General features: G+C 44.9%; 1 protein-coding gene across 2 annotated transcripts; it reads right to left on the minus strand.

Moving 5' to 3' along the window:
- Nucleotides 1–4,152: 4,152 nt before the first annotated feature.
- Nucleotides 4,153–54,451, minus strand: HLF (HLF transcription factor, PAR bZIP family member). Of its 2 annotated transcripts, none has more exons than XM_047081498.1 (4): nt 54,056–54,451; nt 51,551–51,886; nt 10,263–10,483; nt 4,153–5,303 (listed from the first exon to the last, which is right to left on the minus strand). In XM_047081498.1, the coding sequence occupies exons 1-4, from the start codon at nt 54,168–54,170 to the stop codon at nt 5,088–5,090; spliced, it is 888 nt and encodes a 295-aa protein (XP_046937454.1). In that variant the 5' UTR covers nt 54,171–54,451; the 3' UTR covers nt 4,153–5,087. The 2 variants fall into 2 exon arrangements, with proteins under 2 accessions (XP_046937454.1, XP_046937453.1); XM_047081497.1 differs by having other exon boundaries at nt 4,153–5,306.
- Between the last annotated feature and the right edge of the window lie 17,638 nt (nt 54,452–72,089).

A 72,089-nucleotide genomic window follows, 5' to 3' on the forward strand; every position in this document is an offset into this window, starting at 1 on the left:
ATACACCCGCTAAGTGACAGATTTGAATCATCGAGCTCCTCACCAGAGTCCCCTTCTCTTACGCCCGAGATGCTGAATTCCTTGGCCTGGGCTGCAGCCCACGCAGTGCCCGCGTTTGGAGCTCTCCAGGTGAGTCTCATGGGCTGCCAGGGTTGGGAACCACTGCACTGCATCAGCCTTCCTACAAATCCGCAAATGGGGACTTTATTCCGTCTTGCATCACAGATTCCTTTGGGGAGTCGGGGTAGCTGTGCATCTCCCCTACAGAAAAATAAATGTTTATACGCAAAAAGTTGCATACAATTTCAGGTAATTATGGAAATTTTAAGCTTCTTCATGGATCCCCCAAGAGTCATGAACTCAAATTAAGGTCAAGTCTGTAAATCCTTGCTTCCAATTACTTGGCCACACATGGGAGTGAGTTGGGAGACTTTAAGCAATTCATTTTCTTTCTACTGATTCAGAGTTGCTGGATCTGTAGTCCTGGAATATGTTCCCAGTTGATTCTTATACGTCCAACCAGAAGCAGTCTTTGGACACGTTTTTGGGAACCAGTTCTCTAAATGATGCCCATTCAGTGGATCAGAATTCATTTCTGTCACCTCTAATGTTGGGCAAGCTGCTTAATCACATGAACCCTCTATTTTCTCTTCTGTAAAACGGGAAAAACAATAGTCCCCACCTTGTAGAGTTGACATGGGATTACGATATTCCAGGTAAGTGTTTAGCACAATGTCTGGCACATAAGTGCTCAATAAATATTAATTTATCTTTAATAAATTACTTATTATTATTTGTCATTGATGTAATTGATCTCTGTAAGTGGGCTCTTGGTGATAGGATTGGCAGCAGAATCTAACTTCTAGCAGACTATCAACAAAAATACATGAAAGAAAGGAACAAATTCAAAGTTTATTAAGCATTGAGAATAACAGACAAATAAGGGTTCGGACTTAACAGCATAAACACCACCCATATCACGATGTACAATTAAACTGACCTCATGTGAACTTGTACCTGTTTAACAGATGCAACCTTTGTGGTGTTGCCAAAAGGATAATGGTTATGGTGGTTATATTCGGGAAGGTTCTCCAAAATTAAAGATGTTATGATTTGACTTAAATATCCACACACGTGTGCACACACACACACACACACACACACTCACACTCCTCTACATACACTTGGCCCTCTGCACAATGTACTGACTTAATTGTCAAGTCTAATCCAATTGAGATCTAGGATAAGGCTTTGCTCATTTTTAAAATGACATTATTGATTGTAGAGAAAACCAGGAGGAGACCTTGGCCTCCCCAGTGGGGCCCAGGAGCCCTCAGCAGGGAGCTGCACCCTGAGAGCAGAAGCTGTTTAGCACACTGTCCCCCATCACCTGCATCTTGCCGACCCCGGGTTAAATCCCAGCGTCCGCGCTCCACACAGGCAAACAGGCCAAGCCAGCCTGGCTTGGGACAGCTCTGATGAACTCTGACAAACTCTGAATTTTCTTAAAAGGAACACCAGGGGGAAATTAGATAAACTACCGGAAAAAAAGCAAGTATACCTCTGCATGTTGTTTTCCTCAGGGGTGGCTGGAGAAGAGGGGGCTGCACTTAAAATTCTTTTAGGCTCAAGACCTTCTAAATGCACATTTAGAATTATTGTGTGTTCCCTCACAAAACCGGCGAGTCAGAAGGAACCCCTGGGTTCTCTAGCACAGCATCCTACCCACCCGAAGCCACATCCCATCTGCACGCTCCTGGAACAAATGGTCCTTCTGCTTCAAGGGATGACTTCCCCCAGGCCTGTCATACTGGAAGATGAAAGGCCTGGCACAGTCTTGCCCACTGAGTGTTTTGAATGGTCAGAAGGTGGCCCCTTTCTCAAAAGGAGGACGTGATCTCTCCCAGCCCTCCCATTCCCTACCTGCAGCCTCAAATTGCATGAGGCAGGACACGCTCATCAGGTTTTGCCCTTCTCTGCAAGTCTAAGTCCACAGAAATGACACCGCGACGCTGTCAGGAAAGCAGGCCGCTCATTCCAAATTGTGTCTAAATGATGTTGGCACGATAGGATTTGGATTCATTTTTAATGGCCAAGTAATTAATCTCTGAAAGATGCTTCTGATGAAAAGGTGGAAAATGACAACAGGACTCTTTTAATAGCTGTGGTCTGCAGAACTCATCTGACCCTGCTTGATCTGAGTCCTTCCAAATCAGGCCACGGCTTCCTACGCCATCGAGCAGAACTGCCTTGTTTACTAGTTAACCGCCCTCGACAGAAAGCAAGTCCAGGAATGAGTGTTCATGTGTGTGTGGGGACAATGACCTACATATAAGGCACGTGTACAGACTCCAAAAGTTTTTAAATTTTAAGACGAGGTAGGTTTCTGAAACCTCTCCTAGCACACCCAAGAGTAAATTTTATTATGATCTTTTTATTTCTTCCACAGAGAAAATGTGTGACCCTCATTTGATACAGACAACCTCATTCCAAGACCAGAGCTCAAATAAATACGGTTTTTTCAGCTACCATCTCATCCTGTGGTGAACCTGGATGGCCAATGGTGCAACACTTCTCCACTTACAGAGACATTGCTTGTTTCCGTTTCAGTAACTCCTGCCACTCAATACTTCTGCTGCCACTGGTCTCTCTACCTATAAAAAAGCTAACACTGCATCCACCTGCATCTCTTCCTGAATATTGCTTATTCAGTTCTGCTTAATTTGGCCAAAGGTCTTCTTTTCTTAGTTGCATACCTGAACAATGCATTTCGATTCTAATGCTCTCGCATTTCCCACCATAATCTGTAGCTCGGGACAAAATGAATATCTAGTAGAAATAGCCTTCTGGTCAGATTTACGGAAACTATGACACTCGACAGAAGCACTGCTGGTGGATGGACAAGGGGACCACCAGGTCATTCAAAGATTAGATACTCTGGAGGCAGGAGACTAGAAAATCCCATTGATGAAAGGGTGTTTTAATCTAGCACAAAACGTATCTTTGCAATAACAGCGGAATCTCTTGACATTACACAACTTGGTGAAACAAAAGAACAATCACCTTTAAGGTCAAAACATCTACCAAATTATAAACCGTACATGTAACACCGGTATCAACCTTATACTGCATAGGACACACGTGCCCACAGAGGGGAACAGAATTGTTTGGGGTGCTTGCAGTGATATTTCATTCCAGAAACTCGTAACTTTGAAGTGAACGTTTTCATGGCAGATGCTTTTCCTAAAAAACACTGTATCAGCCAATAAATATTTGACTAACATCCACTTTGTGCTTCTGGGTGACATTAACTGACTTCTTTCTGAGACCTAATAGGGAACAGGAAAGCTCTTTATATATTTTAGAGCGGGATTCGTCACACCAAGCTTCGATACTGTCATAAAATTTTAATTTAAAGCAAAAAACATGCTGATGTATCAGTGATAGGCTTAAAATATTAAAGACTTCAAAAACCCCCAAGCGCTTCTTCTCTGTACAACACTGATGAATATATATCTTTGCTATATAATTTTAAAACATGGAATAGTTTTCCTCTTCTTTGCTATATATAATATATGTCTTCCAAAATACATTGTCAGTATTTATATCTGAAAAATACTGTACAAAAAAGAACTTCCTATAATTACTCTGTATAAACATTAAACAATTTAATAATCTCTCCTTTTGGTCTATAGTAAACATTTAAATTGATTGGATTAACCACAGTTTACGACAACACCATCCTCTTCTGAGATACACCAGTGTCTTTTACATTCATTTTTCAAAAGTCCTCTTTATAAGAGCACATACTTTCAAAAAAGCAAACGAAATAAGAAACATAAGCTCCAGAATCATTAATTTATGAAGCATTCGAAAATGACACCACTAGGAAAAAGGGTCTTACAAAACATCAACTTATTAACTTAATTAACTGATTTTTAAAAACAGCAAGGTATAATTCACAAAAATATATATATTACCCAAAAACGGGGAAAACTGAATCTTAAGTAATTGTTTTGAATATCAAGAGGGATATGGAAAAAGGGAACTAGAAAAGTGGGGGTGGGGAGCGGAGAAAACAAAAGCAAACATATCAATGTCAAAAGCTGTTCCAAGATGCAATTTTTTTTTTTTTTTTTTTTTTTTTTTGGCTCCTATGCTGATAAATTAATCCCTCGTTCTTAGACCTGGCATTTCCCTCTGCTTCCCTGTCCTGGGGATATTCTGGGCATGCTCAAATGCATTACTGTAATTTTTGTTTTTTAAAAGACAGTGAAATTCTTAGGTAGGGAACATATCCTATGTCCACTAGTAATACTCAGGCAGCATGCTCTAGCGTACAATAGGATTATTGCTTTAGGTACAGACGGTGCAAAAACACACTCTGTGTTCTAGAATAGTACTCTTACTTACCTGGGGTTGGTAGAATTAAAAGGAAACTTAGTAGATAGCAGTAAGTAAATATGGGATCTAATAAATCTAAACAGCACTTGAAATTTGAAGACAATTATCACCAAAACTGAAAATATGAGGAAAGCAACCTATAACTGAAGGGAGAGAGAGAGAGAGAGAGAGAGAGCTGCAGTGTAGTGCTAAGTGATTTTTGCGCACCTTATTAGCATGGTAACTTACAGATTAAACAGAAACAAGAGCTCGTAGTCTTGACAACTGAGATCTACTATTTCACCAGGGCCCTGCTTGGTGGAGCCCAGCAGAGGGTCCCGGAAGAGCAGGCAGGAGCCACCAGAGAGCGACGCGGGAAGGGGCAGGAGGGGGGTTGGAGGGAGGGTCAGGAGACCCCAGGAGGCGTCTCCACAGTCCAGTAAAAACACGGCACCTTTCTTTTTCGGAACTGAAAGATGAGGAGAGGGCTACCTTAACATGGCAAGTGCAAAGGCACGCGCGCGCACCGCGGACCACACGGGAGCAGAAGCGCGCACGCGCGCACACGCACACCAGAATGTGAGTCAGTTGTGTTTACGCCTCTGGTAAAGTGCTGATGTCAGAAAGGTTGGTTCGGATGTGGTGCTATCAGGCGGGAAACACACTGTCCATCTATTGGAAAGCCAGCCCGCAAGACTGCCATCCTACAGGGGCCCGTGCCTGGCCTCGTACTTGGCAAGTATGTTCTTGCATTTGCCCAGCTCCTTCCGCAAGTCAGCCACTTCCTGGCGCAGGGCCGAGTTCTCCTTCTCCAGGAAGGACGCCCGGATTGCGATCTGGTTCTCCTTCAGCCGCCTGGCGTCGCGGGAACGCTTGGCTGCCATGTTGTTCTTCCTGCGCCGGGCCCAGTACTTGTCATCCTGCTCATTAGTCACAGGGGGAAAGAAACAAGATGTTAGATTTCAGCCGCGCGGAGGGGCCCAGGGTGGCGCCCAGGAACCAGGAACCCACGCATCTCACCTCACATCTCCTTCCCTGACAGTCCGTTTGAGTCTGAGACCACTGCTCGGGCGCCATGGCTTCCCTCCCGCAGCGTGGACGCACCTGTCACAGAGTGTCCCTCCTTACTCTCTGCCCTGCAGAGGCCACGCCAGGGGCCACACGAAAGCAAGTGGCTCACCTCACACCCTAAACTACATTCAGATCGCTCTGCTTTCTTTGCCGAATGTTTTAAGAACCCTTTTCTTCCATGGGCGCTCATAGGCTTGTTGGTAGAAGTCCATACGATATTGTTGCAAGGCGACTTGGCAGTATCTATCAACTATTTAAATGCACTACCAATGATGAAGCAACTCATCTTCTAGAATCTGCCTCCACCCATCTGCATGCATGTGCACACAGACAGACACCCCAGGCACAGAATTCTCACTGCGGCATTGTCTCTAATAGAAAGAGATGGGGGAAAACTAATCAGTAGGAGATTTAATAACTACATGACGGTGGAGTCCTACAAAAGGATACTCTGCAGCTGTTACAAATAATGACCCAGCTGAACCAAAAAAGATGTTTATGATCTACCACTATGTGGGTGGAAATGGCAATTTGCTGATAAATATGTATGGCCTCATCCCACTTTGGTTAAAAAATCACAATATTGTATATTCATAGAAAGAGGCCCGGAAGGATTTATACCAAGCTATGAAAAGTGGTGCCTCTAGAAGGGGAATCGGAGGAGGGATGCCAAGGAGAGAAGTAGGATCTTTCACCTTTTCTTTCTGATGTATCCCTTGGTAATCAAAAACAGGAAGAAAAAAAAAAAAAAACCCTCCGCCTGCCACCGATCAGTATGCTCATATTTGGTGGCTAGCATTTAAATGATTTACTCTAATTTCCTGTTTAACTGTTCTCTAGGCCTTAATTCACCTGGGTACTATTTAAATGTGGTCAGTGTGAAAGCAAGGTGTCCTCTCCCCCTCATCTTGCCCCTCCCCTAAAGAAAGGAAAACCTTCCTAGGAAGACTAAGAAATGTGAATCTTCTTTTAGGTCTTACCAATTCATTTATGGAGCCACCTGGTGTGTTTTGCAAACCCCTCTTTCCAGCCACTTGCAACAGCAAATCCCTCCATCCTAGCAAGACTAATACTTGCAGGTACCTGTCACCCAGAATAAGTGAGTTGAGGCCAGTTCTTTCCCTCCCCCAGGATTACAAGGGGCAGCTGGCATTGGAGAAAGTCACATGGCTTGGGACCATGGCTGCAAGGAAGGCCCAAGGTCAGTGGTGTATGCCCATACCTGTCCATTACCCTTGGCAAACATCTGCCCTGCACAAAGACAGAACGTGTGAGACAGAATGCCCGTGCAGGCCCCTTGTGTCAGCCACTCACAACCTGGTAATGTTATTTGTAAAGCACGCCTAGCTTTCTACATGTTTCATAATAGTATCTACCAAAGTGAAAAAAGATCTTCATAAGAGCTGGTACCAGCATCCTTCTTTCAGAGAAGAAGGCTGTCCTTTGAAGAATCCCTGGATAAGTCAGCTCGGGGCAGGTGTGCCGTGGCCATTGGTGGGATTTGTCGTTTGTGCTTGGGAAAGGGGACAAGGGGCTGAAGGAAGGGGGGAGAGGCCTGACCAGCTGGTTGGGGCGAGCAGGGAGGAGCTCGCCCCAGGACTTCACAGGAGGTAGGAAGACCTGAAGGCATATTAACAACAGTGAAGGCTCCAGTTCTGATGGCAGCTGTTCGGTTACTTGGACAGAAGCCCCAATTCCACCACCCTTGGTAGTCTCAGTGAATCCACCACATTCAATGTTCCTTGGGCATATGGTTTCCAAGATCATGCAAAAGAGGGGCTAACTCAGGATGTATCAGTACCCAACATAGAGGAACAGGAGCACAGAGGTGAAGGAGTGCATAAGAATAAGCCCCTGGGAAATGGCAGAAGCTGGGTGAGTGGAGGGAAGGGAAGGGAAGGGGTGTACTGCCATAGGCCACGGACTTGGTGGCATATGACAGGGTATTATGGGCCAGGGGGTCACCAGCTGACCTCAGGGGAACAACCAACATTTCTGTCTCTTAGAGCTCTTCTCACTTGTAAGGTGCTTTCATTTCCCAGCCTCACCTGTCCACGCATGCAGGCGAGCCAGGAAAGCTATCGAGTGGGGACCATCTCAGGTGAGAGGGGAGCTAACAAGAGGAGAGGAGTGGAGCAGAGGATGCAGAAGGCAGGAATGAATGATGGAAGGAGGGGGACCAGAAAAACCAGCTTGCCTCCCTTTGTTACCAGGGCATGGTTGGGGGAGGGGGAAGCAGGATATTGAGTGCCGCTGACAACTTTGGCACCACATTCCTGTCCTCTTCTCTATTCCCAGGTGCAGGTGCCATCTGGCTAGCCGGTTGCCCCCACCCAGCAAGGGCCCACCCAGTCCTGCCCCATCGTCTTTCGGAAGGAAGGTCTCGTGTTTGACAGCGCCTCCCCCAGTCAGCCCCCTCCTGAAAACCAGCGATCCCTTTCTCTTGCCAGACTCGAAGTTCCTTGAGAGTAGGAACACTAACAGTTCTGATTCACCTTGGTGTATCCCCGGGGCTTGGAACATACAAACCTTTGAGATATCTCAGTCAAGTGAATGAATAGACAGTCAAAAGTATTGAGACATCAAGGTGATTAAACCGATTCTCAGCTGGGAATCCTGGTACTGCTTAATTCTCCTGGGGCACGCTAACCCAAAGGAACGGCTCAATAGAGGGGTTCGGGCAGCTGTGGGGAAGACCATTTATTGGCGGGGCTCTTTCACTTGTTTGGTTTGCTCGTCCAATGCTGGGGGCCACAAATATGTCACCCACCCCTAGCTCAGTCCTCTCTACTGGAAGGAAAAATATGTTACAGCTCTGCTTCTTGTTTCACATAAGATCATGGCCTGTGGCCTGAGGCTTCACTCACAACTGAAGAAATCCAAAGACACTTGGCAGGAGAATGTTCCTGCCAGCTACCCACCTGCCATGGGAAAAGGTCAGGCATGGCCATGACAGCAGTACTATGCATAATTCCAACACATACTGTTTTCACAGGGCCTTTTTGTTGCCAAGGTTACCTGGGTTATTGAGCTTGCTCTTTGCTTTGAACTTGTAAATCTGGAGACCTGTGAAGGTTTGGCTGGAAGTTTTATCTACTGCTTAGCATCATCCTTCTGAACTACCCTCTGTTCAAAAGGAAATCCATGCTGCATGGCTCCCCAGTTTAGCTGAAGAGGTGAGCTCGAAAATACACACAGGATTGGGTGGCTAAGATGAGGAAAAGCATCCAGTTGAAAGAAGATTCTCAATTTCCCAGGACCCCATGGCCCCTTCTTATCCTATCTTAGTCTTGACCATCAGTTCCCTGACTTGTTTAGATTTTTTTTTTTAAGTTTTATTTATTTAAGTAATCTCTACACCCAATGTGGGGCTCAAACTCATGACCCTGAGATCAAGAGTTGCACGCTCTTCCAACTGAGCCAGCCAGGCGCCCCTTGTTTAATTTTGTGGAGTGTTTACTATGAACTTTACTCTTTTGATTCTTAGGGTGACAGCCACTGGTTTGTCACCCAAGAGACCCTGCTGTAGCCCTTGTCAAGGCCAACATGCTGCAGTGACCTTTCTGGAAACTAGAAGACTTCCACTAACTAGCAGTGTTCACCTCACTTAACCCTTCTATTTCTCCATTTCTTCGACTGCAAAACAGCAACTTTGGTCTAACGAACCTCTAAGGTCCCTTTCAGCCGACATCTGATGAGTCTGCTACACTCAAGGTAATCTCAAGTATGTAGTCAACAGAAGTGATTTCAATCTGCAGGGTACCTTTTCCTCCAGTGCTCTTTCTAGATGGCAAAAATAGGTAAGAGGTCAAAATTGGTTCCAGGACAACATTCCAAACTCCCATGTTCCCAGCTGACAAGTGACTTTCCATCTGTACCACAGTTAGTTTTCAGAAATGGGGGTCAGAAGTTAGAAAAAGGCTAATTATGCCTGGTGTCAACGCCTCCAACATATACAATCAAATCTCTATTGTCCCTATGATTGGAAGGAAGCATAAACACAAGAAATTCTAAGCCATGGCTAATTAAAATTGTTCTATTTTGGGATTAGTGGACATGGCAAAATTTTGGAAAGAATTCTCATTAAATATCATTAAATGTGTCAGATTAATTTTGATTCTAATTGTATCAGACCTCATAAGGTAAATCTATTTTCCTTTATAAATCATGTGTCCCCTCAACACAGCTGAAAAGAAACAACTTGGAATGAACCTTTTGTTGAGATATTCAAGTGACCGTTATTTAAGATACAGAGTAAACACTGCATATCAACAACATCAGGGAACCCACCAGCTTCCTTGAGAATATCCCACCCAGGTCCTCTGAGGGTGGCAACATGGAGAGAGGTCTTAGCTCTAGCTGTTGGGCTAGAGGGAAAAGGCAGCATTGGTTATCAACAAGTTCCCCGAGGGAAGGTAAGCCTTGGAGAACTATTGGCCCAGATGTCCTCTGCAGATAATTTCCTTTCTCTTTCCAACCCTGAAAGATTTTGGGTTTGGGTTGATTTTATGGGGCTTTCAGAGCGTTCCCTGCAGATAGCAGCAGGTTTGTTTCCTTCATGGGTTGTACATCACGCCAACATTTTTACTGCTTCTTCTTTCTGTGCTATATCAAGACATGAAAGGCATATTTCAGAAGATACCCAGGGAGAAAGCAACTTGCCCACAGTCACATGCCAAGAAACGGGATCAGAAATCACAAGTCTGTGGTTCACTAGCTTGTGTGATCTTCCTAGAGGTCACCCTTTTAATCTGCCTCTTGATCCCACCCTCTGTTTGCCCAAAGCCTGATGACCAGTTCCAATTTACCTTCAGATCATCAGGGATGAAGACTTTACGCGCTTTCTTAATCATGGGCTGTGGCTTCAGTTCTTCCTCAGAGAACTTGCGTTTGCGAGGGTCAAACATTTCCTGGCCAGGGATGCTGGAGAGGGCAAGATCTGCCGGGTCTGGCTCATAACCCACAGGGACCTGGATGGTGTCAGGATCAATGGGACTCGGTGTATTGCGGTTTGCTGGCAACAGCTGACCTGGAACAAGGCAGGAGCTTTAATTCAGGAACACTACCAGCGCCCCAGACAACTCCCTGATGATACTTCGGGATAAGTGGCAAAAGTCTTCAACTTACTTACATATGACTAACACTGTTTATTTTATTCATCCTCACTATGTTACTGAGAACACAGCAGGTTGAGTATGCCTTTACTCATGTCACATCAGGCAAAAACAAAGACCCACACACGTCTGCAAACTATATTTTAAAAATATGGGGCGCCTGGGTGGTTCAGTCAGTTAAGTGTCCGACTTGAGCTCAGGCCATGATCTCACAGTTCCTGAGTTCTAGATGCACACCAGGCTCTCTGCTGTCAGCTCGGAGCCTGCTTCGGATCCTCTGTCCCCCTCTCTCTCCTGCTTCGGATCCTCTGTCCCCCTCTCTCTGCCTCTACCCCACTCTCTCAAAAATAAACATTTAAAAAATTTTTCATGCATTCATTCTTTCCAATAACACATTCGTGGAGCACGAGCTATGTGCCAGGTACTCTGACTTTTACCTTTCTCGTGTTTTCCAGGCAAGTCAAGGAATCAGACCCATCACTAGTCAGTTAGGATATAGTGAAGGTGCTGAGACAGAAGTAAATATCACGTGCTTCCAGAGTGTGGGGGACAGTATATAACACAAAGGAGGTTAGGGACAATTCCTAGAGGTGACACTTGGTGTAATTGCATCTTGAGACAAAGAGTAATTAGCAAAGAAAGGTAATCTAGGGACAAATACAAGCCAGAGGGCTGCCTTTTTGAGGGGCACAGGTGGTCTTGGGTAGCTGTAGCCCTGACTCAGAGCACAAGATGAAGTGGAGAGAGACATAAATGCAAGAGATATGGTCAGGAGGGTGGGCAGTGGGGATGTTATCAAAGGCCCTGAATGTCACTGAAGGATTCTGAGCTCCAAAATGATAAGCAGAGCTGAAATCTGCAAAGAAGATTCAGGCAGCGTGAGGAATGGACCAAAGGATAGACGGCTGGAGAGGGGAGCTCGGCTTCCAGGATGCTGTGAGGACCCACGTGTGCATCTGTGTTGACAGTGGAGACAGTGGGAAGAGGGTAGGTTCAAGAAGCATTTCACAAATCAGAAAAGATGCAACAGAGGGGACCTGACTTCCACTTGAGGGTTCTGCAACCACTGAAACGCACAAATGTCCCCAGAACAACAGGCTTACTGTGCTTTGGAATGTGTCTTACTGGTGAAAGTGAACTTAATGACAGACTGCGATGTTTACGTGGGCAGCTCTGAATCTTCACTTCTAATTTCATCTGAATTTTACAATTGCCCCTTTCACACCCAGAGAATAAAGGAGAGGATACTGCCCGGCTGTATTTGGCACACCGCCCCCCCGCCCCTCCTTCCTCACTGCCAATGGTTGGACAACGTGTGAAATCTCCTTTAGGCTTCATTAAAACCCACCCCAGGTTGAAGCACGAAGCCATGGGCTCCCATTCTAGCTGAACTATTAAGCCATGCTCATCTGTTTTCTGGAAAGGCCTGGTGGGGAGCCTGCAAAATGAATGTTCTGGGTGACCTTTTAGGTCCTCACTCTGCCTGGAGCTCTCTTTGTATCCTGCTTGCCAAAGAGGAAGAGATGGGCCCCCGAGGCATTGGCGGAGGACAGAGATGTCTCATTAGCCAGCCTGCCGCTCAGCTACAGCTTCTAGAGACTGCTGAGTTCGGTATTGGATGGTGTCAAGCTAGATTTGATCTTGTGCCTCTTGACATCGCCTCAGAAAATGAGCCATATCTGAGTCAAATGGGGATTTTATTTTCCCTTTAGAAATTCTCTTTGAACCAGATAACAAAGCTACCCCAATGCCCTATCACTACCAGCACCACTGCACCAGCATCTCCCCCACAACACACACACATGCACACACATGCGCGCACACACACACACGCACACTCATAGGTGTGTACACCCTCTCCTACCCTCTGGAAGCATCTCGTGATTAGTATTTCCCAAACCTAATTGCTGCAAGTTTTTACGTTCTTCTTGAGGACTTTGGAATTCTGTTAATTATTCTATATTGCAATGTTCTCCTTTTTTGCTTCATAAATGTTAAGCTTTACATGCACGCACGCACGCACACACACACACACACCTCTCCTCTACCGGACAACGTGGTCTTTCATGTTTTATCTACTTTATCCCCACCCCTCCTGACCATGGTACCTACTTCAGAGCTTGGCTTCTACCAAGCGTATTCCTCATGTAACGGTGGCCCACTGGGACACTGGGCTCTGAAATTCATTCGTGGACATTCTAACAACAACATAGGCCGAACCTTAGTTGGGCATTCTTTCTCCCCAGCCCTTTCTGCAATGGAAGTAGGTCATGCCTCCCTGCAGAATGCAGAAAACCTACTGGACAGTAGATGAGCTCAACGGCTTCCCTAGCGTCAAACAGCACATGGCAATGGACCTGAGTGAACCTGAGAAACACATCCAAATCCTCTTTCTCCCCAGAGACACCCTTGTGTTTACCTACACTTTCTACTGAGTCAACTCTGCTGGACTCATTTTTCCCCCTTTCATTCCAAAATGTCAACAGTTGGGTAATGGAAAGGAGGACCTTTATTATTTTGTCCTATCTTTGCAGATTTTCAAATGTTTTACATAAGAATTTTCAACCTAAGAATGTATCATTCCATACGTTTTTTAAATTACCAAGGATGTTCACTGTAAAACTATAACAAATGCACAAGTGTGTCAAGAAGTGCTCCTCTCCCCTGCCTCCAGTCCATCTTGCTATTTTTCCCAGAGGTGACTACCCTTAACTGCTTGGTGAAAACCTTAGTTTTTACACATACGATTTAACTCAGTAGGATGATACTACCCACATATCTTAAATTACTTTTTCAACATACCATACACAATTTCACATGTTCTTTTTAATTATTTACTTACTTAAGTTTATTTACTTTGAGAGAGAGAGTGAATGCATGAGTAGGAGAGGGGCAGAAAGAGAGGAAGAGGGGGAGAGAGAATCCCAAGCAGGCTCTGCACTGATAGTGTGGAGCCTGGCACAGGGCTTGAACCCGCAAACCGAGATCATGACCTGAGCTGAAGTTGGACGTGAACCGACTAAGCCACCCAGGCGCCCCTACTTTGTTCTTTTTAAAGGGTTTATAGTCTACCTACTCATTCCCAACTGATGGATTTTTAGGTGTGTATTTTTGTAGAAGAGATTTCTAGAAGTGGGACTGCTCATCCAAAGGGATGTACATTTTATATTTATAAATGTGCTGCTAAACTGTCATTATCTATTTACACTTGTACCAACATTTATGAGTGCATTTCCACACAATTAAATACCAATTGTTAAAATGCTGTCAATTTGAGGGACACAAATATCACTGTTGTTCTAATTTCCATTGCCATCATTACTAGTGAGACTGAACATCTTACATATTTATTATTTATTTCTTCTGCTATACACCACCTCTTCCTTCCTGTCATTTTCCCCCTATGAAATGGATTTTGTTGCTTACTCATTTATAAGGACTCTTTATAGACTGGATGTCATCCTTTCATCTGACTTATCTATAGAAAATAGTTTCTCCATGACTACTGTTTTCTAACTTTGCATATGGAGTTTTTCACTACTGACAAGATCTTACATGGTAATGTAGTAGTATTTTTTTTAGTTTGTTTATTTTTGAGAGAGACAGAGACATAGTGAGTGGGGGAGGGAACAAAAGAGGGCGGGGGGGGGGGGGGAGAGAGAATCCCAAGCAGGCTCCACCACTAGCACAGAGCCTGATGCGGGGCTCAAACTCATGAAACCATGAGATCATGACCTGAGCCGAAACCGAGAATCAGATGCCTAACGATCTGAGCCACCCAGGCATCCCTATAATGTAGTAATATCTTGAAATCTTCTCATTTATGGCTTCTTACTTCCATACCCACCCCCAAGTTATATTATATATGCATACATATCTATCTACCTATCTATCTCTGTGTATTTATTTTTTTAAGTTTATTTATTCTGAAAAAGATGGGGCGCCTGGGTGGCGCAGTCGGTTAAGCGTCCGACTTCAGCCAGGTCACGATCTCGCGGTCCGTGAGTTCGAGCCCCGCGTCGGGCTCTGGGCTGATGGCTCAGAGCCTGGAGCCTGTTTCCGATTCTGTGTCTCCCTCTCTCTCTGCCCCTCCCCCGTTCATGCTCTGTCTCTCTCTGTCCCAAAAATAAATAAACGTTGAAAAAAAAAATTAAAAAAAAAAAAAAAAAAGAGAGAGTGCACATGAGTGGGGGAGGGGCAGGGAGAGAGGGAGAAAGAGAGAATCCCAAGCAGGCTCTGCACTGTCAGTGTATAGCCCATCATGGGGCTCAAATTCATGAAACATGAGGTCATGACCTAAGCCAAAACCAAGAGCTTAACCGATTGAGCCACCCAGGCACCCCAACATGCATATGTATTTGTAGATGTATATTACTCTGTATTTTTCTTTAATATAACTATAATGGATTTATGTTTTCAGAATTGTGAGTCACCTGGAATTTAATTTTGTATACAGTATAAGCAGGGGGTTTACTTAATGTTTTCCAAATGTCTTAATATAATGATCTCAGTAAAGCTGGATATTTGATAAGTCAAGTTTTACACCCCTTATTGTTCTCTTTAGAAAATTTTCTTTGGATGGGCATTGAGGAGGGCCCTTGTTGGGATGAGCACTGGATGTTGTATGTAAGCAATGAATCATGGGAATCTACCCCCAAAACCAAAAGCACACTGTATACACTGTATGTTAGCTAACTTACATATATATACAAATATTTTTTTTCTTTTATATATATATATATATAAAAGAAAATTTTCTTTGGTATTCTTACAGTCTTCAGGATGAATTCTAGAATCCACCTATTAAGTTATATTTAGAGATTTTGAATGAAAACTACATGAAAGCTATGAGTTCAGCTGGGGACAAGTGAGGTCTTTAAAATATTTACTATACAGTCTTACAGTCTTTACAGTCTTACAGTCTTACAGTCTGGTATTCTTACAGTCTTAACAGTCTTACAGTCTTACAGTTTGGTATTCTTACAGTCTTCAGGATGAATTCTAGAATCCACCTATTAAGTTATATTTAGAGATTTTGAATGAAAACTACATGAAAGCTATGAGTTCAGCTGGGACAAGTGAGGTCTTTAAAATATTTACTATACCCCTAGCGTAACTTTCCTTTTTTTTTTTTTTTTTTGGTCTTTTTCTTATATCTAGCAGTTAAGGCTTATAGCATTCTTCATTTTAACTATTCACATTTATTGCTAGGTACATCCCTTAAATGTTTTATAGTAGTTGTTCCTAGTGTAAATTTTCACTTACCTCCTAATTGGTTATTGCTGGCATCTAGGAAGCTACTGGTTTTAAAATGCTGGGTTTTATATCCAGCCACTTTACTCTCTTATTAGTCCTAATTGCTCTAGCATTGCCAGCTTACTTTTCTAAGAGAAAACTAATATAATCTTCTGCCTCTAGGGAAGTTGTTGCTTCCTCTCAATGTTTATAATTCCTACTTTTTATAAAACCTCACTGCATCAGTTAGGCTCTGCAAGACAAGGAGGAGTAAGACAAGTAAATACCGGAGATTCCTGCCTGTCCCAGACTTTAATGGAAAAAGTTTTTAGGACGTCCTCTGAAGTATTAAAGCATGAAGGCCTGTTCCTGCATCCGGATAGCTGCAGCATGACAAACTAAGGCAGTCCCAACATATTATATTGAGAGTTTCTTTTTTTCCTTTTTTAAATCAGGAATGGTGCATGAAATTTCCTCAAAGGCCTTTTTAGAATCTGTTGCGATGATTGTGTGGTTTTCTCCTGTATTTATTAAGTCTGAGCTTGATATTTCTCCAAGGCTTTCTTTGAAAGGTCTATGGGGGACGAGATCAACCCCACGACATAGACTCTGCAGTTTTCTGGTACACTGTTTTCTTCTTTCTAAAAACATCTTGATGAAAGTCACTTCCAAAAGGGCCAGGGAGGATTTCTGGAGGAAAGGATGGAACAAAAGGGCTCAAATCTGGAATAAGATTAGAAATCACCTTCAAACCCAGAACTGGCCTCCACTTCTGTCACAGATTAGGCATGACTAAACCTCCAACTAGTGTAACTGAAGGTCAGCCATTTCTTATTCTTCTATACTTTCACAAGAATTTAGCATCTCGTGTTCAATTGGCCGATTGGCTAGAAGTCAGCAATGAATGGGAACAGCAGTGATCTGTGTCCTTATCTCTTCTCAAGTCAACAGTTTGTTTAATTGATGGCTGCCTCAAAGTAGTCGGTTATAGCTGTATTTGCTATTTCGTCCTCAAGGCTAATTGCAACACCTCCAATCTTTCTGTTGTGCTTCTTGTTAAGTAAATAAAACCTTACATCTGCAGCAGTAATGGCAGGACAAATAGTACTCCAGTGTTTATCACTGACAAGCATTATTCTCTATAAAGGAAGGCTGAGAAAAGAGAAAGTAATCTGGTTTTGGCCAAAGTGTTCTCTATTAGCACTGATGGGTGAACTTCCTTGTGATTTGTTTGGTCCCACATCTTGATCCAGAATCTTTCTCTCCTCCCCATAACCAGTTTGTGGTCTGTTTGCTTGTCATCACCTCCTGGACCCTGGGTGGTCCTAATTTGAATCAGCACCATTTACCCTCTCTGCACCCACGGTTTTCAGAAGAAAACTGCCATGGGGGGCACAGCCTAGTTCACTACAAAACACACCTGCTTCTGAGAATCTCTTAGAGTACAGGGAGCCAATTAACTTAGAAGACTGTAGTAACACTAGAGGGTCCCTAAAGAGTGCTCACAATATGTATAGAGATTAAATAAAACTCTCACAAGTACATCCTAAGGATATGGGCTTCCTGGACATGGAGGCCAATTAGTTGGGCTCTGTTCCGATGGCAGGAACCTATTCTCTTGTTCATCAAGCAGTCTGCAAAAGCAGCTACGTGCTAATGGATAAAGGTCTCACCCTTCCCTCTACCCATGTTCCATTCCATGTGACTTTGCAGTTCCAGGCAGAGTCTATCTCCTTACCCCTTGAATCTGGGCTGGCCTTGGGACTTGTACTGCCCAACACAGTGTGGCAGATGTGGCAGTGTCAGTTCCAAGGCTGGACCTAAAGAGGCTTTGCATGCTCCTACCTCTTCTCTCCAGCACTTGGCACAAATATGCTCAGTCCAGCCTCCTAGGGAGTGAAGGGCACATGGCCAGGCTAGGTCAGCTCCCTCGAGGTGTGAGTCCAGCCCTGATCAGCAGAGCCATCTGACCAACCCATAGCATTTCCAAGTAGGTAAACAATAAACCTTCATGTGTGCATGCTACTGGGTATCTGCAACTACCTGGTAAATACAATCAGGAGAACAGAAGACTGATCTGCAGAGCTGGGCTACTGCATACAGGGAGATGCTTATACAATAGCGTAAATAGCACAGCAGGGTTTTTCAATGTATGGGGTAGTGGTTAAACTGTGAAGTGAGTCAGACTTGGGTTTCAATTCTGATTCTGCCATCAGTATGGTATCAACTTGGGTGTTTGTGAATAAAGGACCAGAAAGAAATACCCCCTCCCCCATTTCCTAATAAGGTCTGCTTTAAGGAACAGAACTATTGGGGGGTGCCTGGGTGGCTCAGTCAGTTAAGCGTCTGACCTCGGCTCAGGTCATGATCTCACAGTTTGTGGGTTCGAGCCCCGCATCGGGCTCTGTGCTGACAGCTCAACCTAGAGCCTGCTTTGGATTCTGTGTCTCCCTCTCTCTCTGCCCCTCCCCCACTCACATGCTTTCTCTCTCTCAAAAGTAAATAAACATCAGAAAAAAAAAAAAAGGGAACAGAACTATTGGTGTCTCCCCTTCCCCCCCTCTGGCTTTTTTAAAATTTCCCTCTCTGAGTTTCTTCATCTGCAAATGAAGATTACTATGCCAGCCTCATGGGGTTGTGTGAACAATGAATGAGATAATATGTGTATAAATAAAGTGCTTAACACAATGCATAGTACCTGGAAAGTACTCAATAAATGATCTATATATAAATACAATTACAAAGTAGATGCTATAATCACAGATGGTTAAAAAACATGGAACAGGCTGTGCCCCCTTGTCCAAGCCAGCCCAGTCTCCCCGGAACCACTGCCACATCCCCCTAGCTGCTCCTTTTCCTTCCATTCGTGTCTCCACAATGCACTCTCCACGCAGCTACCAGAAGGTATTCTAAAAATGCAGACCTATGCAGGGCACTCCCCCATACCAAAACCCTCCCAAGGCTTTCCATTGCCACATATGATAACATTCAAGACTCCCCCTCACTCAATATGCTTAGCCATGCTGGCCTTCTTTCTACTCACAGAGCCCAAGTAGGACCCACCCGGGCCTTTGTACTTAGCGTTCTCTCCCCCTAAACCGTTCCTCCCCTGCTCTCTGCCTGCCTGTCCTTTTGCGTCATTTAGACACCAGCTCTCTGCATCTCCTCTGTCCTCTGACTCCCCCCCCTCCCAGCACTCGGCCTTTCCAACCACCCATCCCATCACCTTTACAATATCTATCTCGCCCAAAACTGTCTTTTCTACTTCCTTGACATTTGGTGACCACCCCCCTCCACCTGTACAGAAGCTCCACAGGATGGAGACCTTGTCTTATTTGCTGCCCTGTCCCCAGATTCTACAGGCAGCCTGCATCCGGGTGGCACACAGAGCACACTCTGGAGTAACCAGAAATAAAGACTCCTAGATCCTAACAAGGACTATTTGGGGACACAGGGGCTATTTTTTTTCTTTTTATTATATTTTTGCAGGTTGTCTATAGTGAGCACCTTTCACTTTCAAGGTCAGAAACTAAAACCTTATTTTTTAAAGAATGGACTTTGCTACACTTCATACATAATATTTTCAGGAGCCCATGTTAGATGTGGTTGAGAGAAGACCATTTGAGTCCCTAGAAAGGAAGAAGAGAAGGAAGAGGAGAAAGAACAGACCAAAGAGGGAGAAGAGAATGGGACAGAGGGAGAACAGGAAGGGGGAGAACAAGGAATTAACAAGCTAAAGCAGGAATACAAGGATGAATGAAAGAAAAAAATGGAAGAAGCGGGGAAGGAAGGAAAGGAAGAAGGGAGGGAACATGAAAGGACAGAAAGGCATAAAAAAAGAAAGGAAGAAAGAAAGAGGGTGAGAAAGAAAAGATTTAGCTGAGGACTGAAATGGGAAATGTCCTTCTAGACCCCAGCTCCTGGGAATCCATCATGACCCTAACACTCTTCAAGCGTCCTGAGCCTTATACAGCAGATACACTGACGTTAAGGCAAAAACGAATCTCACACACACACCCACCCACCCTTGTGTCAGATTCAGACAAGGTTCCAGTAAGTGCCGTCCATGACTGCTGAACAGATGCACCAAAAGGCACGCTACAAAGATGGCTTTGATATAAGTAGCTCTTTTCCTGCAACGCCCTGAGCACAGTAACAGACTGTCAACAGAAATATGGGACCATCAGTGAGCATCTCCTGGAGTCCGTGGGCTGGTAGCCGGGCCTGCCCCACCCACGGGTAAGCAATGTCAGCGATACGGCTGATGACTGGGTGGGGCCCTTACTCTCCACCAGGCCCCTCTGATGGGTGGCCTCATTTAATCCTTACCATGGCTGCATGAATGTGGAATTATTAGTATCCCCATTTTCCTGACATGGAAATAAAGGGATGGAAACAGTTTAAGACAAGCTCGGCGGTGCTAAATAATTTGCCAAAGGTTGCCCAACTATCAGATGAAACAGGGACTCATCTTCTGATTTTTCTGACTCTGAAACCCAGGTTTTTAACTGTGTAAATGCCCCAGAAGTGGGGGCCAGAGAGCCTAACCCTGGGCCAGTGGAAAGCAAGGGACTTTGCGCTTCCGGAGTGAGAGTCCTGCGTCAGGACCCGGGCTTGGAGCCTAATGTGCAACACTGAACTGACCCCTTAGCCTGCCCCACGGGGGTAGATTGTGTCCCACATTTTATGGATGAGGAAATTTTTGGTCAGAGAGGTGAAACCACTTGCATAAAGTCATGCAGCTAAAAAGCTGGGGGGAGGGGCAAAGGTTGGGTAGAGTTCAGACTCCAAGTCCACTTGATCCACAGTGGACCCATGCCCTTTCTACTCTGCTTTCCTCTCAATGGGACAGAAGAGGATAAGAAGGACTCTGAGGGTTCCCTTCTCTCTATCCTGACATGTGCAAGCAAGATGGACCCCCAAAGGGGTGGGAATAGCCTCCTGTCATGGACAAGAGCCCCCAGGAAGTTATGGCCGGCCAACCACTATTTTCCTCTCCCTCCTTCTCTCCCCTCCCTCCCCTCCTCCACTACCTCAGTCCCCCTGAATGGCCAGCCTATGCTAAGGGCACGTCTGCCTTTGACAACACCACTGCTGGCCACGGGGTCAGGGCTACTGTCCACACTATGTCTCGCTCACTGGCATCTTAACGAGCTTCTGGATATCCAGAGACCATGCCTCACAAGAAGAAGGGCAAGGATTCCTGGAAGGGAGGGTGTGTAACATACTGTTGTGTGGATATGAAGGTTGCCTTGTGGGGGAAGCGTGTTTTACATCTATACCCTTAAATTATCACTATGCCAATTAGTGCTTGGCCTGGGCTTAGGCAAAGAAAGTCAGCTGGAACTCTGTTTCTGAGGCTCAGCTCTGGCCTTCATCCCTCTGCTGTGACCTGTCCTGCGAGTCAGCACGGTTCATCAGAAAGCTCAGACACACTTGGACTCATCATGGCTTTGCCCCTAAATGGCTCTGTGGCCTGCAGCTGTCGCTGCACATGCAATTTCGTTCTCTCCTCTGCTGTGTAGGGCTGGATGGGGTGGGCAGCAGGCCGGAAAGCAAGTCCCCGTGTCCCTCCCTCATGCGCCCCAGTGCCTGCTCTCCTGTAGCTGCAGCCCAGGCGACCGTGTCCCCCCATGTGACCCTAGGGCCAAGACAAGCACTCTGCCCTGAGGTTGTGCAGCAGTACCCGAAATGGCCCTGACTTGACTCGGCAGCTCCTAACTTGGCAGGAGCCGGGACCAGATTAACGAGGCCTCTCATTCCAAGGGTGTTTATCATCATGCCTCTTGCCAACGGTGTCAGCAAGAAAGCTGCCTCCTTGAACTGACAGGAAGGTGAGGCCAGAGGAGCTCGTAAGTGCAGCCTGTTTCAAGTCAGTCAAGTGGGGGGCAGAAGTTTCAGCTAGTGGTCAGAGCACACATGGGCCTACTGGCCTTCTCGCCATGGCTCCTGAGACAGAGCACCCTCCACCTCCTCTCCTTGGGGCCCGTGGCCTCCCCCCGTCCCTGCCACAGCACCTCAGGGTGCAGAGGAATAAAGCCGGGCTGGAAACGAACTCGGTGTCAAAGACTGAGGCCCAAGTGAGGCACATTTCCGATCGGGCCACACTGGCCCAGGGCGGGTATGTAGGGTCGTGAATGGGTAACAGGAGGCACTGTCTTCTTCCCACACACTCATGCCCCTGCCCCCACTCCACCCCAAAGCTCTGGCGCTACAGCAGGGGAAGATCGGGCCCCCTGGTTTCTTCTGTGGGTGCAGGGAATGCACGGTGGGGTAAAGACCCAGGAACTGGAAGGTTAAATCCCAGCCACCTGCTGGCTAGCTCAAAATCTTTGGATCGCTTTGTGCTCCAGCTATCCCTTCTGGAGGAGGGCAGGCCCTATCCCTCCTGAGGCTGCCATTGTGACCATGGGAGTGGCAGACAATGGCCATCTCAAGTCTCCCTGCAGCTCCACGCACTAGACACTAAGCAACAAGAAACACGTGGAGAGGACCAAGTGGACACTGAAGTCCAGTGTGTGCTCACCGTGGGCCCCTCGTCGGACCCCTGCCACGGGCTGCATGGTGGTGGGGAGGGGGGGATGCAGTTAAGATCGACCGCGTTCCACAGAGGAGCAGTAACGGGCAGGGGCTCCCGCTCGCACTGACTGTTGCGTCTGGACCTAGTTCGACAGCATGTTGCGTCTCTTGGGCCTCAGTGCACCCTCCCGAGGGCCCTGGGAGGCAGGCAGAGCCAATGGGCATGTTTTCCAATGGAGAAAGCCACTAAGGGATTTACCTGGGTCCCTGTAGGATGGGGCTACTTTCTGATCAAGCAGCGAAACAAGCTCTCGAAACCTGGAGTCTATTTTCAGAGGCTCTTTCCATTTTTAATGACAATGTGCACCACTTGAATCAGCACCACCTAGGTCCCCGGAGTCTCTTTAATTGTCTGAGTTGGTGAAAATGTGCAGGCCTAGTCATTTGAAACCGGCAGTTTCCAAGATGCTGCCATGGCGTGTTATCAAACTGTCTATTCTCCTTTGGGCTATGTTAAATTTTTTGTTTGGATTGAGAGGAGGGAGTGAAACAGGAGGCCAGATAAGTGGCGAGGTTGCTGACGCTCCCGGAGAACCCAGGAGCCCACGGCAAACAAAGGGCCCACACTGTCCCTGAACAACACCCTTCCTCCTCTCCCCAACCCCCAAACCACAGCAAACAAACATAGGAAGAAAAACAGGATTGTTTTAAAGCCTGAGTTTCCGGATGAACACGAATAGGATTCAGGTGTGTCTGTAGTTCTGCAGCTTCTCAAGGAGATTCACAAAAATTCTTTCCTGTGCAAGACTCCAAGCTGAGCACCCAAAAGTAAACATGCTTTTCCAGAGTCTCCTTGCCTTGGCCCTGGGCCAGGGCTCTGTGTGGCTGGCTCCTACCAAAGTTCACAGAGTCCTAGCCTGATCCGGTCGTCACTGCACATTGCCCCCAGTTCTCACTGTCACCTCCACCTCAGGGTGTTTAGGCCAAACCCATTCTCCACACTCCCAGGGATCATCAGCCTCTCGTGCTGGCCAACTGTCCATTTCTCCGTTCTATCAGGCTTTGAATATTAACCAAAGGCCTCTCACATGGGAAGGAGAAGTGAGCCACACATCTGAATCCAAAGACTCCATCAGTTATGGAAACCTTGGGGAGACTCCCTGGGCTTCCCTTTGACCACCCATTAAATAACGGGATGCAAGGTTGGAATGACAGTAAAGGCTCATTCCAGCTCTGGCAATAAATGATCCCTGAAGCTCCAGGGAGGTTTTCCTTTGTGGTTTAAGTCCTTGTTTTAGGCCAGGTGCGGGCCCTTCTACTAAGGACTCCGACAATCTCAATACCTTCTGGACTGGTCTCTCTGACACCTGCTATCCTGTCTGCCAATACAGCCACCAGGTTACTCTTTCTAGAACATCTCCAGAATCAACAGTAGCCAATGGCTCCCCACTGCCTCCCATTTCTAAACTCTGAGAGTGAAGGCCCTCCTTATTCAGGCACACTGCCCTCATCTTGTAGTCTCTGCTCAAGACAAGCTGCCTTGCTTCCTGGATATTCTTGCTCACATCCTACCTCTACCTGTCTTGCCACCCATCGGGGTCTAATTCAAACCCTCCTCCTGCTGAATGCCCCAGTGTTGGTAGCAAATTCTAACTGCCCTCGCAGTTAGCATCCATTTCATGTTGCACTAAGCACATGCCAGCCTAGAATTTTTACCAAATTAAGTCAGTCTACAACTTCTAAGCAATTACCTATTCTCAAATTAGATTGGAAATCTTTTGAGAGAAAAGCCTTGCCAACGCCTTGCATAAAAGATGATTAACAAAGGCTTGCTGATTAAAACATTCATTTGTGTAACAAACATTCATTGAACACCTAGTATGAACTAGGCTCTGAGAATTTATAAATAAAACAATCCCTGGGAGCATACGGAGTGCCTGTGGAAGCAAGTGAGCAAATAGATGAATACAGGTGCTAAGTGCTCCAAGAGAGAGCTTTACCCTGGGAACCAAGGGTTGGAGTTCAAAGGTTGATCATTAATCCAGATCCCTGCAGAGACTGTAGGGACATCAGGAATAACTTCTCTGAGGGAGGAGGCATCTTGGTGGACTCTTGAAATTGGCCAGGCAAATCAAGAAACAGGGTGGTCAAGGCTGAGGGAGCAGAATATGTGAAGGCATGACGACATGAGAAAATTCATGGCCAGTCAAGGAACTGAATGGTTGGTATAGTTGGAGCTCAGAGGGCAAAGAGAGGGGGAGTAAAAATTGAGACCACAGAATGGCTTCAGATGGTCAGATTTATCCTCAAGGGACTGGAACAATTGATGGCATACTGCTATAGCAACCAAACAGAGGAGAGATCAGAGGGAAGACTGGAAAGGAGGGCCCTCCACAAAATGGCAGAGGACTAGGTAGGTTCAAGAGCTACTGGCGAGGTGGGTTCACTATGAGCCAACTCGATATGGGGAAAAGAGGAGAGAGCAAGATAAATTTTTAGGTTTCTGGCCGGGACAGCTGGAAAAAGGAGGTGGTTAAGATTCACTGGAAATAGGGACTACGGCGGAGTGAGCACATCCAAAGGAAAGGAGAGTGTCTGGCCATGGGCCCATTGAGTCTGGGGTGCCTATGCATTCCAGATGAAGAAGCTTGAGGACATGATCTCAGCTTTGTACATGAGTCTAGGCTTCAGAAGAGCAATCCTAACAACACCTACAGATTTAATAACCTTGAAATCCCCCACCCCAGGTGAGAACACAGAGCCTGAAGGAAACCAGAGAAAAGGTACTGGGGGAAACCCTGACATTTTAGGGACAGGGAGAAGAACACTCCATGGAAGATACTTTGGAGAGGCCAGAGAGAGAGGAGGTAAGCTAGTTCTTGGACAAGCTGGTGAAATGGGACTGACCAAAAAGATGGTTCTCCTAATTATGTTGTTACTCCCTTATGGGCAGTCACTGTGCCTCCTAATCAAGGAGCTATATTATTACCTCCATTACACAAATGAGACACAATACAAGGAGACAAATCAAGTAATTTACTCAAGGTCAAGTACTCTGGAAGAGACTACATTCAAATTAGGGCTAGTTCCAAGGCCCTAATGTTCTTTCTACATTTCCACCTGCACCCACACACGCCCACCAGTAAAATTAGTGCCAAAAAGGCTGGTGTCCAACAATTTCCTCCAAGCAATGCTCATCTGGCCCCTACGTGTGGCAGAGATCCGAGGGTTCTTCCATGCGTCTTGGGATGTTAGGTGTCTACTTCCCATTCTCTGTGTGGGTATTTTGTGAGGGGGGCTTCCAAAGGCATCTTAGTATAGCGAGCCTAACAGAGGTATTTCTCTTTGCTGCCCACTGTACCTACTGAGTGAAGTTCCCACAACATCTTTATTATTATTATTATTATTATTATTATTATTATTCCTGGTCTATCAAGTGTATGTTTTGCAGGCATGGGCAGTAGAGGTAGGGAGGATGATGGATGAAAATGCCTGGAGAGATCCCCTCTCTAGCCTACAATTAGAGATGTCTGTATGTACCACAGGCTGCGTATATAACATGGAACAGGGACATTTTTCTCTCCTTATTAATGATAATTCTGGAAGGTTACTAAATAAGCGTTGCTAGGCAATACAAACTGCCAAAGGGGAGGGGGGGTTATGCTAAGTCAGGGATGTGGATTCTTGGGGGAAAAAGAATCAACTTCATTCCATGGAGTCAGCTGTTATCTAAAAACAAAAAATGGATGTTGTGCCCCCAGCGTCTCACGGCAGGTGAGGTGAGCAATCCCCTAATACTGCCGGCCCTGGTAGCTGCTGCTGGGCATTTCAGCTTCAGTCTTATCACTGCCGGACTGGCATATACCTTTGTGATGAGGTGTCACAGAAAGAATTACATTATAAATAAGAGACAGCTCGGTCTCAGTCATTTGGGGGGAAGTAAAGAGAAAGCTATGGCGTGAGATATATAGTTTACAGCAATCTGCTGATTTTTACATTCAAATGCAAGCCAAGGCTTGGGGAAAAGGCATACACTCAGGTTTTCTTAAATAAATTCAAGTCCCACAGAGGGAAGAACATGCCAAACAGCCACTGATTCACACAAGTAATAAAAATGGAGGGATTATTAAATCTAGTTCTTACCACCATGTTGGTTGGGGGAGGGAAGAGGGAGACACAGGTAAATTTTCACCCATATTTATCAACCTGCAGTAAGTCAGTCTATAGTCCTAAAGTTCCTTAACACACACTACAATAATACCCCAGACCAGGCAGTTTCTTAGAAAAATGTTGTTTCAGAGAAATTGAAAATTTCCACCTTGCACCAAGAGTTTGTAGCCAAGCTAAACCCATCTGGCTCCTGCCTGATGTAGTCTAGGGAGAAATCGGCATGGGACAAAAATCTGCCTTTACATTTCACAGGCAGGAGATCTGGATGCCTCTCGGAAAACAGAAACTAGACACTAAGCCATTGTCAAGCACTTTCTTCTTTAGTTTGTCAAGCCAGTGCCCACTAGGACGGTGCACGAGAATGGAAGTCCCGCCATAGTCTGCAAGTGGACCAAGACTATCCCAGTTACTCTGAAATCCTTCACTGTTCTAATGTCTTGAGAACCCTGCATGCCAATCCGCTCAGATTTCCTAACAGAAAATTCTCTTCACAGAAGGCAGTTCTTGCCTAATCATGGTGATTGAGTTGGTTGACAAGGATACCAACCGTAACGATAAGCCAGGCAAATGACAGGCGGGAGGGGCAGGAGTCAGTTTCCTCCAAAAGGAAAAGACATACATGCTGTTAGATGGAGAAAAATGGTCTTCAGGTTGGTAGGGGCATGAGGGGTGAATGTGTCATGTGGCTTCCCAATGCCACACAGCAAGGGACACGATGTCCCTTTGACAGCAGCTCAGTGGACAGACATACAGAAGAGGATGCTGAGCATGGCCTCAAGGGAAAGGACAGAAAAACTGAAGATGGTGATTTTCTTTTTTCATCAGAAACAGGCTATGAAAGAAGGACAATAACTGGAATAATTCCTCAAGATGGATAATTCTTAAAACAGGTCTCCTGGAGAAGAAATGTCTATTCCATCTCTCTCTCTCTCTCTCTCTCTCTCTCTCTCTCTCTCTCTCTCACAATCTATTGAGGCTAACTAAGCAAGAGAAAGGAGACAATTTAATTCCCAGAGCTGGCAAGCTGTGCACCACCAGCCTGGGGGTTTTTCATACTGAAATCAGAGAAGGAAGTATTGACTTTTAATACCCACAAACTCTACTTACTTCTGATGGAATCTGAGGCCATGCCAAAAGGAGCAAAATGATTCTTTCTTAAAGGTCCATACAAAGAAAAAATGGATTATGGCTAAGTAATTACAGAATAGTGAGAAAAGTATCAAACTGCACCTACGTCCTCCTTCTCAGGCTCTTGTAGCTTGACTCCTATGCTATTTCAAATACAGATTCACTTAATGTTTATATTTGTCTAAATAAAGACCTCCAGTTCAACAGGAACTCTAGAGAAAATGGATGGTTCTATTTCTCCAATCGACCACATTACAGGAAGTTTTGCTGTATGGATATGAAAGGGCACAACCAAGGCATCATTGTTGAGGAGCACTGCCTCTTAATTGTACCCCCTCTATATAAGGCCATAGTTCGGGCCTAGCTAGGGATCGGATTCACCTGTGGAGCTTTTAAATAATGTAGATGCTTAGTGCCCCTTCCACTCCAATCAGAAGCTCTGTATTTTTTTTGTTTTTTGTTTTTAGGAAGTAACCATGTTATTTTATTTTTTTTGAAAATATTATTTTTATATTTTGAGGTTTTTTCTAATATGAAATTTATTGTCAAATTGGTTTCCATACAAAGAAGCTCTGTATTTTTGTTGTGTTTCATTAGTTTTGTTTTAATGAAAGAGGAAATAGTCTTCTCACATACTTTTGGTGGGAGTATTAACCAGAACAATTCTTCTAGCTCCTATATACTTTAATCAAGCAATTCCACATCTAGGAATTTAAACTTTAGATATGCCACACAAATGTCCAAAAAAAATTGGCAACCAAGGATGAAAACAAGCTAAAGGTACTTGTTAAATAAATTATAGCATAGTCCTGACAACGGGATTCCATGTAGTCAGTAGGTCCATATACACTATTGTGGAAAAAGGCAAGTTGTATAACATTATGTATAGTCTATATATACTATGTGTAGTATGCATACTGTTCTATGTATAGTGTACGTACATACATATATTTCCATACTCCATACGCACACTCTTATAAACACAAAGAAGACGGAAGAGTGTCCAAGAAACTGCTGACACTTAAATCTGGGAATGAGATGTAAGAACTCAAGCTGTACACTTGTAGAGTTCCGACTTAATTTTACAACGATCATATATTACTTTTGAATTAAATATGTTAAAATAAATTGTTTGAAAGAGATCCGCCGGCAACTTTCACATGACGCCAAGGTTGACAACCAGTGATGTAAGAGAAATAGCCCTTGTGGATGTAAGTAGATCAGACGCTCAAGCTTGTTAAGGAAACCCACCGCCCACACAAACTGGAGTATTCACACCATGTGCTACCTCAGACTCGCCAGAAGATGGCGCCCCAGAGGCAATCATCCAGTTCTCAGTCAAAACTTGTCAAAACCAATTTTTCATTAACCCAAGTCTTTTTACTACTCTAAGGATGGTTTTATTTATGTCCAAAGCATTCTTTGATACTGCTTCCATAAACAGAGGTTTATACGTATTTATGTCATGTGCATTTTTTTCATAGAAATCCATGGTCGTTCAATATATTCAAACACAACACTGGGGAGATGTTTTCCTAAAAGAAATTGGCAATGCTTGCTCAGGCCACCCCCTCCTCCTCTGCACTGTTTCCCTGTTGTCTTTGCTCTGCTTTACTCATCTCCTTATCTTATTCCAGAGTCAGTGCCACAGAGGCAGGTGATAATCAGACATGTGGGGCATTTGTCCTTCTCAATCTATCCACACCTTTGGCCCAGAAAGCATGGGGCATAGGGCAGCCCGGGGCGAGTGCCACGAGTTTTTCTGCCCTCCCACTAACACTGATTTTCTGGAAGTGGGCGTGTTGCCACAGCAACTGTCAAATCACATCAATTATGCCGCCTCTAACCTCCCAACATCTTCTTTAAACATACCACGCTTGAGACACGTGGCTCAGCTGCCCTGGAAATGCAGAGCACTGGGTCCCTCATCATACAGCAAACATGTCCTTTCTCTGGGTGGAAGGGAGTTAGCCCCTTTGGGGGATTAACCACCACGTACATTCTTTTTATTCTCTTTTTCTCCCCCCATTTTTTTTTTTATTCCAGTTCAGTGTGATCACATAACACTATGATCTGAAGGATTTCCTGTGCATTTTTCCCCTGTGCATATTTCATGGAGATTAATTCTTAATATCAGTCAAGAAAAACTCAATGAGTCACTTAAATGTATCCTTCCTATCGACATCATTTTTGCTCATTCTTCAAGACACAAGGGTAAGGGACGGTGTCTTCCTTACCTCTGAATCCCCAACACCTCGTTCAGTGCCCTCAGTAAATATCTGGTTAGAAAGTAAGTGCTCTCCAAAATGTCCATTTGATGGATCTCCATTAATTTTTATTATGTTATTAAATAACAGGGATAATGACCAGGTATCAGACTTGCCGTTAAGATCCAAATAAGACATTACAAGTCCTTTTGAAGAGGGAGAATACAGGAAGTTCATTCCTAAGACTTTTATACCATCTTCCTTTTCATTCTTGTTTTTTTGGATCCAAGAAGTGCATTGAAAGGGAGGCTTCTCCATATGGGGAGAAGCAGCGAAGCCCCAAAGAAGGAAGCCATCGCATTCCCCGAGTCCTTACCAGGCAGCCTGACATCTGGTCCGCACTCGGGGAAAAGAGGCCACATCCTCACATGGAGCTCTATTTTTGCATTCCGAACTGCTGATGCTTCACTCCTACAACTCGCCTCACACACAGGAAGGGGAAGGGAACCAATATTTACCAAGTGCTGGCTGCATGCTCTCTGCTGCTTCAGATCCAACGCTCTGGAGAAGATTTCGGCCCCATGCTCTGAGTCTGTGGGGAGCTCTCACCAAGCACAGCTCTCAGGGGGCAAACAGGGAGTAAGCACCTACAACTGCTTCCATTCACCCAGCTGAGGGCAGATGCAGAGCTGGTGCCCAGCACAGTCACGTGACCATGTTACTTCCCCTCCCACCCCCCCCCCCCGCCGCCCCCCAGGACTACTCAGGATGGCTGAAGGGGGAAATCCGTGTCTCCCTGTTGCACTGGGGCAGACCACCAGAGGGTGGGCACGGGAAGAATGAACGCTGTCTTGACTTATGCAGACTGTACTGCGGGCTTAGCTGAGAGGCATTAAGTGTTCCTAATACCCCACTGGAGCATCCCTATATCTTCCTGGATCAGCGTGCTTGTCATTTCATGGTGTTTCACATTTAAAACGATATTGGAAGGCACTGTGGACTTGAAGCGTCCTTCAAAAGCACAGAATTCATTTGTAAATGAAATCCTTCCTGATTTATAAGTAACGCCTGTGTTTTGAAAACCAGCTTCTCTGTGTCGTTTAAAATCAGACTCCCCAGGAACTGGCTGAGAAACTAGGACCTCCAAAGACAGGCACTCTGGTCGGATTGCAGTGGCTCCTTTTGTCTTCTTTCCTTCTGCGTCTAGCTTCCCGGTACCTATGTGTCACTGTGTCGTGCCACTGACAAAGGTGTTCAGAGGTTCCAGGAGTTCTGCCACGTTCCACAGGCCAAGAGCCTTCTACTGAGAAGCAGTGGAGGGTAGTGGCTCAGCGCGCGGTTCAGGGTCTAACTCCGTGGTCTGGTCTCGTATTCCAGCCATGCAGACTACAAACTCTGTGCGCTGCTGCATTTCTTTGGTTCTCTGGGCCTGTTTTCTCACCTGCGAAAGGGCGGTAATAGTGCCTGCTTGTACTAATAATAGGAGTACCCAGAGGCTGTTTGGAGTTTTAATGAGATGATACATGTAAACCACTTAGCCTAGTGCCCAGACCATAGTAAGCACTAAAGAAGGGTTCCTTATTACTGTGCTGTTTCTTTTCTACCCATCCTGTGTGATGGAGGCTCTACGTTCAGAGAAAAACTGGTACACACTGCAGACCGCCTGATCCTGAAGATTTCATCAGTCAGGAGAGAAAAAGCACAGTGCCCAGCAGCTGCACATGGCATAGGTGTGCCACCAGCATCCCCTGGGACCCCGCGTCCTCGGGGTGAGCCAGCATCACAACACACGACTGAAGTCCTCAGGCTGCACAATCTCCTTCTTTTAATGTTGGTTTCGTGTATCGGTCTGTTTCTTCCTTCAGCACAGAGGCAGGAAGGGATGTGCCTCTGGGGCTAAGGGATGCTCCTTCTACATCCCAAAGGGAAACATCCAGCGCTGCACCCAAGGGCCGCCCTCCCGCCCTCCCACCCTCTGACAAAACGCAACCCAAGGGAATGCAGCCTTCTAATGAATTAGCCTGGCCTTTCTTTTTCTGTACTAAAAACAGGCTTATTTATTAATACAATAGATGCAAAGTGCTAGGAGGGGGTTAAGACCTGAGAAAACAGACTTTGAATTATTTCAGTGCTCCCTTAGGAGTTAACACATTCCTCTTTTTAAAAAGTTCCCCAAGACCCCAACACGATCTGCAATGTTTAAATTCATAGATGAATGTGTTCATGATGTTTGTATACCAATATAAGGTAAATATGTTAAATTGTTAATTCTGGGAGATAGGGGGAAGGATGCCTGCTATGTACTATTTTTTGTATTTTAGAACTTTTTCAAAATAATGCTTCACATGCCTCAGTTGTTTGAACGATTTTCTGCACTGTTCTAGCCACAGACCTTTGCCGCTTCACCCTGGTGAGAAGGCTGTGATTTTTTTCCCCAACATACTACTAAACCGAGGCAGAGTAAGCTGAATAGCAGCGGCCCATGTGGGAACGGTCCAGCCTCTCAGGGCATTTGTCAGAAGGTTCATGCTAAGTTCCCTGGTGTGGGCGCAAGCACGTAGGGCACTTAGAATGAATTCTGCAGGGAATGTTGAAGACATCACAAAGCCAGGGATCAACCCATTCCAACTCTTGACCTGTGGCTGCCGGTGGAGCAGACCAGCAACATACATGTCAGTGGTGGGTTGTGACTCTTCAGGGCAGTGACCTGGGAAGCCCCTCTCCTCTTCAGCAGCACCATGTCTGTTTTAGTGAACCCCAACCACTGGCTGGTATGGGCAGAAGAGCCATTCCATAAACCAACCAAATCCTACACTCAAAGAAGTTCCTCCCTAACATGCCACACCCAGAGGCATCCTCCCATGTCTACTGACCCAAGAAATAGAAGCTGGTGTTTTAAAAAAATAAAAGTCTCTCTGTATTTCTCCCTTCCCCCAACCCAACATGGAACTTCTCTACTTACCCAGGTAAAATCCCAATCAAGAACCTGTTGGATGAGTTTTAAGAACGCTTACAGGTGATCTGGGAACATGCAGGCTGGAGCTGGTGCCTTCCAATTCTGCCTGCCATCGAGGGATGGAAAATTGGGGGGTCAAAACCCACTTTTATTTGTAAGCATCTAAATGCTCTGGTCAGAAAACACTCTTCATCCATGACTATCGAATAATTAGTTGGAAAATAGCAAAGCGTTCACATAGAACAGCGGCTCACGCAAGCCTCAGGATGAGCTCTGGAGCTATCACCATGTCAGCAGCAGGATATATCTGCACCTCACCTCCTCCAAGACCACCCTGAGTCAGCTCTGTCAAAGGGCCATCCTGACCCTTTGCAAAGACTCACCGCGTTGAGCACAATTCTGTCGGCATCACTGAAGATATTAAAGTCAGCACAAGTTCTCTTTTAAAACCATTTATAATGAAAGTAATGCCTTTGTTATTTCAACAAATGTTTACTGAACGTCAACTATGGTATAAAGCACGTGCTGAGGCGATGGAGATAAAAGCCTAGTCCTCACGTCCGAGAAACTCAAGGTCAAGTGCAGAGTCATGCATCTACAGAAGTGCTTTGGGAGACAAGATGGGTTTTAACACACCTTCACCTACTTCATTTCATACAAAATGAAAAAAAAAAAATCCTGCAGGATTAAAATACTCACACTGGAGTGAGGACAGGCCAACTCAGGACCAACAAATTCACCTACGGATTTTCAAAGCAGTCCAGGGACGGCCAATTCTGAGTGATAACTGCCCTGCCACAATAATGCATGAAGAAATGCACCGTGCATCGCCCCAGTTAATTATGAAATGAAATCACATTCCCTGAACACTTCCCCAAGCGAGGGCACAAGGTGGAAGCCTTGAGGTGGTCTCTGGCTGGGTGGCAAATGGCAACCAGCCAGGGCTTACACATTGACCGTGGCCAATATGCCACACGGATAATCCACACAAGCAATGGAGAACTGACACTTGATGCCGACTACAGATCATCTCAATCATGTGCTAGGGCTTTGGTCTGTCAAAAAAGAAAATGTGGCTAAAAATTACCTGTCTGGCTTATCAGGGGAAGGGGAACAAAGCTTCAAATAAACTTCTGAACTTCAACTATTTCTCAATACTTTCAGGAGACCTCTTTGAAACTGCAGGGAGACTTCCATCTCTCCAATAACCTTCTCTGACCTCGCCTGGAATGACTAATGTGATCGCAACGGTCTAACTCTGTGAAGTAGCACTCTTTTCACCCCCCAAGGAGCGTATGCATCTACTAGCCATGTGAGGACTTGGCATTATTTTGAAAGCTAATTACCAGCAGGTTTTTGAGACAGGTGGAATGGGTTTCTGTCACCTCCCTTCTGCAGAGTAAGCAAAGGCTTCCCCAGGTGACCAGCAGGAGGCTGCAGCTTGGTCCCTGAGGTTCTGGGCCTCTTTTACAAATGAGGGGTTTCCCATGGGTGGCCTGTCCTATGAAGCAGCAGCCTGACATATGCACCTTGCTGGAAAACGTTTCTTTAAATCTAGATTCATTGTTGCTTAGCTCCATGGTACTGACAGCAACAGTCCAAAGCAGAAAACACTAGAATCAGAATAAGGCTCAGCACTTGGGAAATCCCTATGAAATTTATGGGTTGGCATGACCATAAAGGAAGAGTTTATTTTCAGTCATTTGTTACAAGAGGGGTCTGTTTCATCGAGAGAGGAGAAGTTAGCATTATTCCCATAAATCTTTGCTTTCAAATCATTTTGATCTTTCCTAAGGAGAGCTGAAAATTCCAGAACCAACTTTATTTTCAAGCCGAGGTCAGGCGCTAGGCAGCCATCTATAATAACTGAGTATGAGGGGATAGACCAAAAGAAGCGTATCACCTCTCTTCTCGGAGTCCTCCTTTTGAAATTAGATATTTGTTTTCCCGAAGGCAAAATGATCAACTTGGTCTCTGAGAGGAGTAAGATGGAGAGGAAACAGAGGTAGAGAAAGGGGGGTGGGGTATTACAAAGCAGTAAAGTACACGGGGTGGGGGAAGGGGATAAATAAAAATAGACCAGTGAGGGAAAACTGAATGGAAGAGGCCCATTTGTTTATTTTAGCAGTGTTTGCCATTCCAGGAGGCTAGCTGAAGTTCCTTCCTTCAGTGGTTGGCCCTGGACCAACATTTGAAAGTCTTAGATCTTTGGAAAGAAAGATTTGGACAACAAAGTTGTTTTATCTGGGAGGGTAACTAGTTTACTCAAGAGTTCCAGGACTTTGGTTTTGATGTTATTACCTTGGCCTAAGTTTCTCTGTCCCAGGCGGTCCTGGCTATGTTTACCGATTTAGCAAGGGAAACAAGAGATGGTGGGAGGGATGGGATGCCACTCAGACACAGTTTCCATGTTTGGCTGGATCGCCTTAATACCTGGGCACCCTGAAGATGGCAAAGATGGGGAAAAGTCAAATATTTTTTAAAGGTCCTATCTCTCTACACTCATAAGAGGGAAACAACACTTCTCTAACTTACTCCCCAAATAGACACTGCCGTGGATGTTCTGCCAAGGAGTGATGTGAAAGTGTGTTCCAAAGTGAAATGTAAGCTTGGCCCAGTGCCCAGCTCTTGACTGTATTTTGCACAGAGAGCTGCAGGCTGGTGTACCAAAGGAGCACATTTCTCTCCACGTGACTGCAAGAGCCAGGCAGCCCAAGCAGATTTCTTTGTGTTAATAAAATGTGATCTCTAGACGGTACACACCAACAGCCCTGGGGAAACGTGAGCCAGGGAGAAGGACCCAGGGAAACCCATGGGCCTGGCCAAAAAGGGACTGCAGTTGCCGGCAAACTCAGTTGTATCCAGGCAAGGCATTCCAGGCCTGGCGAATGCAAAATGAGAACAGAGTCAGAGAGGAAAAGCCAAGTCAGGTGCTCAGGTGAATGCTGCTTAAAAAATAAATGTAATCCATGGAATCCCATCAAACATAATCCTATACAAATATTTATGCTTTCTTGGTAGGCCTTCATGGACACTTTCTCAAGATTTGGAGTATACTTGGGACTCTTGGCACCTCCCCCCAAAACTGAGATTACCCCAAATACGGCAGTTTGACTCCTAGGTTAAACTGTGTATATTCGGATCTGGTGTAAGGTGTGGCAAACACACATGCTTCTACTCCCTCACCCCCCAGGGGCCCAGCAAATGCAGTCAACTATCCATGAACCCAGGCAACCATGGGGAGGGAGTCATAAGTAACTACAACAATCACCATAGGAAGGCCTGAACCATGAATGGCTTCCTTTTGTGGACAACTCCTGCCTCATGGCCCCTGTGGCCTTGGCCTCCTCTGACCTCAAGAGGGATGCATTGCTCAGTGCCTCAGGCCTGTCAATCTACATCTCTGGGCAGGAGGTACACAGGCTGAGGAAGAAAAGGGGGTATTAGCCACCCCTGCTCATTGGGCCTCCTTTCAACACAGTAGATCACTTAATCTCCAGAATTTTCCAATTCACTATGCCCTTTGGCCAATTTCATCTTCCCAATATGGAGAGTGTGTTGAGGCTGGAGGTACCAGGGGCAGAGTACCCTGAACCTCTCAGTGATTATTCTGGGGATTGCAGGACTTTACAGGCCAATGGGTTCCTCTGGTTGAAGTGAGTAGAAGGTCCTAGAAGACATTGGTCCTTTGATCCCCTCCCCTGCAGCAGCCCAGCCCCCAGGCTCCTTGACCATGGGCAGGCAATCAGCCATAACCAGCTAATTTTGGAGCAGCAGCTGAGTTGATGAGCACCTCCCAAGCCCAGGTGAGCCTTCACCTTGGTTAATCTGCAAACCAGTTAATCGGCCTCAGGATAATTGAAAGTTAATCGTATGCAGAACTCAAGTGCAGTCATTGGAAACAAGAGGAAACCACAGTAGCAGAGGAAGTCAGGTCCACTCTCGGCGAACTCTCTCAGTCCACTCTTTTCTATATTCTCCACAATGTTTAACCTCACTTCACCTCACTGCCTCACACACTCTTGGACCCACCCCTTGTCACACAGTGACCTTGATCCCAGGGAACACATAGTAAGTTCTCAATAAAATGCGACTCTTATTAGTCCACTGGTGCAGGGCATGGATCTAAAACTGGGAGAGGCTGGCTGGCTGTGGGAAGCATAATGGGCCAGGGGGCTGCAAGAAGCATTATGGGTTCAAACATCAGCAGGAAAGCAGATCAACAGCACCAAAACATAAAGCTCATTCTAAAACTGGTGAGAAATAAACGTGGAATATTGGTTCCATTAGCACAGGTAACGGAAGGTCATCCCAAGCCTAAGCAGACTGGTAAATTCTCCAATGCCTTCTTAAAGAAGATGGGGCCACTTCTGTTTTAAATGTCAGGAATCGCAGTGTGGAGCACTGGGGGGCCTAGCCTCCTGGCCATTCCAAGGTCCAGGTTTCCAGGGAATCCACAGCCGTGACCGCTGGCCACAGTCTGCCGGCTTGGTGGTTTGTGGCAGCCTTCACTGAAGCAGTGAGCACCCACCCAAGTCCGTCTTCCACTGGAGTATCTATCTACTGGAACCTGATGGGGACTGTTGGAATTACAACTTCAGTCCATGTTGCAATTCCTGTCCTGTGACCGTGGTGCAGAATCAATAGTCTTCCCTTCTTCTATTCTATCAAACTAACCAGAATAAGCCTCCTGCAGAGAAAGAAATAGTAGTGCCAGGGGCTTGGAATAACACTCTTCCAGGACACCAGAAAGAGCACTGGCCCGAGTCCCTGATCCTCTGCCCAGTGGAGGGACCAGTACTAAGGATCTTCCCAACTTGCTCTGTCAGGACAGCAAATACCTGGCACAATACTGTCCCACCTAAGCCTATGGCAGACATCCCTAATTCATCACAGAACTCTTTCCGCTGAGCTCAGACCAAGCTTCAGTCTTTCATGATGACATTCAAGGCACCTACCAACCCACAGCAGCCAGCTGGGAGGTGAAACCTGCTGACATGGATTTCGGAGGGGGGTCCCTACAAATCAGTCCAGACATGCAGAGGAGCAAGCCAAAAGCAGAGATGGCTACTGCCCTTCTAGAGACATTGCCATCAAAAGAGCTAGCTGTGGGCTTTGGAGTTTTCTTTCTTTTTTTTTTTTTTCTTTGCTCTTTTTAAAAAATTATTTTGTCTGGCTAATAAAACACTGCTAGAAAAAAAAAATCCAAATCTTGGAGCGATAATTCCAGCCAGATAATTTGCTTCCAGGGTTACTCAGATATGTTGAATACCAGAGAGAAGCCAGCGGTTCCCATTCAGAATGAAGACCATTTTTAAGGAAGAAACTAGCTTGAATGCTGTTGAGTTTTTTCCCAAAGGTGTCAAATGTCTTGCTTTTCAGCTTTAGTTTTTAAACTCCATCACTCTTTACGAGTGGCAGAATGTCAGATTCTTAATCCATCTACTTGCTTGGGAGCAGTACCATCAACCCAAGAGGCTTTGCATTCTTTTCCACCAAAGTGTGAATGTTAGTCTTCCAGCTTATGGAGTCTTAGAGCAGAGTCATCAAGCTAAAAATAGCACCCATGTTTTACAGGTAAGAAAACTGAGAACTTCAGTGACCAGGGACATACAACCCAATCCTGGTAAACTAGCCCTAGAGCCTCAACTTGGTAGACTCCAAATTCAGTGCTCTGTGTAAATGACCTACCTTCAAATTGTTGCCATATGTTTTCTCCTCTTGTCACCTAAAACCCAATGGAAATAAGAATGCTAACCCAATTTACACTTTAATTTGAATTTAGTTTGGTCAATTTTCTAATTGGTTAGCTTATGTTATATTTATGACATACTTGTAAATAAGAAGGGCACAGATTATTCTCATCTTACAGATGAAGAAGTAAAACCCAGAGAGGTTGACCACTTGCTTAAGACACTTAAAAGCAGAGCTGGGACTATAAATAAGTAAATCTTCTCGTGTACCTAGAGAAGCACCTGAGGCTTTGCAAAGACTCAGTCCAACAACACAGAAATCTGGGACTGAGAGTCCAGAGACTGAACTACAATCTTTGTATTTATTTAAAGATTACTTTTAGGAAGTAATCTTTAAATACCAGATTCTCACTCTGAATTAAAATTTACTGAGTGCTAACAATCCCAGGTCCGTTCACTGATTAGCCCATTTAATGTAATTTAACCCTCATGATAATCCTGTAATTGGCTGCCATGTTCCAGGTGAGGAAATGAGGGGGGGCTCATAATTTAAGTGACTTACCCAAGGTATCATGGCTTCTCAGGAGACCTCCGACTCCAAATCCAATTTAATTTAGTGCCTAAAGGGTCTAACCACGACGTGCTCACGCTATTAGACTGTGTTTCTTTGAATATCTTTATCAAAGCTTGTTATTTCTGCCTTGAAAATGATTTCATCCTGATCTCCATGGTTTTTGGCCACCGAGACATGCCCAAATTTATTTTTAAGCTGCCTGTAATCAGAGTGGAAGGGCTGATGAAGAAAAGAGAAGACACACTTTGGCGACATCGCCACAATATTCAATCCTCTTGGGAGACACTAAATTCCAGGAACCGACATCATTTCTAATATGAGTTGATTTCCTACAACCTCTTGCATTAAGTGCTTAGCGCCATCCCGGCTGTAACACATAATGGGTACTGCTATGATTTCATATGCATTTAGCTGATTTAAACTTAGGAGCATTGTGCCCACTCTTTTATGAAAGCTCAGAGATACTTCATTAGATGTAAAAATATGCTCAGGGAGTCTTAGCTGGAATCAAGAGGGGGAAATCTTGCTTAGCTTGATGTACTTTGTTAATCTTAAGACAGGACTGTTGTACCTTGAGAAGCTTTATCCTGCCACACCCGTATGTACAGTACACAATGTACTATATCAAGACCCATGCCAAGAGCTCCACATCTCTAATCGGGCTGAAAAACAAAGTAATATCAGGTTAATCCCAAATCTTAAATTAATCAACATCACATTGTCTCCTTTGTGTAAAAACTACTTTCATACTTTTCTCCATTTTCTCAATTTCCTCATGTTCCCTTTCTCTTTCAACAGAAGGGTCCATTTTTCCTATCTGGGGACCTCCCTGGGGTGAGATGAAACACACTTTACCATCTTGTAGGGGGAGTTAAGAAGAAAGTATCTAAGAGATTTACACTGGGGGGAATGGAAGGCCAGGGAGAGGGCTACCTTTGGAGACCCATAATCCTGCCTCTCCCTACCCCGAAGCCCATCACCCACAACTAGGGGGACTGGTAATTCTTCACTACATGGCCCAAAGGTGTCACCAAAGAGAAAAAAGAAGAAACCCAACTCACAATACTTACAGCATGTCGGAAAGGCTTGAGAGCCCCAAAAGACATGTATGTAAGTTCCACTTGTCCCTTTCTCCCCTCAAGCTCTTTTTTTGGCACAGGGTCGGAGGATGGTGGGAGACGGAGACGAAACACACAGCCCTGGCTGGTGAAGCATACATCTCTTAGCAGAGCCACCCAAGAAAGCAGGTGGTTACACGGTTACAGGACCACAACAGGGGTTTCCAGGTGGCTAGATCTTTCCACAGAAGTCAATACACAGGATGCTCAGCCACTCTGCTTCATCATTACCCTTTCTTCCCTACAATGACATGGGAGGTGGGGAGCCATTTCCAGGCCATCGCTGCTGTAGCACAAGAGTCACTCCTACTTGAGTGTCCGTAAGATGAAGACGGAGGCAGAGGAAAAGAAAGAGCAGAATACAGATCCAAGTGATGAAAGCTCCCACTCATATATTGAGCACCACTCAAGTGCTTTGCATGTTATCACCTCATTTACTCCTCCAGGGATCCTCTGGCACAGGTGTGATCTCCCCAACTTACAGAGGAAAATTCAAAGGCAGAAGAGGTACAGAGGCAAGATCTAAGCTCAGGCCAGAGGTTTAACCCCCACGTTATGCTGCCCTTTGATGTAGAAAGGGGAACACGAGAGGAAGCTGCTCTAATAGATGACTATTTCATTAGTCAGATGCAAGAAAAAAAAAACCATCCTTGGGGATTGGTCTAGGACATCCCCTCTGTTGGTAGGTAAATGAACAAAAATCCTCTTTTGGTCCCATATACTTCCTGTATATGGAAATTTAAGTTTATGAATATAAAAGAAAAGCATGGTAGAGCAAATGGGGGAGGGAGGCAGAGAGAGATAAACAGCAACAATTTGGAACACGGATCCACACAGCCACAAATGTCCAAAGGACAGACACTCTCTTGCAGTTCACTAATATACACTGTGGTTACGAACATCAATTTATACACACAAGGAGAAGATGTTTAAAGATTACTTTGAACTCAAATAAGTTAAACGTGCCTAAGATTATATTGGCATAATTAACCTACTGGGGGCTATCTTTTTTTTTTGAGAGGTGGGGGTGAGGGCAGAGGGAGAGAGAGAATCTTAAGCAGGCTCCCCACCCAGCACAGAGCCTGATGTGGGGCTTGATCCCATGACCCTGTGATCATGACCTGAGCTGAAATCAACAGTCAGACACTCAACTGAGCCACTCAGGTGCCCCAATATCTTTCTTTATACAGAAGACAAAAAAGTAAATTTCTGTTTAATCAATTAAAGATCAAGTAATTATAAAATCTGAATCAATGCGATGTGACTATCAGGAAGGCTTAAGGGTAGAAACAGAATATAAGTAAATTCAAATTGTTTCTTCACACCTAGGTTTGGTAGTAGTGAAATTTCTTTCATCTTCAAACTTGTAAGGAATCCAGTAACTAAATGCCGCTAAATGGTCTGTTCTGTTTGAGTAAATTTCACTTACAATGCTAAAAAATACTTATTTTTTGACACGGATGTATATATTATTTTAAAAATCATCCAGGTGGTTACTGGCCATTTGAAATAAACATACATTGGATTCTACAGGAAAAAAGACCCCCACCTCCCTTGGGAAAGTGTATTAATATAAAGAAATCAATTGTAATGAAATAAGTTCTGTGAAATTCTTATTGTCAGTTCTAGAAATTTATCCTCAGAAAGTCTATCAAGGCTGCATTTCTCTATTTGTACACAGTATATCATCACTCTCTTCTCTTTAAATCTCTCAGTGGCCTTTGGTCTCTTAAAAACAGTATTATTTTGACTGAATCTGAGATCCCCATCCTATTTTTAAACTTTTCTCTAGTAAAAGCCTCCATAATCTTCTTAGTGATACTAACTAATGAAGCCCAGCCCACAGAATAATGAATCCATTCTAAGGTGAACTAAGTCTCAAGGCAGATGGAGTTTAACTGTTTGCCACTCTCCATATCTTGGAGCATTGAGATCTCTGATCTGGGTAATCTGATTACTCCATATCTAGATGATCTTGTTCATCTGGTTTACAGCATGGATTCCCATTGGTCCCAGGGGGATCCTTCCCCAAACAAACCTTCCCTTTTCCCATTCAATTCAATTCAACAGGCATTTACTGTGCATGAATGGACAGCCTCGCTTCTTAACTCTTTCCATTAAGTGCAGAAGCACTTCTAGAGCACCAACGAGACTTTCCTTCTCTGTTCGGCTGTCCGGGCCTGGATTCCACAGCAAACACATCAAATCAGACGGTTAAACCCAGAGCTAATTAGAAAAGAAAGCATTGCTCTTCCCCACTCAAGGATTTTTCTGCCAAAGCACTTATTTTTGCTGATCCATTTATGCAATCCCACATTCTAAGAGAACATTTTGTCACAGATGATTTAGTGTTGTAGCTCCCTGGAGCATCTTTCTGTAGCATGCACTCATTGTTTTTAGGAATCTACGGTCTCCCAGGCAAGATTTGAGAGGGAAAGAAGTTTAATTAGCCACAAAGCCATCTCTCATTATAAGACCCCAAATTCCAAAGCATTCTTCCAAAAATCATTAATGAAAAAAAAAATCCCAGATTAAACTACTAAAACCAAAACTTTTAGGAACCTTGAGGAACAGGGGAACTGTCTGATTTTTCAGGAAAGAAAGTGAGACTGGATTCTCATTATGAGCTGGATGGGTAGGGAGTTGAGACAGCAATGATATTTGTAAAAGTCAGAAGAGAAGGAAAACAAACATTTGAGGAATTTCCACCTTCAGTCACAGAGTATGTATCCACCAGAAGCCAATTTAACAGAAACAAGTACTGTATGGTTTTCCCCCAACAGACACTCAATTCTGCCAACAGTCCTGTAATTGTCTACTGTACATAGCTGGAGGTGGAATTGCACACATTGACTCTTCTTTTTTTTTTTTTTTTTTCAAGTGAACTGGTTTGGGTTAGGGCAACTCCTCCAGTTTTCTGCAATCTTGGCCTGATACCAGAGTACCCTTCGGGGGTATTTGGGCGAGTCACTTCACACATGTGCCATTTGGTGTCCCCATCCCATCCCCCAAACCCTGTTCCTATAACACACACAAAGTCCCTTTACTCTAGCAGCATTCTCAGTAACACACACACACACACACACGCACACCTCATATCCACCGTACCTAAGCATGATGTGCAATTAATTCCGGTTTCAGGAAAGAAGGAAGCCACAAATACAAGGTCAGGACTCAAGAATGCAAAACTGTAATAATGATTCCTTTGTCTCTCAGGAGTAAAATTAATAAGTTGGCCAGAAACTTAGCTAAGTATTTTTAGCTTGATATTACTGCTGCAGGTAAACTTATAATCAAGTACTATTTGTATCACTGAGGCATCAATGTTTTCTTTTTCTCACATGCATATATACACACATAACAGCAACAACAATAAACAAAACACACTCAGAAATCAGTTCAATACACTTGTTTGCAAACCTAGTAAGCTTATAACAGAGGCATTTAAAAGTGATGAATGTTAATGGGTTGGGTTTATTAAAATCTATTTTTCTACTCCTGTGAGACCAGGCCTGCTTTTGGACTTTTAAATTCTGAACCATTCAAATCCCTCAAACTATGTCCTTGCCAAAGAGTGTTTCCCCCAGTCACTAAAACCATAAAGCCCAAAATGATGGGCTTTATAAGTGAAACCTAAACCCTCTGTTTTTGAATTACTTTCCCTAGATCATTAGAACATTGTGTTTAGAAAAGCTGTTTGATGTTCAAGGGAGAGTATTTATTTTCAAAATAATAATAATAAGGAAGTCCCGGTTTGCCAGAGGAAACTATTGTGAAGTATCTAAAAATGTTTCAAATCCAACCTTGAACCCAACTGGAAATGTCCACATGCCACTTCCCTCCTCGCAAACCTTCAATGGCTCCCCACTGCCTCCTGGATAAAGTTCAAGCTCCGCAGCCCAGCACTCCTGAAGCTGCCAGCCTGCCTGGCACCTGCCCCTCCAGACTCTTCTCCCCGACTCCTTCATATGAATTTCCCGTACCAGCCAAACTGGATCTACACCTTGTTCCCTAAACACCCCGCAGACGTTCCTGCCTCTACAACTCCGTGCACCGGCTGCCCACTCACCACTCCGGCTCTCCACACCTCTCATTCCCAGGCCCAACACAGGCTCCACGTCTTCCAAGAAGAGGTACCTCAGACGCTCCTGCCCCGGGCGCTGGCTGCTTCCTGTGAGGTCTGGCCCTTCACAGTGTCTGCCCTGCTCCCTTATTCATTTTTAAACACTTTACTCATTTTCCTGATTACTCTTCCATCTCCTCTTTTCAGCAGATATTGGGGGCCTCTCGGTCCCCATCATTTGGCACCAAGGACATGCTACGCTGTCCTGTCACTCACCCTTTTACCTAAAACCTCTATCTTCCCTACTAAATTGCCATCTCTTTGAGGCCAGAAGCCAAGTGGTACCCTTGTCTGTCTTCCCCAGGGCACACCACAGACTGAAAGCTGTGATGCTATTTCTGGGAACCATCCACACTGCTCCTAAAAATTCCTCTGTTGCTCCCTAACCTTCAAATCAGAGAAAAGGGGAAAGTAACAGAGCTGACCTATGGTGCCACAGTGGACCCTTCGTGCACATTAGCTTTAGAAAGCTCACATAAGCCCAAGAAAGATGCTACCCTACAGATGAGAAAATGAAGGCGCAGAAAGAGTAAGGATTTATCCAGTATGGGACCATTTGGGGGAAAGAGGAAATATTACTCTGCAATGCTTATGCAAAGTATTGCCTGTGAGCAAGGGGATGAACTAGATCTCTCTCCTCCTCCTGCAACATAACGTGCCTTACAGCTTCTTTACCCCTGAGGTCATTATATTGTCTTCAAGTATAATTACTTAATGCCTGTTATTAAAAATTCAATAGTAACATCAACTGATGGATTTTACTTGCAAATATGTCACTGAGAAACCTTCTAATCAGGAACTTATTTGAACTGCATTTTGTTTGTTTCAGTTTTCACCTCATGAGCAAGGAGGAATGCATACAGGTTACAGTTTAGCTACCCCCGGTTACCTAAAACTCGGAGGCTAAGTGGGGTAAGCAAGACTAGGCAGAAAAGCAGAGGAGAGATTCAAATGCCTTGACCAGAGGCCTTAATGGGCTAGGAAAGGAAGCGTATACAGACCTGCTTGGAGACAAACGCTAGGTCCTCCTCTGAGAAAGGAGATCAGATGGTAATGAGAATGCCACACACAGCAGCTGTTATTGAGCACTTACTGTGTGCAAAGCACTGTGCCGAGTACTCTATACGCACCGGCTCACAGGACCTTCCACGGTCCCATGAGGCCAATCCAGAGATTATTTCAAAGTTCCAGATGGGAAATCATTTCAGTGATCTGCCTGAGACCACAAGCAAGCAGGGAAGTCAGGATTTACACCCAGGTTTGTTTGTTATTGGATCTTAAGCTCTAAAACTTTGCTATATTGCCGGTAGAGAGTGGTCCCAAACATTGGGCATCCTCACGGATGCTGTGAACAGTAAGCTGGTGAGCACCTAGGGCTTAAGGAAAATTAAGTTTATTCCAAAACAATGGTTTCATGGCTTCAGGTCAAGACATTTGCTGGGGTAATATCAAATATAATACATGAACAATATTCTCAACCATTTCCATTACAGAATCCAATGTAGACAGAATCCAATGTATCTCCCTGTCCCTCTCATGTTTTTTTCCCAATGTTTTTTTTTTTTTTTTAATCTTACTACTTCCCCTGCTACTTTCCCTCTTCCCTCCATTTTCACTGCTGAGACATTGAAAAAAAAAAAAAAAGGTTCTTGGGTAAGAGTAATTAAATTAGTCCGGTTGCAGAAGAGGGTTCCAGAGAAACCTAATAAATCACCGCTGTCTTTTCATCCTCTGGCTTTCTACATCAGGATGTTATCAATGCTTTTCTCTTCCCACCTTCCCCACCCCTCTCTTTCTCCCCTACCTAGTTCTGTCTTCATATTGCTATTTTTCTAGTCTGGTAGGCACAGTGCTCAACTCAGAAGACTGTGCCAAGACCCTTGGCAGGAGCTGGCCTACAGGAATCCGCCCGCCAGGGCGGTGCAGAGAAGACAGGGCTGCTGGGCAGACAGGCAGGAGAGAGGGCCGAGTCTGGGGTCTGGCTACAATGCTGGACCGAGCTGGCTTCCTGCATATGAACTGCCCTACAGAGCTCAGCTTTCTCCTGCCAGGGTCGGGATTACAATTTCTTGCTGGCACTTGCCATAGTTTGCCTGGGAGGAGAAGCAAGGATTGGGGTGGGGGATGGAAGCAAGCCAGCACACCACCCAGGGTTGGGCAAGCTCGACGGGGCACAGCCACGTGCCTGAAGCACACGGTCACGCAGGCAGGTGGCCAGGGTTGTCAGGGTTCACACGAGAGCTGGGGCGGGGGGCGCGGGGGGGGGGGCCTTGGGCACGGAGTGAGTGGCTGTTTCCATACTGGCAGACCAGGAGCTGCTAACCCAGAAGCGATGCTGCTGGGTTAACACCAGGAAGTCACTTGTCCTAACCCAGAATGAAGGAGAAAAGTCAAGCAGGCTACACAGAATAAGGATTAGGCATGCTGGAGAAAAAAAAAAAAAAAATGCATGTCCTATTTTTGCAGAGAGAAGGGGACTGGATGAAACAAATCCCTAAACGGAGAACAGGGGTTGGGAATCCAGTTGAGTTCTCTCCCCGCTCCCATGCCACTGACATCAGAACAACAGCTCCAGGCACTGAGTATTCATGTGCCATACACGGTGTCAAACTTTGTCAGGCATTACCTCATTTAACCGCAAAAACCCCAAGGGAGGGGTCTATCATCTCCATTCCAAAGACACATAAACTGAGGCTTAAAGAGGTAGGGAAATTAACACTATGTTGCATAGCAGGCCAGTGTGGGTCCAGGACGTGAACCCAAGCCCCCCCGAGGTCCAGGGCTTATGCTCTGAACCGCCACCCAACTTTCCATACCTATCTGAAAATACCTCTTGCCAGGAGACTAGAACACTATCCTGGGAATGTCACAACAGGTCAAACCCAGCAAAATAGGGCAAGTCTGTCCTCTATAGGGTGTGGGGGGGAAGATAAACTCTAACAAGAAACAGAAAAAAAAAATCTGCCTGCCTCCAAAGAAAGCTGGACTCTCTCCCCTTGATGATGTCCTTGATCCCAATGAATGTAAAACACTTCCAAGATACCTGAGGCACAGTGCACAGCAACTATCAATCACGATGCTCCCAACCTACAGACCTACCAATGTGCTGGGTGGGAAAACACAGAACCACATGCCCTCACGGGGAGGGAGAAACTGAAGCTTCTTCTCATGATGCTGAGAAAAGCAAGAGAATCCTGTTGCCTGGGCAGGACCTCCCATAATCCCAGAACCACCAGCACAGAACTCCCCTCTGTCATTACCCAGATCCCAGGGCCAGCAGGTTCCTTCTGTGCCAAATCCTTAGCACAAAGGAAGGTCAGCAGAAACAGAACACAAATTCCATCTTGCAAAGGTATGATGGGTTCTCCCCCATCTCCCCACTCGGCTTATACCACCCGCTTACGCCTTCCTCTTCCTACACACTACCACATAGAAAGATTTTCACTTCACTCTGTCAGCCTTCATCATGACCCGGTCTCTGTGCTCAGAACTAGAAAGACAGCCTTCTTAATTCTCAGCCGAATATGGGTCTAACAGTGGTAGGACACCCCCAAGCTATTCAAAGAAAAACCACCAGAGGAAACGATTTCAAATCTGGCTTTACAAGCATGTGATTTAAAAATAACTCTGCCTTTGTCTGCTACAGATGACTTTCCCTAAAGGGACTGCTGTCCTTAAAGCAATCGCTCAATTCTCGGGGCAAACAGATTCTTATTTTTCCAGTACCCAGGACATACCTCCAGGAGAACACTCCTGGGTACCATCTCTGATAGCATCTGAAAGGCAAACAGCAAAGCGGTCAGGATGACTCCTGCCATCTCGGCTGACCTGGGACCAGACCATCTGGGATGCTGCCCTTCAGATGACAGAGGAGCCCGTGCAGGTGGCTACAGCATCCAGCAACCAGCACTCTGCCTTCATCAAGATGTCAACCAGAAGGCTTAGCCATCACCCCATAGCCACAGGAGGCTCCGACAGATTCCTGAGTTACTTCAGGGAAACTGTATTTCTTTGGATATTTGATTTATTCTTTGATCAGACAGAGGAACAAGGACGAGTGCACAAAGCAGGAAAGGGGGTCGGGGGGCAGTCATGGTGAACAGTAAGAGAATTCATAAGAACGCTCACCTTGCCATTCCAAGACACTTGGGGTAGACCTAGAAATGCAGTAGTTGTCAGCTCATGGCTTAATTTCCTTTCAACCAGACAGGTGGCCCTAATGACACAATGCTACTGAGTATAACTCAAAGATGCATGCTGAGCAAATACAGAAAGCAAATGTTCAATAAAATTGTTTTGTAATTACCTCCTGATTCGCTGGACGTCATAGCTTTATCAACTAACAGCGTAGAACTATGCTTTATTAACATGATATTTCTTCTTGGCAACCTAATGCCTCCTGACCTTCTCAAAAGTTTTGCCAGTAAGTGTTACAGGAGGCAAAAAGCATCCGGGTGTATGTGACAGGATGTTGAGTTGTGCCCAGGATAACTACACCAATTTGCTGCCCCAATTGAAAGTTCTCAACAGGGGTGTCCCAGGGGACATGTAGCAGTGACTGGGGGTGGGGGGTGGCGTGTGACTGGCATCTAAGGGACGGGAGTCAAGGATGCTGCGGAACATGCAACAACGCACAGGACACTGGCCCATGGCAAAGACTTACCTGAAACCTCACCAGTGCCAAGGTTGGGAAATCTTGGTCTAGACTGAAATAATATAATTCCCAGAATGCTCAAGGCTACACCTGCACTCTTGCCTTCTGAGGACTCCCTTTCCTCAAGATCCACTTGGCATGTCTACTCTGGTCACTACTGTGATTACATGGAAAAACCAAGAACTGTCTTCCTTTTCAGTTTTGTTGGTGACATACCATCCATCAAGTCCACATCCCTTAGATTTTTATTTTGCACATAATCTTTATAATGACCAACCCTGTACAAGTTGTTACAGCAGAGTGTCATTGTCTCTATACTTGGTATTTGAAGAAGACCTTTAGCTTTTTTCCCTTCTTGTTAGGAGTATCACTGAGTTTCCAGTTCAAAAAAGAAGATTATTTTGAAGTATGTTTCTGTTATCAAAAAAAACAAAAACAAAAACAAAAAAAACAACAACCCAAAAAACAAAAAAAACAAAACAAAACAATAACAACAACAAAAACACATTTAAATGAAGAACTTATTTCTAGATTCCAGTTCCCCCTTGGATCCTGGTACCTTTCCCCTGTCATCTGACAAAATGATTTCTGTGGAAACTCAGAAGCCCTCTGTTGTGGATTACAAATCTGACTGGGGCATCCCAAGTTTTTGAGTCACTGATTAATTACCGATTCTAACAAGCTCTGACAAATGACTTCTAAGAAAGCCTCCAAACTTCAAACCTTAATTCTTGATTGTCAGTAGGAACCAAGATTTGGGGACCCAATGTTCACATGCCTTTTCAGAAAAAATACAATACTTCTAACATGGCACACATCTTGTATTTGGCAGGGGATGGAGAAATACTTGTCAATTGAGTATAAGTGTTAAGGCTGCAACACACCAATCCAATAACTATCGGCCAAAATCTCTTGTTATTTCTCTCCAGAAGGGAGGAGGGTTATCAACTGTTCCTAAGTATCTTAAGAAAGTATTTCAGAAGACAGGGTTGAAATCAATGATAAAAATTGACACAGATAATAACAGCGACAACTATTAGTAATCATTTGACTATTTATGTATATTATATATAATTTTCACACTACCCCAATCAAATAAAAATTATATCCTTCAAAGGGAAGGGAAACTGAAGCCCTGAGAGGTAATATCACTTTCTAAAGCTACAAAGTAGTTAAATCTCATTCTATAGAGTAGAGTGACTGAGATACAGGGCGCCTTCTCACTGGGGCTCCAGCCCCTTCTCCCTGGTTTAAACGTTATTTCACTCACTATCTGTTCCTGGAAAGAAACAAAACCATGGCACTGTCCATTCCAGGAAATTAGGGCTTGGGGTCACATCAAGGAATGTGTTCCCAAGCTTCTGCAAGCTCCTGGAGTGGTCAGAAGTTAAGACTCAATTCCATTCTAGCCAGTGGCTTTGAGTTATCATTCAAAGTAGGTTTCAGAGCAGGGGGCCAGCACAGAAAGATGTTAAATCCAATACTAATATTTCAAGGCAGGGGTGTTTTCTTCCTCCTTTGCATCATTTCCTTCCATTCTAATCTTGCTCTGCATGTCACAGAAATTCTATGCGAGGTGAAGACACAGAGTTCAGGAATGATCTCAAGCACAAATCCCCCATTGTCCTGCTTTCTGTCTTCCCCTGCAGCAAAGGCCTTCAGCTCAGTGACCTTCCTGACAATTTATCTGGCTGAATCTTTGTTCCTGGTTACCTGTGCACGTGAAACGGTCTTTCTTCCTGTTCATTTTGCACTACAGAGTGCTAACAGCATAGAGCCAGGGCTGAGCCACCTCAAACCGTGTCTCTGTCTGAGCACCGAGCCATGGGTTTTGAAGTACTGGACATTTTGGGTGATGTTTCTGTGTAATATTTCAACACCATTTACAGCTGACCTTGTGGGCTTTGATAGACATGGATTCAGTATGACAAACAGGTGAAAATGAAAAAAAAAAAAATCTGTAAGAACAATCTGGTTTACAGAAATAATAGAGTTCTGGCCCTGAGAAAGGCTAAGCCACACTTACAGTGAGAGGTGCTTGTAGACTCAATTTCTCAATGAGAACACAAGAGGAAAAGGATGAAAAAGTGATCGGCCCCCCACCCCTAACTCACATTTTTTTTCCCTTCAGACAAGACAGAAATGAACATAGGTGAACCACAGCCTTAGAGAGAGCCTACCCGCATCATTCATCAAGGTCCTATATCATGTATTGGGAAAGAGGGGAATGGGAAGGAGAGGAGATAGAGAGGTGCCTACATATCCAAACCATTAACTGTAGGCTGGTGTTTCTTAAACTGCAGCCCGTGGATCAACTGCAACAGAATTGCCCAGGTTCAAAGCACATATTCCTACGCCCTCATCCCAGATCTGAAAAATCAGGATTTCCAGGGGGGGAGGTCCATAGAATCTGCATTTAGCCGACTCTCCCGGAGATACAGATGCTCACTGATGTGGGACAATCATGGCTGTGGGTGAAATACAAGATTCCTCTTCCAGAGCCAGCCAAAGTCTCCCTGATCGTGAAGATATTTCTGCCATCCCCATCCCGCCCCTCCCCTGCACCCTCTTCCCCATCTGAAGGGAGAATCTTTTTAGAATTTACCTGGTCTGATGGGGCTCTGCATACAGTTTGGGGACGGGATGCCAGGGTGAAGGGGTGCAGAAGCCCGACTGCTGAGGTCCATGACGGAGGGGGCGGCAGAGGAAGCCGGCTGCAGCCCAGGAGGGTGAGGGCTGTGGTCATGCTGAGACGGGCTGGGGGGAATGCCATTTTCTGACAAAAACTCCTCCAGGTCCATGTATTCCAACTGGAAAGTATCTCCGTCATAGGGAAGGGTTTTGTCCCATAAGGTGGGTCCCAAGAACGCCGACTGGGGGACCGTCGGGCTATTACTCTCATCATCCAGCTTCTTTTCCTTGTCTTTATCTTTACTAAATGCTGCAGAAATGAGGGAAAGTTGGACTTAACAAAGGGAAAAAAAAAACAAAAACGTGGCTTTTTTTTTTTTTAATCACTCCTCCTGGCCTCTGCTACAAAACACCACCTTCAAACCGTTCTCACAAACCCAGGGGATCTTCTCGGGCTGCTGGCTTTTGTGGATCTAGAGTTAAAAGTTCAGACAGGACATGGATCTCTGCCTGTTTTTCAACATCTTCCTATTTACTTTGGAAAGAAAGCACTAGTCCTTGGGACAGGGTTACAGACTGATCTAGAATATAAACAAAGGAACACAGTTTTCAGTACATTATTGGAGGGGACAAATAATTCAGATCTACAGTGGCAAAGTAACACCTGCAGTTACATACAATTGCTGTGATTTTTAACAAAACAGCCAATAACCAGGCATGGTTTCTCTTCCAGGAAATTCATTACAGTAACAATATGAGGTCATTCAGACTTAGCCAGTGAGCTAGGGATTCTAATTTTGGTAAAGCAGGGACTCTCCACCCTCCTCTGAAACCATGCATTGAGCACATACTATATACCTGCTTCCTTCCATAAATTATGTCCAAAAATCTCACAATAAATCTGCAAATCGCTATTGTCCCCATTTATAATGAAGAAATAGAGGCTCTGAGACTTGAAGGAACTTGACCAATGCCTCACATTGGCAGAGGAGAAAACAGAACTTCCCGAACCCACATATGTTTGCTTTTAAAGCTGCTGGGGCACCTTGCATTTTACAAAAGGAGGTTTTTGTTTTTGTTTTTTTTAAGTGTTTTCTTCCTCCTCTTCCCCAAAGGCTTAAATACGATTCAATTCACAAAAATTATACATATATGCAATCTGTCAAAAGAACAGCTATTGGAAAGCTCGTTACATACCTATAAGGGAGGTATGCAGCTATGTCCTACCTGTAAGTACCGCTCACCCCAGGACGTCTTTAAACAGTGCTCTGGATTTTGCCCATTCTAGTACTCAGGCGCGGGTGGAATCTGGGATCAGGGAATCTGGCTTCTGAGTTTCTTCCTCAGAGAAACACAGCCTCCGCTGCCATCCATTCTAATCCTCTAGTCTCATCTCCTGAGAATCTGACTTAAAACACCCACAGATGCAAAAGACTGCAGACAGCACCTTCCTCCCAAGTGCTACTCCTTAAAGGAGAGTTAAGAGGGAAGCTGCTTTGCAGACGGCGAACCAAACCCCTCAACTCTTGCAATGCAACAGGTTGCCCCCTGCTAGGAGAGAAGATGCGAGTACTCCCAAGCTCTTTGTAACCAAATGATCTTTCAAGACTTTTACACTAGAAGCCGCACCATTTGCATTTGCAACTGTGATATCTAAGGCATGAAACCGCATCAGCCCAACTGACAAATCCCTTGGCGGCACCAGCTCAGTTCCGCGCCTCCTCGCCCGACCCCTCCTCTCCCGCTCCAGCCAAGGTTGCCTGGGGAGGTTTGGGACTTACCAAGAAAGGGCTCAAGCCAGAGGAGGCTCCTGCGCGATTACACGTGAGCCTGCTCCGCTCTCCCCTCCCACCAGGAAAAGTGCACGGGGAAAGTGTCAGAGCTGGAGGCGTGCACAGCTTCCCGCCCGGAGACCACTCCCCCTCCCCCGCCAGCCCCAGCCCCCACCCCCCTTTTTGAATTACCCTTCGCTAGGAAAACACGCGTCTCGGCTCACGCCTCGCAAGTTCCTGATGCTAACTAACACACAAACAGTAGCAAGATCCCAATACCCGAGGTACGCTGCGAGACCCCCTACCTTCCCCCCCCCGAAATAAAACGAGGCTCCCTGTTTTCTCCTCCCCAGACTGGGCAGCTCTGCCCTTACGCGGGCGGTTTCACTCTGCGTGCGGGTGACCCTCAATCTAGGGAACACTGACCTGTCAAGTTATGACTCCCACCTGCGCCGCGGGACCGGGACCCGGCGAGCCTGGGTCGGTCCCAGCGCTATATTAAACGTTCCTCAGTGAGGGGATCCCCCTTTTGGGGGAAGAGGGAAGGTGATGGGTGGGCTCCTCAAATTTCATCAAAGCAGGGATAGGGTGCCAGGAGACAGGGAGGGAGGGTATGGATGCTCCAGCAGGGTTGCCCAGCCAAGGAAGGGGACCCCAGGGAGCGTCGTTTCTTCCCAGAGCGGGGCAGCCAGGAAGGCAGCGCTCACCGTCTTCGTGATGAAGGGGGAGCTTCAGCGGGTTCTCCAACAAGGACCTGAGCACGCCGTAGGGAGGCGGAATAAAGGTGGGATTCAGGGGGAGCGGTCGGGACATTTTCTCCATCGCGATGCACTCAAATGTTTTTCTTTAAAAAGAAAAAAACCCAACCGCCCCCCAAAATGTTGCTGAGCTTTTTCCTCCGTCCTTTGCCAAAAGTACTCGCTTTCAAGGCGGTGGAGACAAGAAAAAAATTACTTATATCTTTATAAATACATCTGCATAAGAAAATAAAAACAAAAAACTTTCGGGTTCCCAGTGCAGACGGTCCCCGGAGAGCGCGCCAAGTGCCCGCAGGCTCCTGGGCGACGTGCAGGATGCTCTCACCTGCCTTGAACCCCTCGTCCTGCAAAATATTCAAAATTGCGAAAAAGAAAGAAAAAATATGCAGATAGCTGCAGAAGGGCGGAAGGCACCGCGCCGGCCCGGCCCCCACGCGCCAGCACCCGAGGCTGGGCGCCGTCCCACCCCACCCCCCACCCCGCGCCGGCGGCCGCTGCTCCCCCGCGCTCCGCGGCCCCGCAGCGCCGGGCTCAGCGCATCCGGCGGCCCATGTGCCGCGGCCCTGACAAGAGTGACGTCAGGGTCCGCACCGCGCGCCGATAGGCGTGCAGGGGCGGGGCCACGCGCGGCCCCGCCCGCCTGCCCCGCCCGCCCCGCCCGCCCCGGCGCCACGTGTTTAGCGTCGTCGCGCGCGCGGATTTTCCAAGGCCATGCAGCGCTGAGCTGCAGTAAAGAGACAGGTGCCAGATCCCTGGATCACCCACCTGGGCTAAGAACCCAACTTTTTCAGGTTAGGAAGAGAAATGAGGAATTTCTTTTAGTAGTTTGCAACCTGAGAACAACGTGGAAAGTTAAACAGACACACACACACACACACACACACACACACACACACACACACAGAGCCAGATGTCCAGGCTGCATCCCAGATCAATTAAATCAGACCTCTGGGCTGACATCCAGGCATCATTAGTTTTTAAAGTTCCCCAGGGTGGTTCCAATGAGCAGCAGGTTTGGGAATGACTGGTTTAGACCAAATGGAAGGTAAATACTCTTTTAAATATTTCTCCTGGCCACAGCCAAGCTTAGCACCCTCTTTCTTGCCCTGTTGCCAAAACTACTGAAAAATAATTACGTGCTAGAAGTTCTAATGAGATACAAAAAGTAGAGTGAAAAGGAGAGGGACCGATGTCAAGGGTTTCCCGTGCTCTCAGGAGGACATTCATAAGGATACCCATTTGCTTGGGATTGAATAAGGGCAGAGGAGAGACACGCATACACTGGTGGGATTTCAAGAATATTTGCTGCAGAAGAGTACAGATGACTGTGCCTTGATCGAGTTACAAGGTCTGCACAGTAATTAAAATAATTTTGTAAAGTTTTTTTTTTAAGAAGGGTCTCGGTCTTCATTGCCCTAGCAGCGGCTTCAGCAAACTGGCTCTGTGGGTTGGAGCCTGCAAAACTCGTGGTGCTGGAGCTCTGTGCTTGTGTAGAGCCTGGAGCCTTCTTTCTGCAAGGCGTGGAAGTTGGCGTCCGGCTTGGAGAGCTCCAGGCAGGTAGGCAGGGTCCTCCCCTCCCTTCCTATAACTCCTCACTAAAATCAAGATACCATCATCTGGGGAAGGGTCTGCAGGAAGGAATAGGCACAAAGTAAAGAAAATTTTCTTTTGGAGCGCCTGGGTGGCTCAGTTAAGCATTCAACTTCCGCTCAGGTAGTGATCTCACTTTGGTGGGTTAGAGGACCCCCGCCCCATCCGGCTTGGTGCTAACAGCTCAGAGCCTGGAGCCTGCTTGGGATTCTGTGTCTCTCTCCACAACCCCCCCCCCGACCCTCCCCTGCTCATTCTTTCTCTCTCCCTCTCTCTCAAAACTAAAAAACATTAAAAAAATTTTTTTAATTCTTTCAATGAGACACAAAGGCTTTCTTTCGTAAAGGCTGTCTTTGGGTTGAGATATGGCAGAGTCTTGGGGGTTCTACTTCCCTGAGGCCACCAGGAGGGAAGTGCAAGAGAAAAGGTACCGGAAACCAGGAGATCAGGAGGGCCATAAATGGGCACAGGATGCCAGAAGTCAAATACCTTCCCCTCTGAGTTGGGCTGTGATCTAGTGACCTCTACAGTTCTCTTCACACTAAAATTATAATGAGGGGCGTCTGGGTGGCTCAGTGAAGCAAGCTTCCGACTCTTGATTTCAGCTTAGGTCATGATCTCACGGTTCATGAGATTGACCCCCAGCTCTGCGCTGACAGTAAAGAGCCTGCTTGGGATTCTCTCTCTCTGCCCCTCCCCAACTCATGCTCGCTCTCCCTCTCTCTCTCAAAATAAATGAACAAACTTTAGAAAATAAGACTATAATGAAGAGGTAACATTCTGAGAAAGCATGGTGATGTTTCAAATGTTAGCCAAATTCCAAAAACAACAGATTTTTAGCTAATACCACATACATTTATTGAATACCAATTGTGTGCCAGAACTGTGCCAGGATTGGGGAGAAAAAGATGTGTAAGACATAATTCTAATGTAACAGGTTATGGACATATGCAAACATTATAATATAGTCTTAAAAGAGCAAAAAAGGATAGATGAAGGTGGCATGGGCACTTATATTAGGAGAGGGATTCTACAGAAGGTATCTGAACCGAGAATGGAGCTAAAGGTCTTTCCTGAACTTCCCAAATCCCTCAACTCCATTATACAGTGTTTCACGAAAGAAAGGACTCTTCCACTATCCTTCAGAGAGGAAGAGGCTATTTCCCTGCCTTCATTCCCCTACCTACCTGTAAACCCATTCATTAACTAGGATAGCCGAGAGCATCCTCTTAGACTGGTTAGAAACAGATTATAGACTGCAGGTGCACAAAAGGATAACAGTCCACTAGCAGTCCTCAGCACGTCCAGGATGCTCTACTTGCTCATGGTTCCCTGTACTTCCTCACTTTCCCATGAAACCCCTATCCACTCAAGTAATCTGGTTTCCCAGAGTGATCTTTTCCTTACCATTGGAGAGAGTCTAATATTGTGGCTTGAAAATTACACTTCTAATTGCAAATGGAGACACTGGCATCCTGGTTAACCAACCAGTCTTTTGGGAATTTGGTTCTTTTAATTTTTTAATTTTATTATTTTTTTTGTTATTTATTTTGAGAGAGAGCGAGAGAGAGAGAGAGAGAGCAAATGGGGGAGGGGCAGAGAGAGAGGGAGAGAGAGAATCCCAAGCAGGCTCGGTGCTGCCAGCACAGATCCTAACACAGGACCCAAACTCATGAAACTGTGAGATCATGACCTGAGCCGAAACCAAGAGTCGGTGCCCCATTGGCAAGTTGGTTCTTATAATTCAGTTCCTCTGATCAACTCTGAACATGGCCCACATTGAGGACCAGCCCCTTAGACCAGGATGTGGATGATGCACAGTATTTGTACATTCAGAAATCAGGGATGGGAATAGGAAAAAAGGAACTCGAGAAGAGAATGGCATGGAGAAAGATATGGAGAAGGGAAATTGGCAGCCACAAATTGTGAAAATTTTTTCATTCCTCTTGGGTAAACAAAGTGGAATTGCTGTAACACGGAGTAGAGATGAGAGAGAGAGAAAGAGAGAGAACAGGGGAGAAGGGCAGAGGGGAGAGAGAGAGTGAGTGAATCTTAAGCAGGCTCCATGCTCAGTATGGGATCACGACCTGAGCTGAAATCAAGAATCAGACACTCAATCACTCAACACCCACCCCAAGATATGTTTTAATTTATAAGAAACTGCCAAACAGTTTTGTTTGCTGCATTAGGTGAATTCTCCTGCATTGCCAGCAGCGGTTGAGAGTTCAGGTTGCTCTGGAATCTCACCAACATTTGGTGGTGTCAGTTTCTTAAAATTTTAGTCATGTTATGTCTCATTGTGCTTTTAAGTTGAATTTTACTGATGAAAAATTATTTTAACCACTTTTTCATGTGCTTATTAGTCATTGTATATCTCCCTTTGCAAAGTATCTATTCAAGCTCCTGGCCCATGTTAAAATTGGGGTGTTCGTCTCGTTATTGCTAATTTCAGGAGTTCTTTATATATTTTGGAATCAAGTTCCCTTGCCAGATATATGTGTTGTGAATATTTTATTCCAATCTGTGACTTGCCCATTAACGTTTTCACATTGTCTTTCCATGAGCAGAGTTTTGATGAAGTTCAATTTACTGATTTTTTTTTTTTTATGATTATTACTTTCTGTGAACTAAGACACCTTTGACCACCTGGAGTCTTGGAGAGATTTTCCTCTAAAAATTTTATAGTTTAAATCTTTTTCATTTAGGTCTATACCCCATCTCAAATTCATTTTGTGTATGGTGTTGAGGTAGGGGTTGAGGTTCTTTTTTTATTTGTCTCGTGGGGACTTCCAATTGTTCTAACAGCAATTGTTGCAAAGACATTCATTCTCTCCTTTTAATTGATGTGGTGCATTTATATGGCTGTACATTTGTGGGCAGCCAAACCTTGGACTTCAAGGGACAAAATATTCAAAGACAGAATAAATATTATTTGTAAGTTTCCTAGGCTCTGATTGTTATCAAGCAACAGAACAAAGTTCATCAAAGTTCATGGCTAGCATGAATGGCTTGCTTTCAGTGGCTCATTTGGTTTGTTACAAGACCTTCTACAAAGTTGTCCACATTAACTTAAATAAAAGCCTGGAGGCAGAAGCAATGGCCAACTTGCTGTTTATGTACATGAACAAATATTGATCTCTTAGATGCTTTTGGTTACCACTATCAATATTCCAATGCTTTTTTTTAAAAAAAAAAAGCCAAAATTAAATCCTTTGTTGGAAAAAGCCAAACAAATATTATAAAAAGAACACTTGACAAGTCAGTGGAAAACTCTTCAACTGTCTCTTCAAGGAGGGAAGGATAGTAGAGGCTCCTGAGGTGTGAAACTGTTCTAAAAATAGGAATGACCGTAGGAGAAAGGTTTCTCAGAATCAACTTCTTAAAAGATGCCAGCACAGCCTGACTCTGCTCTGAAGCTCTGGAAATCAGCCTTCTGCCCAGCCAGTGGTTTCCACCTGTCCAGTCATTTCAGGACTGTGAGTAGTGAGGTTGGGTAAGGGAGCCTTTCTTGTAGCTCAGTGGGTGCAGATGTGAGGCAGCCATCTTGGCACCCGCTCTGCAGGTCTGCAGAAAGAGCTTTGCGGCGTAAGCAGTGTCTGTTTCAGATTCCCAATGGGTGTGAAACCTTGCTGAGCATACAATGCCTGCCACTGTACCCTACCAGGGACTGGGAGCATGGGGTGGATAGAGCCCAACTTTGTGGTTATGAAGGGCTTTATACACCAGCGAGCCAAACCTCTAGATGAACCTGTTTATCTTGTTGCCAGAAAGGGCACTTTGTCCAGGGAATTAATCCAGAAGTAAAAGGCATCACATGGGAGTTCAGCTGAATACACCTAACCCAGCGCGTCCTTCTCCATCCTGAAACCTCTAACCCAGCTAATACACTGAAAAGGAAAATTATATTTCGTTAGCTTAATTCCTGAAGACCCTCAAATGTATTTGCTTGAGACAGGAACATGCAAACCTGAAACAAAAAGACATGTTGGGAATGCTAAGCTCTCCTCCAAAGGATGACTCATGTAAAGGACCATGGCTAGGCTTTCCTACCTCTTCTCTGAGTCCTGTGGTGCTCTAGTAAATCTGAGTGGGAAAGACTAAGACAGGTATAAGAGGCAGGCCAAGGGTGTGTGTTTAAGAATCAGAGGCTTTATGTAAGTGTGATAGGAAGGTAGGAGAAGGAAAACAGTATAGAAGAATATATGTGGCAAAAGGAGAGAAACAAATAATCAACGCAGTTGCAGTGGAATGGTCTGGGGCCATGCATACCTTGGTATTTACCACTATTCCTACTAAAATAATAAAACCAACATCATGATGAGAGAAAGGCACATTTATTGTGTGCTTAACTATGTTCCGGCATAGCATTAAACACTTTGAATAGATTTTATCACTTATTACTCACAAGAGTGGTATAGGGTATGTTAGCATTATTATCCCCATTTTATAGATGAGCACAGTGAGGACAGAGAAATTAGCAGACATGCCGTGGTCCTATGACTAATACATGGAGAGGCTATGAGTCAAAACAGCTCTGCTTAACTCCAGAGCTTGTGCTCTTAACCTTGATATAGTAAATGCATGGCGGACATCCACCCAATAAACCCACTGGGTTTCCAAATGGTTCAAATTCTGCCTCTGTCCTGTAACCTTGGATAGCCTCTCTGATCTCAACTTTCTTTGTGTGAAATATAAACTAATGCCCATGTTTCCCAGCTCACAGAGTTGCGAGGAAGACTAAATGAGATCACGCATCTGGAGGTGCTTGGTAAATTGAGAAGGCTAAACAAATGTGAGGACTTGTTAATTGGGGCATATTTGCATTTTCTGGAGGTGCTCCTACCTGTGAGTCTGCATAGCTGTTGGGCCTGTGATCTTTCTACTTTCCATCCAAACACATGTGTCCTTTTTTCTTCTCCCCTTTTTGTCCCTCTCACCAGGGCAGCCACCTTCTACTGCACCCAGGATCCAAAGAAAATTGAAGTTCAGTGGGAAAACAAATTTAGCAATGACCAATTCTAAATAGCCCCTCAACCAGAGTAGGGAAGGCATGCCCATTTCCTTCATCTTCCCAAGGGGTGGGAGGAATAGAAATGTGTGGGTTAATTAACAAATGGAAATTGTTTCAAATGTAGTAAATATAGCTGGAGTTGGAAACAGTTGAGCTATAGAGGCATGGAATCACTATGACTCAGAATTTAGTCTTTAATTTCTGGATCCAGGGTTGATCAACTTTAGCAAAACTGACATGTCAACCACACTCTAAAATATAATTTTCAAGCTGCATATTAGGCTCTTTGAGGTCTACAGAAAAATAAGACTAGCTGCCCTGTGGTGATGAATTTCTTGTGAGGCTAATCTGGTGGAAAGGAAGACTATAAAAGTTCTAGGAGCATGCATGTTCTCATGGACCACGTGGAAGCATCCTGCAGACCTGGGGAGAACATGAACAATGGCCTCTCATCATGTAGGGATACAGGACCAGCTTGCCTCCATTCCTTGTGCCTTTATCCCAAGATGAAGATTCTAATTTGTAGACATTGTCAGCATCCCATATGGAGCTCTTGCATTGGGCAGAGTTTCACATGAGCCATCTCATAAGTGATTGGCCAACCAAATGCCTATAAATGGATGTCTTTGTTGGGACATTGGTAATTGGTCCAACTAAAGAGGCCAAGGCAACTGGTTTCTCAGACATATGACACAAATCATATGCAACCAGATTAATCTGGCATGGCTTTCCTTTAGAAAGAAGCTCTGGGCATGTAAGATATGTTTGAACTTTAAGCAATACTTAAAAATTTGTGTCAGCTGGACAGTGTGTTCCCTGCCCTGTAAGGATACTCTCCATGGGAGCTTTTTTGCTGAGCATAGAATCAGAGTGAGGCAAGTGAGTCAGATGGTCTTAATGACATCAGGCAGTGCCAGCCAGGTGCACAGAGCTTTGCTGTGACTTCTTTCCAATTGAGTAACTGAGGGAATGTGGACATTTCCATCATGGAGACTCACAGCCAGGGTGAGAGGAGCAAGAGGAAGCATCCTGAAGGATCTACTCATTATATCTTGAGGTATCACATCTGCTGGGTTTTGCAAGTTGCTAGAGGCAGCATTCCTAACTCTTTGAATTCTGCATTTACTGGGCCCTAAGCAAACTATTCCTCATCTGTTAATGATTGGGGGGGAGGGGTGGTCAGGCACAGAACATTAAGATTGGTGAGCTTTTAGTGGGTCTGCCTTCCTGAGACAATACCCTAGTCTCTTCCCCTCAATGCACCAAACACTAGTGGAGGGCTCTTCTGAGCCCAGTGCTGTGCTGGATGCTGAGGATTAAAGCAAAGAAGTATGGAGTTCCTTGCCATCAGGTGGGGAGACAGCCGCTTAACCAGATATCTATCTCAGTGTCATAGGTATAATTGATGGACAAAAAGGGAGTATGAACAGGGAAGTGATTAACTGTGTTGGAAGGGCTCACAGAAGTCTGCACAGAGGGGCCTCAAGGAAAGTTTTGTAGATAGAAGTAGATCAGGGAGGAGAGGACACAGGCATGGAAGAACACAGTCAGAACTACAGGCTGTTCACTTGCTGGAATGCAGAATTGACAGGAGAAAGAATGACCTTTCTTCCAGCACCATTTGCAGAGCTCTGACGAGGTCAGGCATTATGCTACATGCTTTGCATGTACCATCACCTTCTACTTTCAAAACAACCCTATGACATGGGTATTAATATTTTTTAATTGATGAAAATACTTGGTTGTCATAAACCAAAATCACACTACCTTGGGTAAATTGGGGGAGTTTGGGAGGCCTTTTCATTGTCTTTTCATGGTCTCATGCTTCTCTCTTTGTGTTGACTTCATGGTCTCCCCACAAATTGGCCTCTTCTATACGCTGGGGCACATGATTTCCAGCAGCTCAGGGGTTTCATGTCTTTGTTTCCTCCATTAGAGAGGGACTGACCAGCTCTCTGAGTTTTAGCTCAAGAAATGCAAAAGAGGGGCTCCGATGGGCCTAGCTTAGGTCAGCTTCCCATTCTTGGATTAAGTAACAATGACCTGTAGAGGATGTGAATGTGGCCACGCTAGCTGGGATCAAATGGTTGGAGTGGAGAGGAAGAGCAATTCTCAAGAGGAGGGAATCTTTCACGGACAAAAATTGCAGATTCCCACTGCAGTCTTCATTTTCTAGATGAGGAGATTGAAGCTTGGAGAGGTTGAGCAACATGTTGAGGTCACAGAGCTAATAAGTAGCAGAAAGTGGAAACCAATCCAAGTCTTTCTCAGTGGTTCTCAAACAGAGAGGATTTTGCCCCCTCCCATAGAGTACACCTGGCAATGTCTGGAGATATTTCTATTTGTCAGAACTTTGGGGCTGCTTCAGGGTAGGGCTGCTGCTACAGGCATCTAGAGGGCAGAGTCCAGGGATGCTGCTAAAATTCTACAATGCACAGGACAGCCCCAAACAAGGAGTTAATCTGTATAGTGCTGAGGTTCAGAAGCCTTGGTTTATCTGAATACTGAGCCACCACTAGCCTACAAGTGCTCCCCTCTCCTAAAGGGCCCTGATTGGCCTTTGGCGGATCCCAGGTCTCCTCCTCACACATTTACAGATAACCTGTTGGGGTATCACAACCTCATTCTTAGTGTTTTGATTCTTATGTTTCCCAGTCACAGAGCGGCAACCTTGCTTTCAACGCTGGGTTTAACTTCCACCAACCACAAAAAATGCTAGCTAAATGCAAAACAATGTACAAATTGAACACAGGCCATTTTAAGTATTTTATCAAGACAAAAACTGACAGTCTAATAAAATACCTTCAAAATATGAGGATTGTATCCTATCACTACAAAGTATAGTTTTTCCAGGGGATGCCTGGGTAGCTCGGTTGGTTGAACTCCGACTTCAGCTCAGGTCATGATCTCTCAGTTTGTGAGTTTGAACCCCACATCAGGCTCTCTGCTGTTAGCATGGAGCCCACTTCAAATCCTCTGTCCCCCTCTCTCTCTGCCCCTCTCTTGCTCCCTCTCTCTCTCTCAAAAATACATAACATTTAAACTTATGTTTAAAAAAAAGAATAGTTTTTCCATGAGGAGAAATGGATTTAACCATATTCCTTCATCCCTCCTGTTATTTTGGCCAAGGATAATAGTGCAATCTGAGGCCACAGGAAGGTTGTTTCAGAGTTGGGGAATTTACCTGTGTTCTGTGCTCTTTTAGGTGATGGTCACAGGAGGAGACAAAGGAGAGGCTCAGGGAAACAAGTTTATTGTACTCACAGGTCCTGGAAACCAGGTGCATCGCACATGATGCAGGGCCACAGGGGGAAGCACCAGTGCCTGTCGGCAGGTAGAAGGGCAGCAGCAACAGGAGAGCCAAGGCCCTGGTCTTTATTGGAGTTGACACAGGAAATGCAAGGTAGGGCAGAGGAAACAGTTTAGGATTAGCTAGTTTGAATAATTCTGGCGGGCTCTAAGCTATAGGGGTGGTCCCTAGTTTTCTAGCACCTGACTCTGGGATGATAAAGGGATTTCAGGTTTCCAGGCTGGATAGAGGAGGTATGGTTCTGGATTGGCTAGTCTGCATACCAAAGGCATGTTCCCAGCTGAGTCCTTTGCTACAGTGAAGAAGTGGTTAGCCCTAAGGAGACAGTTTCTTACCCCACCCCAGCCAGAAAAATTTTAAGATGTCAAGCCATAATAATATAGAGAAAATAAAAATATAAGCAATATGAGCTGGCTAGTACAATTTTCTAACTCAACCAAGGAAGCTTAGATACCACAGTTCTGTAATAGGTCCCAAATATCTGAGAATCTAATTCTCTTTGCAACATAACCCTAATTTTAATCCCTCTTTCCTCCTACCCTCAAATAAACCAAACTCTTCTTTTTGTATTCCCTCCCTTCCCTAATGGTACCAATTTGCTCAATCACCAAGTTAAAAGCTGCAGAATTGACCCTCCTGTCTTCCTCATCCTCCCATCCTCATACTTGCATTTGAGAACAAAATGCAATCCTTGAAATCAAAGCCAGATCCTAACTATTTCTCAGAAATACTCTCTCCCTTCTGTCCTCAATGCCATGGCCTTTGTGAAGACTTTTTTCAGCTCTCCTTTAGAAAATCCCAATGGCCTACTTAACTGCTCTCCTCACACTTTCCCTCTTCATTCCCACCCCAAAATAATCTTCTACTAAAACCATCTCTCAAAAGTACTGATTTGATTTGAATTTTTTCTTGCTTATGATCCATTGATGTCTCTGAGCTACATGTAGAATGAATCCCAACCTTCTTATCATGCAGTAGACCCATTCCAGTTGAGCACCAATCTCCAGACTCCTGTCAGGCTCCTGCCCAACCCCCTGCCATACACCTATACCATAACCCCACCAGCAGGAAGCAGCATGCAGTATACAGGTGGGCAGCTCTTGAACAAGACCACTATTAGAGTTCAAATTCTGGCTCCACGATCTGTTAGTAGAGTGCCTCTGGACAAGTCACCAGGCTTCTTTGTGCTTCAGTTTTCCCAACAGGATGATGAGGATTGCAGCTATCCCAACCTCACAGGCAGGGATTAAGTGCATGAATACACACAAAGAACTTGGACAGGTGCCTGGCACAAAGTAGTAACTCAGTGAACCAGAGTTGTCATGTTTTCACACTTGGTGTTTGCATCTGATGTCTCTACCTTCCAGGCTCAGCCTCACTGTCACTCCTTGCTGAAACCTTCCTGATGCCCCCAGAAAAAGTTAGTCCTTTCTTGGGTTCCTGAAACCTGTTTAAATGCCCATCTCCTCCACTGTCCCTGGAGGGTGTGGTTCTTTCCTCCTGACATTCATCTCTAAAACACTGTACCCACTATGTAGAAGACACTCAATTACTGGATGCATAAATATATAGACTTCATGGAGACAAGACCAAAACACAGAGTCAGCTCCTAGGTCATCTAAAGGTGCTCACTCATCCGTTTTCCCAAGCATTGTTTCCTCTAACTCTCACGTTTCAATTATTCTTATGTGTCTACCTCTGAAGGAGTGAAAAATATCATTTACAGAGTTCAGTAGCTTGGTCCTTCCTCCTTTGCCTGTCAGCTTTTATCCAAAACTGAATGTTAGTTGTGTTTGTTATCAATGCTCCCAGATTCTCCATTACCTCTCCAGCTTGGGTTTCTATTTACCTGCTGAGACTAAAACCCAGACCATTCAGCTCTTCTTCCTTATTAGTTTCTGCACACACTGATTCAGAAGGTTTCCCGTCCAATGAAACCTGCCACCATGTTCTTACACTTGTGTCTCCAGTTGCTACACAGTCAGTGCTTAAGTAATTATAAGTCTCCAATAACTAGTAATCTGAGTATCTCATACAATTGTCTAATAATCCTATGTTCTTTACTAAGGGAAAGGCAGACAGCCTATGGGATTTCCTTTTATTCTTTTATTTTTAATTTTTTTAACTTTTATTTATTTTTAGAGACAGATTGTGAGCGGGGGAGGGGCAGAGAGAGAGGGAGACACAAATCTGAAGCAGGATCCAGGCTCTGAGCTGTCAGCACACAGCCCAACAAAGGTCTTGAACTCATGAACCTGAGCCAAAGTCGGATGCTTAACTAACTGAGCCACCCAGGTGCCCCTCCTTTTTTTCTATCATTAAAAAAAAAAAAAAAAAAAAAAGTCTTGAAATATTGGGTTATTTTAGTCCTGGATGACAGAAGCCACACTCAGATTTTCTTATCAGTAGCTGTCAAATTTACACACCAAAATTTAGAAGGGTTCATTAGGATGCAGAGTCCCAGGCCTGCTGTTAAGGGTTCTCATTCAGTAGTGTGCGTTAGTGTCTGAGTATCAGCGTTTTTGACAAAGTATATAGTTCCCTAACAAATTACAATAAACTTGGTATCTGAAAACTACAGAAACTTTTATCCCACAGTTTTGGGGGCCAAAAGGCAAAGGTATTGGCAGAGCCCTGGTCCCTCCAAAGGCACTTGGAGAGACGCCTTCCTTGCCTCCTTCAGCTTGTGCAGGCTCCAGGCATTACTTGGCTTGTGGCTACATCTTTCCGATTTCTGCCTTCAGTTTCAAATGCCTCTGCCTCTCTTCTTTCTAAATATCCCTCTTCTTTCTCTTGTAACGACATCAGTCATTGGACTTAAAACCATCCTAAATAGAGGGGGATTTCACCTAGAAAGCCTTAATTTAATCTGCAAAGATCCTATTTCCAAATAAGGTCACATTCACTGGTTAGGACTGGACATCTCTTTCGGGGGATACAAAATTCAACCCACAACACAGAATTATTCTGGATGTATGGAGTTTACAGCATGCTGTACACAACGCTGCCCTAGATCCTAGATCAGTTTTAGAGTTTATCTTGACAATAATTCTCATGATACCTAAACAGTTCTACAATAGGAAACTAGTAACCCGAAAGAAATAAGCAATAAAAGAACGAATACTCTCCCCGCTGGCTGAGCACATCTTCCTTTGTGCATTGCTATGGTGGTGGAAAGGGAGGGGGAGGAAAAGCAGAGGGGCTACTTCATACTGTGCATGATTCCTCTCTCTCTAAAAGCAAAGTTCTAGGCTCACACATTGCCTCTTCATCCAATGTGCTGAACCTCCTGTTCAAACACGAATATTAAATATATGAATGAATGACAAACACACAAAAGAATGGAAGTATTTCCTCTTCTTTCAACTTTGTATATTGAACCTTGGGAAAAAAAAATCAAACCTTCCTCCCTATAATCCTTATCCTGGTTTTCTCCTCCCTGTAGGTTATCAAGATAATTTTACCACTGAGATAAGAATCCTCCTCTTTCTCTTCCTGTGTGTTAGTCACCTTCCCCATCCTGTTTCAAACCAAAGAAGTCTTGAAAACAAAGGATCTACAATAATACCTGCTTTTTCTGCTAAGGTATGGGTATCTTCATTTCATGGCTGCAATCTGCCTTGCTTAACAAGAGTCTCGTCTCCTTTATCACATGTTCACTTCTTGTACACTTAATCCTCCAACTATCAGTTACAAATCCTTTAGCTGGTGCCCCCCTCTTTAGATAAGATGCATTTCACCTTTTATACATCCTCAATCCCTTCTCCTCTGTGCAATTTCCAGCTCCTAGAACCTTTCTGGAAGCTGTGACCTTCTTTGACCTTGGGATCAGGGCCAATCACTGGGTTCCATCCCAAAGCTCTGCCTCCCCCTCCTAACTCCATTCTCAGATATTAACCCAGTAGCAAAGTCTGGCCAGAAGTACCTCTTTACTGGTGTCTGCCTCTCCCATCCTTGTACCCCTGCTATTCATTCTCCCCTTAATGAATTCAGTCCATGCAATGGTATGAATGAGTCTCATGAATACAATGTGGGTGAAGCCAAAGAGACCAGCCCCCCAAGAGTATTAGAAGCCAGTTCAGTAGTGGTTACCCTTGGGGATGTGTGGGGGAGGGGACTGACAAATGTTTAACAATTGGATGTCCAAAACAAAGAAAGCCATGTTTTGTAGTATTGGCTGATTTCTTTGGTGTAAATACCTTTATCCTGGCCAATGTCAAGCTACTAATGGGATGTCACTTAATACAGAATTGGGATGGGATGAGCTGTAGTACATTATGGCCTGTGGGATTTCCACTAGAGAGATACAATAGATGTATGTAACCTTGAGAGCATAAATAATAATAAAATGTAGTAGCATATTTAGGAAGTGGTGACTTTTGAATATTTATTACCTTTTTGTGTGCCAAATGATCTTTCCAGCATCTCACTCACCTACAAATTTGAAAGCCCCAACAGCTATAGTCACCTGAGAGCAGAGGATTAAAATAACTTCAAATGTTCTTGATTTCCACCATCCTCAAACTCTCCTAGTCTAGTCCATATTTATTTAACTTTTCAACAAATATTTAGTGAGCTATATTCCAGACCCTTTTTTTTTCCTTTTTGGCAGATCTATTGAGGTATAATTAACATACAATAAACTACACATGATTAAGTATGCAATCTGATAAGTTTTGACATCTGTATACACCCATGAAACCATCACCACAATCAAGATAATGAGCACACCCACCCTCCCCAAAATTTCCCTGTGCCCCTTGGTGACCCCTCCCTGCCTTCCTCTATCTCCAGGCCACATTGATCTGCTTTCTGTCAAGATACATTTGTTTGCATTTCCTAGAAGTTCTTGCCTTTGCTTTTAAAGTAACTTATTTAAATGCAAATTTATATAAATTAAAAAAAATAGTGTCCATGTTTAACAACCAGCTCTTAAATTCCTGAAAATTTGATCATCACCATTTGCAAGAAGATGCTAAGAGCACAAGAATGCACAAGACAGTGGGTGCATAAGTGAATGGAACAAGACAGAACAAGACAGGAGGAAAGATCCTGGGTTTGGGGTGATGTTTCGTTTCTGAATGCTGGTTAACTAGAGATCTCCACGTTGTTAAAAATTTATTGAACCAAACACTTACAATATGTGGACTTTTCTGAATAAATGTTACATTACAATAAGATTTACCCCCCAAAAACACTAAGATTAAAAAAGGATGGGGATATTGGGTCACTTTTCTTCCCTATTTAAAATCCTCCTCTGGCTTTCTGCTCCATTTCAGTTAAAATCTAAGCTCCTTATCACAGTTTTCAAGGCCTGTCCCTCAGATTCTGGTCCCTCATTGTATCTCCACCTTCCCTTACTCAGGCCTCGGTTCCTCAGAGGAACCGTTGAGCTGTTCTTTTTTCTCAAAGCTTTTTTTCTGAATACGTTTAAAACTGTGTAATTGTTTGCTTATGGCCAGGGGCCCCCCACTAAAGTGTACGCTCAGTGAGGCCAGGCATCCTTCACATCTTGCTCGCCCATGTGACCCAGGCACAATGTCAGGTACCTAGAAGGTGCTCAATAAATATTTAGCGAATGAAGCAGTTAACCCTCAGCTTTCTTGGGGAATGCAGGGAGGCTGTGGCCCCTGGGATGTGTGTGGACCTGAGTAATGGGAGCAGAGAAATTGTCCTAATATGCTGATTGTTAAGCACTTCGGGTCATTCCTCACCAGCTGCAGGTTCCACATCCTTCCATTTTCAAATGAGGAGATGGAGATCAAAGCCAAGGTCATGAGAATTCCCTTCTCCTGACTTCCAGTCAAGAGCTCACACCTCTTTCTCACACCTCAGAAGCTCAGGGCAGGGTGTAGGGTTGTGGGGCGGGGGCAGGGAGGAGGAGCCTGGGTTTTTAACACACAGAGATGTGGAAGAGAATCTGGCTTTCTAACTGCCTCGTTCAGCATTCTTGGACAAACAGCCAAATCCCCCAAGCCTCAGTATTCTCATCAATAAAATGGAGATCATTATGACTGTTTATAGGGCTCTTGCAAGAAATCGAGGAAACAACATATATAAAGCACCCACCTCGTTATTAGTATGAGGTAGAAACCCCAGTGGTGGCCTTTTTCATCCTGTAGTGGCAGCGGGAAGAAGAGGTCTCTCCTCACTATTCCATGCCTTTCTTAATCATGGCTCTGACTGTTGCCCAATGTAATTAATGCCCCCGCAGTGGGTTGATATTCACGGGCCTCAACTAAGACAAGAGCTGCTACCATAGCACAGTGTTATCACACCAAGCTTCTGCTGCTGAATGTCTAATGCATCCACTCCTCAGGTGCCCAGAGAAGAGCGAGAACACCCAGGCTTAGATCTGAAGACGAGCTGTCCATGACAGTTATAAGGCAAGAAATTAATAATGCTTCCCTTTCCTGAAGAAATGAAACCTTTTAAATGTCAAAAATATAATGACATATCTCCTGCCATACATGTGTAGTGATGCTACTATCCTCTTAAAAACAGCCGTTTCTAATCACAGGTATTTGGTTTCCCATTAACATTCAGTCACATGGACCTTACAGCTTTCAGGCCCATTGAAAGGATGTGCTGAGTCAAGTGGGGGGAAGGGCAATGATCTATTTTTAGTATATACCTGATCCAAACTGCATGAGGTGTTAGCCTTCCTATGAGATAGGCAGACTCATCTTCCAATTGAGTTCAGTTTTAAGTGTGAAAGGAAAAGTATCAGGCAGGATCTACCATGCTGTAATAAAGAGTTTCCAATAGGTTAGAGGTATATTTCTCTCTCACATGTCTACAAGTAGCCAGCCTAGGATTAGTAAGTGGCTCTCCATCCTCGAAAGGATGCAGCGGAAGGCAGCAAGCATCATGGATTCAGAAATAGAAGCTGGAAGCATCTTTTCTTTTTCTCAAAATTTTAAATGTTTATTTTTGAGAGAGAGAGAGAGAGAGAGAAAGAGAGAGCGAGCAAGTGGGGGAGGAGCAGAGACAGAGGGAGACACAGAATCCAAAGCAGGCTGTAGGCTCTGAGCTGTCAGCATAGAGCCCGATGCAGGGCTCGAACTCACGGACCATGAGATCATGACCTGCGCTGAAGTCAGAAGTTTAACCAACTGAGCCACCCAGACAGCCCAAGAAGCATCTTGGAATGATCCATCAGTACCACACATCATTTCTGTTCACATCCCTAAACAGCAATGATTTAAATAATAGAGTATTTCTTTCTCATGTAACAGTCTGAGGGTAAGCAGTCCAAGGCCCTCCAGTGTGTCAGGGACCACATTTCTTGTTATTCCACCACTGCCTGGAATTTTCCATCTTAGACATGGTGGAAGGTAGCTCACCACCATGTGGTTCCACGTGCCAGCCAACAGAACTAGGGGAAATCAGAAGGAAAGGACAATTCAATCAAGAAATTGTTCACGTCATTTCTGCTTGTATCCGATTGGCCAGGATTTGATCCCGTGGCCAAAACTGGGAAATGTGCCTAGCTAAAACTGTATAATTTAATTAGTATATGAAGATAGAAGTAACCCTCTTTGTCATACATAGGATGCCATAGCAGAGATTCATGCAAACCAATGATGGAGTGTGATTCAAGTTTCAGAAGTTATTCTGGATGCCAGAGGACAGCAGACTAGGAAGACTTGCCCACGAGTGGGAGGAGGGAAACCAGCTGAGAGATAAAGGTAGCCTGGTCTATGGTGGTGGCAGCCGAGGTGATGAGAAGTGATCTGACTCAAGATACATTGAAAATCTATTCTCAAAAACCCTCAGCACGATTTTCTAAGGAGTTAAATGTGCAGCATGACAAAGAGTTGAAGATCTCTGGATGAATGGCTTCTTCCAGTCATTCAGGGTTCAGCTCAAACACTTAAGTTGTCCTTGGTCCACTGCCTTGTGGCAGTCATGCTGTCATGTAGGTCTGGTTTTTCTCCTGAAACATAGCTCTATCTGAAATTATGTTAATTATTTTCTCTCCTCCCACTAAAAGCATGCTTCATGGAGTGAAAACTTTGTTGATCCTGTCCATTTCTCTATTGTTGGCATCTAGAACAATGCCTGGCACA

The sequence above is a fragment of the Lynx rufus genome, unplaced genomic scaffold, assembly GCF_022079265.1.
Source record: "Lynx rufus isolate CCGP_SWC_20201006 ecotype Redwood Valley unplaced genomic scaffold, mLynRuf1.p SCAF_18, whole genome shotgun sequence".
NCBI lineage: Eukaryota > Metazoa > Chordata > Mammalia > Carnivora > Felidae > Lynx > Lynx rufus.

Bases quoted from the DNA above. Each gene is read 5' to 3' on its own strand.
- HLF (XM_047081497.1), bottom strand. From the start codon at position 54,170: ATGGAGAAAATGTCCCGACCGCTCCCCCTGAATCCCACCTTTATTCCG. The intron at 51,887-54,055 runs GTGAGCGCTGCC...TCATTTCTGCAG, and splicing joins CCCCCTTCATCACGAAGACG to CATTTAGTAAAGATAAAGAC. The intron at 10,484-51,550 runs GTAAATTCTAAA...GCCTTGTTCCAG, and splicing joins GCAGAGCCCCATCAGACCAG to GTCAGCTGTTGCCAGCAAAC.